Source organism: Lampetra fluviatilis, chromosome 11 (assembly GCF_964198595.1).
Source record: "Lampetra fluviatilis chromosome 11, kcLamFluv1.1, whole genome shotgun sequence".
Lineage (NCBI taxonomy): Eukaryota > Metazoa > Chordata > Hyperoartia > Petromyzontiformes > Petromyzontidae > Lampetra > Lampetra fluviatilis.
The window spans coordinates 5739069-5807268 of NC_136285.1; the positions used below are offsets into that span (position 1 = coordinate 5739069).

The 68200-nt window shown below is 48.1% G+C and overlaps 1 protein-coding gene across 1 annotated transcript; it reads left to right on the top strand.

Moving 5' to 3' along the window:
* Positions 1-2122: 2122 nt before the first annotated feature.
* LOC144934891 (vasopressin V2 receptor-like) lies at positions 2123-24093 on the top strand. The gene is made up of 2 exons (XM_078861160.1): positions 2123-3068; positions 23726-24093. The coding sequence occupies exons 1-2, from the start codon at positions 2123-2125 to the stop codon at positions 24091-24093; spliced, it is 1314 nt and encodes a 437-aa protein (XP_078717286.1).
* Positions 24094-68200: the final 44107 nt, after the last annotated feature.

Genomic DNA, 68200 nt, shown 5'->3' on the forward strand with positions numbered 1-68200 from the left:
AACCACGAGCCTCGTGTGTGATGCGATTGATGATGTCACGAAACCTTCCATGACAACTTTCTATGGAAAGGTTTGATGCGCAAAGCGTAAGCAGCAAACGTTCTATTTTGCATGGAAAATAAAAATAGGTTTTACCCTTTCTGGCAATAAAACAGTTGTTAAGATTTCGATTTAAAGCTTTCGTGACTTCAGGGATTCATATTCTTGGTTCTTTCGGTAAAGTCACGTAGAAGGGAAATAATAAAATAATAAAAATAAAACATAATAAAATACAATTTTCTCGACGTTTCGGCCACAACGCAAGCAGCCGTCCTCAGTCGAAGAACAGGGCTATCTCTTATTATTTTATTATTTCCCTTCTACGTGACTTTACCGAAAGAACCAAGAAGAAGCTGTTAAGATGTTCAAACATCAATTGGTTTATTGTAGAGCCTTGATGTGTTCCTCATTCACTGCAGTCCCAGGCTGCCCTTGACCCTGGGGTCATCTTCAAGAGTCTCTTCTGTCAAATTGAAACTCTGCAGGGAATCAAGCCTGCATTAACCACACACGCTACTCGTGGTGCACATGCAAACAAACATGCTCTGATAATATATGCATTGCCTTTGAAACTCGTTAGCCTACGCCAGAGACAACCTTCTGCATGGTTTAGTCTCACCAGTGTTGGACCAGAGAACGCCAAAAGGCGAACAGTACAAAGACAATGCACGTATCACAGCATTTATAGCTCGGGGTGAGCAGGCATATCATGGGACCTTATGCCAGTATCAAAGTAACATCTGAACACCGGTTTTAATTGCCAGAAAGGGTAAAACATGTTCTTATTTTTCATACTTTGATGCTGGCAAAAAGGTACCGTTCTAGTTTTCACTGAAGTTGGTCCCAGGTTGCCGTTGGGTTTTTTGCCTAATTTGATGTCACATCACACTCGTGTTCATTACATCCAGGTCCTCATTGCGAAAGCGGTACCATATTTCACATCCCTTCCATGTGGACCTGAATAACGAATTGTTTCAGCTGGAGCTGGAACGTAATGGGTTTCAGACTCTGAATGCTTAATGCGTTAAGGCTTTAAATTTACACCGGGAGCCGTGAATGATCCAGATTCTCCGATCTCACCATCTCAACCAAGTAGGCTGTACCATGAATGTCATGCCATTTAAAATTATATTAATGAAATAAGAAAGCAAAATAAATTGGGTTCAGGTGTTTTTATAAAATTTAAACCTCAACATTAATTTCATAAGGTTGCCGTGCCATATAGTGAATAGATGATATATTACTACACTTACATTCAAAAGAGAAAAGCACCCTTAGTATATTGTACGAGTATGATTACTATATATCCAGTTGGTATACACAATGTGTATGTATATGAAGTCATATAAAGCCATAAAAATAATGTGAAATGCCAAACAATAATTATGCAATAATGTATAAAAGCAAACGTCTTCAAAGTTAAACATTTTAATCTAAATTTCGATTTAAAGCTTTCGTGACTGCAGGGATTCATATTATTGGTTCTTTCGGTAAAGTCACGTAGAAGGGAAATAATAAAATAATAAAAATAAAACAATACAATTCTCACGACGTTTCGATTGCAACACAAGCAATCATCATCATCATCAGGTGTGAAAACCATAGCAAGAAAATTTGAAAAAAGTGGCGTTTTTTCCTTAACGTTAGCACCACGTTTATTGTTTAAATTTTGTATTATTTTATTATTTCCCTTCTACGTGACTTTACCGAAAGAACCAATAATACATTTCAATCTCGTTAAACATTTGTCATCACCACAATCAGGCTACGACACATGCACAGCATGAAGCTCATACCCATGAATGAATGAGAGAAAGAATGGGCGGTTTTACGGATGAATGGCCTGATGGATGAATGGACAGGTCCCTGCACGTGAACTGCCAATTCAGAGTCCACATTCTCCCTTTAACCTGCATCACTCGCCACGCACACACACACGAACAGAAAGAGCGCAAGTAAGAGTGAGCGAGGGTGAGTGGGAGGGAGAGCGTGGAGAGAGGGAGAGAAGACCCGACGCGATTGAGCCACTCATCGCCACAGCAGTGAGACGACCTCCGTGGTGGCGCGCGCGCGCGGTTCGGCCATGAACGTCAGCGGCACCGCGGCCAGAGCCAACGGCTCCGCGTCGCGCGGCGAGCGCAACGAGGCGCTGGCGAGAGCCGAGGTGGCGGTGCTGTTCGCCATGTTCGCATGCACCACACTTGGTAACTCGGTGCTGCTCACGGCGCTCTTCCGACGGCGCAAGCACGCGTCACGCATGCACGTGTTCATGGTGCACCTGTGCCTCGCCGACCTGGTGGTGGCTTTCTTCCAGGTGCTGCCGCAGCTCGCGTGGGACATCACCGACGTGTTCCTCGCGTCCGACTTCGCCTGCCGATTCATCAAGTACATGCAGATCGTGGGCATGTTTGCCTCCACCTACATGATCGTGGGCATGACGGTGGACCGATACCAGGCGGTCTGCTTCCCCATGGTCACCTTCAAGAAGCGTATGGCTTACTGGAACGCGCCCGTGTGCGCCGTGTGGGTGGTCTCGCTGCTGCTCAGCGTGCCCCAGGCGGTCATCTTCGCCAAGGGCGAGGTCTACCCGGGCGTCTACGACTGCTGGGGGACATTCCAGCCGATGTGGGGCGTCAAGGCGTACATCACCTGGATGGCCATGGCCATATTTGTGGTACCCACCGCCGTGCTCGTGTGGTGCCAGACCAAGATCTGTCGCGTCATCCGGCTGAACATCTACTTCAAGACGCCGCACGTGCACAAGGACACGCTGCTGCTGCGGCGGCGGCGGAAGCAGCGGCGGCGGCAGCAGAAGCGGCAAGAGGACGAGGAGGAGGTGGCCGCCCTGCACAGGGGTCAGACGCAAGCTGTGACCATGACGCGGGTGAGCAGCGTGACCGGTGTCTCGAGGGCGATGGTGAAGACGGTGAAGATGACCCTGGTTATCGTGATCGTATACGTCCTCTGCTGGTTGCCGTTCTTCGTAGCGCAGCTGTGGAGCGTGTGGGATCCCAATCCACCGTTCGAAGGTAAACTTTAACCCACCAGGGGCAGACTGGCTGCTGTCCAGCCTCGTTTGTTTTTGATGCTTAAGTTGCACGTCTCGTGCTTATACGCCTGGCTGTCGTCAAGCGCTGCTGTGGGTGGATAACACGCATCGAGGATGTGTTCCATGGCAATCACCAGCGATTTAAGTCCATTGTACTCAAACGGGTGACTAAAAACACTTGGCAGGCTAATATAATTCAACCATTTAAGTAACAGAGCGTTGCACGAACAGCATATTTGTTCATTCAAGTCATCGTCTGAGAATGATTCAGCCGTGAACTAGTGGTGAATATTCCGGATGAGTAATACAGAGGTAAGGCAATTCATAGCACAATCATACATTCGTTAACTGTTTGGGTATTTAAAGATAAATGTAATGTCTCTCCAGTGATAATATGGTTCTCTAGTTAATGATAACAGTAGTTATTTTATGGGTCTGGGTAAGAGCATATCATTGGCAATTTAAAGTGAGGGTTGCAAAGAATATAACACCATCTGCTCCGAAAAAAAAGAATGTCAATACATCTGTTTCAGAACATATTCCTTAGACTACATACGATTATTATATTAAAAAGTAAAAACAATATCCCTGATTTTATAATCTGAACACCTTACACAGTAACATCTGCATGCAAAAAAATAACACGCAAAGCCTCATATAGTAAATACGTGCCGTTGAAGCAAGGGCTGTTAGCGAGCTGCTATGAAGGCTGGCACAGCAAACGAGTTATGGTGGTGCGGACAGCATCACGCCCGTCGGCTGCATTGCTCTCCCAGTGCGGATGTTCAAACTTCACACCAGATGTGCACAAGGTTGAGTTGATTTGTCGTGGCCAGGAATTGAACTCGGATCACTAGGTTCGCTGTGCAGGTCAATAGCCACTGCGCTACCGCGTATTTTTATACACACACACAGCAAGGCAGCACAAGCTAGCACAGAGGTCGACAATCTTTCAAAGAAGCAGAGCCATGTTTTTGTCTTTGAGCTACTCGTACACACAGACACAGAAGCAGGTATACAGCGGATGACAAACACCTTATGACGTAAATGAACAAAATAAGTGATGGAATAAACTACGTCTATTTCGTCCCTCCACCCCACCTTAGTCATTCTTTAATAATACAACTTTAACAAAACTTTTACAATAACTTTAACAATACTGTTATGCATTTTTGTTGTCTCCAAGACATTCCATAGCGACCCATTCCCTGCCATATGAAATACATTACCTTTATGCTAAATTGTGTTTTTTAAGATTTAAGTAAAAAAAACGGCTGCCCGCAAGGAGGTAACAAAAGAGCCGCAGGTTGCCGAACCCTCAGCCAGCAGAAACATCTCTGGGAAGCGTCAACACGAACCCTGAGTCAGCAGAAGCATCTCTGAGGAGCCTCAACACGAACCCTGAGTCAGCAGAAACATCTCTGGGGAGCCTCAACACGAACCCTGAGTCAGCAGAAACATCTCCGGGGAGCCTCAACACGAACCCTGAGTCAGCAGAAACATCTCTGGGGAGCCTCAACACGAACCCTGCGTCAGCAGAAACATCTCTGGGGAGCCAGAACACGGACGATGAGTCAGCAGAAACATCTCTGGGAAGCGTCAACACGAACCCTGAGTCAGCAGAAGCATCTTTGGGGAGCCTCAACACGAACCCTGAGTCAGCAGAAACATCTCTGGGGAGCCTCAACACGAACCCTGAGTCAGCAGAAACATCTCTGGGGAGCCTCGACACAAACCTTGAGTCAGCAGAAACATCTCTGGGGAGCGAAAACACGGACCCTGAGTCAGCAGAAACATCTCTGGGGGCCTCGACACGAACCCTGAGTCAGCAGAAACATCTCTGGGGAGCCTCAATGCGGACCCTGAGTCAGCAGAAACATCTCTGGGAAGCCTCAACACGAACCCCGAGTCAGCAGAAACATCTCTGGGGAGCCTCAACACGAACTCTGAGTCAGCAGAAACATCTCTTGGAGCCTCAACACGAACCCTGAACCAGCAGAAACATCTCTGGAGGCCTCGACAAGAACCCTGAGTCAGCAGAAACATCTCTGTGGGGCCTCAACACGAACCCTGAGTCAGAAGAAACATCTCTGGGGGGCCTCAACACGAACCCTGAGTCAGCAGAAACATCTCTGGGGAGCCTCAACACGGACCCTGAGTCAGCAGACACATCTCCTGGGAAGCCACAACACGAACATTGAGTCAGCAGAAACATCTCTGGGGAGCCTCAACACGGACCCTGAGTCAGCAGAAATATCTCTGGGGAGCGTCAATACGAACCCTGAGTCAGCAGAAACATCTCTGGAGGCCTCGGCACGAACCCTGAGTCAGCAGAAATATCTCTGGGAAGCGTCAACACGAACCCTGAGTCAGCAGAAACAACTCTGAGAAGCCTCAACACGATCCCTGAGTCAGCAGAAACATCTCTGGAGGCCACAACACGAGCCAGCAGAAACATCTCTGGGGAGCCTCGACACCAACCCTGAGTCAGCAGAAACGTTTCTGGGGAGCCTCAACACGAACCCTGAGTCAGCAGAAACATCTCTTGGGAGCCTCAACACGAACCCTGAGTCAGCAGAAACATCTCTGGAGGCCTCAACACGAACTCTGAGTTAGCAGAAACATCTCTGGGGAGCTACAACACGAACCCTGAGTCAGCAGAAACATCTCTGGGGAGCCTCAAAACGAACCCTGAGTCAGCAGAAACATCTCTGGAGAGCTACAACACGAACCCTGAGTCAGCAGAAGCATCTTTGGGGAGCCACGACACGAACCCTGAGTCAGCAGAAACATCTCTGGGGAGCCTCAACACGAACAATGAGTCAGCAGAAACATCTCTGGGGAGCCACGACACGAACCCTGAGTCAGCAGACACATCTCCTGGGAAGCCACAACACGAACACTGAGTCAGCAGAAACATCTCTGGGGAGCCTCAACACGGACCCTGAGTCAGCAGAAACATCTCTGGGGAGCGTCAACACGAACCCTGAGTCAGCAGAAACATCTCTGGAGGCCTCGGCACGAACCCTGAGTCAGCAGAAATATCTCTGGGAAGCGTCAATACGAACCCTGAGTCAGCAGAAACATCTCTGGGAAGCGTCAACACGAACCCTGAGTCAACAGAAACATCTCTGGAGGCCTCAACACGAACCCTGAGTCAGCAGAAACAACTCTGAGGAGCCTCAACACAAACCCTGAGTCAGCAGAAACATCTCTGGAGGCCACAACACGAACCCTGAGCCAGCAGAAACATCTCTGGGGAGCCTCGACACCAACCCTGAGTCAGCAGAAACATTTCTGGGGAGCCTCAACACGAACCCTGAGTCAGCAGAAACATCTCTTGGGAGCCTCAACACGAACCCTGAGTCAGCAGAAACATCTCTGAAGGCCTCAACACGAACTCTGAGTCAGCAGAAACATCTCTGGGGAGCTACAACACGAACCCTGAGTCAGCAGAAACATCTCTGGGGAGCCTCAATACGAACCCTGAGTCAGCAGAAACATCTCTGGGGAGCTACAACACGAACCCTGAGTCAGCAGAAGCATCTTTGGGGAGCCACGACACGAACCTTGAGTCAGCAGAAACATCTCTGGGGAGCCTCAACACGAACAATTAGTCAGCAGAAACATCTCTGGGGAGCCACGACACGAACCCTGAGTCAGCAGAAACATCTACTGGGGAGCCACAACACGGACCCTGGGTCAGCAGAAACATCTACTGGGGAGCCACAACACGGACCCTGAGTCAGCAGAACCATCTCTGGGAAGCATCAACACGAACCCTGAGTCAGCAGAAACATCTCTGGGGAGCCTCAACACGAACCCTGAGTCAGCAGAAACATCTACTGGGGAGCCACAACACGAACCCTGAGTCAGCAGAAACAACTCTGAGGAGCCTCAACACGGACCCTGAACCAGGAGAAACATCTACTGGGGAGCCTCAACACGAACCCTGAGTCAGCAGAAACATCTCTGGGGGCCTCGACACGAACCCTGAGTCAGCAGAAACATCTCTGGAGGCCTCAACACGAACCCTGAGTCAGCAGAAACATCTCTAGGGAGCCACAACACGGACCCTGAGTCAGCAGAAACATCTCTGGGGAGCCTCAACACGAACCCTGAGTCAGCAGAAACTTCTCTGGGGAGCGTCAACACGAACCCTGAGTCAGCAGAAACATCTCTGGAGGCCTCGGCACGAACCCTGAGTCAGCAGAAATATCTTTGGGAAGCGTCAACACGAACCCTGAGTCAGCAGAAACATCTCTGGGAAGTGTCAACACGAACCCTGAGTCAGCAGAAACATCTCTGGAGGCCTCGGCACGAACCCTGAGTCAGCAGAAATATCTCTGGGAAGTGTCAACACGAACCCTGAGTCAGCAGAAACATCTCTGGAGGCCTCAACACGAACCCTGAGTCAGCAGAAACAACTCTGAGGAGCCTCAACACGAACCCTGAGTCAGCAGAAACATCTCTGGAGGCCACAACACGAACCCTGAGTCAGCAGAAACATTTCTGGGGAGCCTCAACACGAACCCTGAGTCAGCAGAAACATCTCTTGGGAGCCTCAACACGAACTCTGAGTCAGCAGAAACATCTCTGGGGAGCTACAACACGAACCCTGAGTCAGCAGAAACATCTCTGGGGAGCCTCAATACGAACCCTGAGTCAGCAGAAACATCTCTGGGGAGCTACAACACGAACCCTGAGTCAGCAGAAGCATCTTTGGGGAGCCACGACACGAACCCTGAGTCAGCAGAAACATCTCTGGGGAGCCTCAATACGAACCCTGAGTCAGCAGAAACATCTCTGGGGAGCTACAACACGAACCCTGAGTCAGCAGAAGCATCTTTGGGGAGCCACGACAGAAACCCTGAGTCAGCAGAAACATCTCTGGGGAGCCTCAACACGAACAATGAGTCAGCAGAAACATCTCTGGGGAGCTACAACACGAACCCTGAGTCAGCAGAAACATCTCTGGGGAGCCTCAATACGAACCCTGCGTCAGCAGAAACATCTCTGGGGAGCCAGAACACGGACGATGAGTCAGCAGAAACATCTCTGGGAAGCGTCAACACGAACCCTGAGTCAGCAGAAGCATCTTTGGGGAGCCTCAACACGAACCCTGAGTCAGCAGAAACATCTCTGGGGAGCCACGACATGAACCCTGAGTCAGCAGAAACATCTACTGGGGAGCCACAACACGGACCCTGGGTCAGCAGAAACATCTACTGGGGAGCCACAACACGGACCCTGAGTCAGCAGAACCATCTCTGGGGAGCCTCAACACGAACCCTGAGTCAGCAGAAACATCTCTGGGGAACCTCAACACGAACTCTGAGTCAGCAGAAACATCTCTGGGGAGCCTCAACACGAACCCTGAGTCAGCAGAAACATCTCTGGGGAGCCAGAACACGGACCCTGAGTCAGCAGAACCATCTCTGGGGAGCCTCAACACGAACCCTGAGTCAGCAGAAACATCTCTGGGAAGCGTCAACACGAACCCTGAGTCAGCAGAAACATCTCTGGGGAGCTTCAACACGAACCCTGAGTCAGCAGAAACAACTCTGAGGAGCCTCAACACGGACCCTGAACCAGGAGAAACATCTACTGGGGAGCCTCAACACGAACCCTGAGTCAGCAGAAACATCTCTGGGGGCCTCGACACGATCCCTGAGTCAGCAGAAACATCTCTGGAGGCCTCAACACGAACCCTGAGTCAGCAGAAACATCTCTAGGGAGCCACAACACGGACCCTGAGTCAGCAGAAACATCTCTGGGGAGCCTCAACACGAACCCTGAGTCAGCAGAAACATCTACTGGGGAGCCACAACACGGACCCTGAGTCAGCAGAAACATCTCTGGGGAGCCTCAACACGGACCCTGAGTCAGCAGAAGCATCTCTGGAGGCCTCGACACGAACCCTGAGTCAGCAGAAATATCTCTGAGCAGCTACAACACGAACCCTGAGTCAGCAGAAACATCTCTGGGGAGCCAGAACACGAATTTCCCAATTACTTGATGGTAAACTCTCTTGACTGGCCCTCATTAACATGACAATGTGCTACTAAATCTAATCTAATTTAATATGTATTGAGTGCCTTTCACCTCTGCAATAGAAGATGGTATGTCTTACATTGTGCCAGACTTGGAAACATGTATTGTGCTGCTCATAATGAAATTATCCAGCCTGGTGGTTAGGTAACTGATGTACATATACACACTATTTTTAACATTGTAAATAGAAGACCATTTGAGCAAACAAAAATACATGAGCTAAGAAGACTATGCCATTCTATTTACTTTCCTATAATAATGTCCAAGTGGTGGTTCACATTCTGAAGACTATGAATTCATAAAATCAAAGTTGAGGGTTCACTCAGCCTACCATCCTCCAGTGTCGATAAAAGGACTACCACTTTCCGGGGAATTAAACAGTGGTTTTCCTATGGATAGACTCAACCCCGCCATAGGAATGAGGAATTCCCACCACTGGTTCAGGGCTGTAAACGGGAGATGAGCACCGCCTCAATGCCCATTTGAGCAGGACATCACTTTGATAAATTAAATTAAATACAGCTGCTGGTAATTGGAATTCATATTCAATGTTTAAATGCTGTAGACAGTACTTTTAAAGTTCGTTTGGTTATTTAATATGCTGTGAGAGCTTTGCCTAGCATATACATGCTTCACGATATAACCTGTACAGCGTTATTGCGGTGCTAACATCTATTAATAAACACAGCATCAGCCAGAACACAATTATCACATCCCAAGCATTGTTCACAAACATATTCAATAATTATATGGCTGGACAGTCAATCAAAACAATGTTTTAATTAGCATGGCAATAGAGGTCATGCTGCATACATATGTAGTGACGTAAACACTGTCACTATGGTGTTAGCGCCAGCCACTGTTCCAGGAGTGTGGCTGAGCACCGGGAACCTCCATAGGAGGCTTGAGGGACACGTGACGGAGAGCCGGGAGCTCCTGACTTTATAAAGAAGGGGGCGTGGCCGAGGCCGCGGCCAGGGGAATAAAGGGGGAGCCCCGAGAGGCATCGGGGCTCATTTGTGGGGATCGTCCTGGGGTCCTGGTTTCTTCGCTCTTTGCTCTTTGGTCGTCGGTCGTCGGTTGAAGTCTTAGCTCGGCATCGTGGGTCAGGCAGCGTGTGTGCTGACTGCCCCGTGTGCGATAGCTAACTCGCATGCACATAGCGAACAGTATAGCCACACCTAGCTAGAGAACCCGAAGTGGTTAGAGAGGTTGTTAATAAACGTGTTGCCTCCAACTATAGTGTGTGCACCTCTGTACATCACACTACACTGGTGTCAGAAGTAATCTATTGGTTAGGTGTTAACGAGGATAGCGATGTTAACGAGACGTAAAGTCCCCACCAAGTCGTCTTCGGACAAAGACGACGACGGGGTGATCCTACAGACGGCCCCGGGTGCTGGAGCCCCGGTGATGGAGCGCGGGGAAGTCCTGATGCCGGCGCAGCAGCGGCACCCGGAGCCCACTTCGCCGCCGCTGCCAGGGAAGGAATGCCGCTCCAAGAAGGAGTGCCTCGGCGACCTCCTGGCCACCATCGCAGCTCTGGCTGCTGTTCTACAGAGGGAGGACGATGACGAAACGCCGATGCCACGTCCGTGGACTTCCGTCGCTGCTTCCCGCATGCAGAAAACTGCTGAGGCGTGCACCGTGCAGTAACCTGCTAATTTTCAGAATGTGCGGGACGCGACTCCTGCCAAGACCAACCTCCCGCCAAAAGTGCTACAAGCTGACCGTGGATTGAAAAAAACTCCCCTTCGTCTGAGAGTTCATGATTGCGGCCAGTGATTGGAAGGCTTTTCACCATCGCTTCTCCGCCACCTGCAAGCTGGCAGGGTGGATGGAGGAGGAGGCGCTGCGGGCGCTCCCCACGACACTCAACGACGATGCGCTGGCGGTGTTCGATGCCATTCCCAACGACGAAAAGGAGACGCTGACCCAAGCGCTCACACAGATGGGGGCCATTTTCCCTCCACAGTCAACCAAGTGCCACTAGTTTGCCACGAGTAGGCGAGGGGAAGCCGAGACGCCCCTCCCCTATCGCATCACACTTCTGGCATTGGCGAAGTCGGCATTTCCCGGGATGGACCAGGTGGGGCGGGATTCGTTGATCCTGGTAAATATGCTGCTGTTGGCCCAAGAGCTTCAGGTCATCTTACCAGCCACGGAGGATGACAACCTGACTTCTATCAAAGTTGCGCGGTGCCTCGAGGCCCATTTTAACATCCGTCGGCGTGCCAGCATGGTGGCGAGCACCGGACCATCCGTGGAGGAGGGAGCACCCGCAGGAGAGCAGCATCTACAAGCCGGTGTTTCCCGTCCCACTGCAAAGTAGGGGAGGTCCGAGGAAGACCACCAGGGCGGGCGAGGCCGGCCGAGGGGGGCTTTCCTTTGCCAGAGGGACGGCCTGATCGTTTGCTACAAGTGCGGGCTGCCAGGACACATATCCATGGGGTGCCGTGCTCAACAGGGAGGACCCTCCACGTCAACGCCATCTGCAGATCATCACTCCTTTTCTCTGCTGGGTTCTCAGGCAAGTCGCGGCGCACCTCACACACAGCCCTCTGTTCCACCTCATGCATTGGTTGCGCAGTCACGTGTCGCAGATTTTTGTCGGGGTCCGCCATGTGCCGATTGTGTCTTTGCAGGCAAGGGTTGGCCACGAAGTCCCGCGCAATTGACGGCTCTGGCACACCGCATTATCGCTGAGGCGGCGGGATCGTCCACTATTAGCGGGACCATTGAGGGGGTAGAGGTGCAGATACTTGTCGATACAGGTGCGTTGGTGACAATAATTTCGGAAATAATTTTTTATTGTTTGCGCCAAAATCGCGCGTCATTTCACCTGTTTCCATCCCCTGCTTTGCCGCCAAGAACCGGGCCCATACATTATTGGCCAGTTATCGGCTACGGTATGCATTGGCAACATTCGATTGACGGGCCCGGTTCTTGTTTCCAAATCCCTAGCCGTACCATGCCTGCTAGGGACGGATTTTCTAGAAAAAATACCGCTAAAAATCCTTGTGGATCAGGGCTGCATAGAGTTGCCGTCAGGCCGCGGAATGTCATTGTTATCATCGCCCACTTTATTCCACATGGCGAATGTATTGGTCCTAGCGATGGCCAACCAAACGGTCCATATCCCTTCCGGTGTGCAGATGCTTATTCCCTTATGGCTGAAGAAACAACTCGGCCATGATTCGATCATGGAGGGGATGCCCCCTCTAGCAAGGCGGTTCGTGGCCGAAATTTGGTGTATGCGCAGAAGTCGGTGGTGGGCGATCAAAAACCATTCATCCAGATCTTGAATGTCAGTTCGGAGACGTCCGTGATACAAGAAGGCACTGTTTTGCCTCACACATTGTCCGCGAGTTATCAGGGGAAAAATGAAGGGACTTTGGGTGTTTTTGCATCTGTGGGGCAGGGTGAAAATTACGGGCCAGAGGGAGGACTGTGATGAGTCGTGGTTGGACGCGCTCTGCGCCGAGAGAAATGATTTATCGGTAGCACAAAGGCGCGAGTTACACGTACTTTTGAAGGAGTTTTCTGACGTTTTTAGCAAAAAAAATTCGATATTGGCTGTACGCCTCTATTACACCACCAAATCAATATGGGAGACTTCGCCCCGATTCATCAAAACCCATATCAATTAAGTCTCAAGGAGAAGGACCATGTGCGCCACGCGGTTGACGAGATGTTCGCCACCGACATAATTTCTACATCCAACAGTCTGTGGGGGGCACCCATTGTGCTTGTTAAAAAGCAGGACGGCAGTTTGAGGTTTAGCGTGGATTTCCGCAAACTCAACAAAGTCTCCGTGGCCGATGCGTACCCGCTCCCACGAATGGACGACTCATTGGATGCTTGGCGGGAGCGTGATCCTTCTCCACACTTGATTTGCTGTCGGGGTTTTGGCAGTTGCCTTTGGATGACAGCTCTAGACCAAAAACTGCATTCCGCACAAGGGCTCTTTCAGTTTAACCGGCTTCTGATGGGACTTCACTCAGCCCCGGCCACATTCCAACGGCTAATGGAACCGGTATTTGCAGGCCTACAATGGGACACATGTTTGATTTACCTCGACGACGCCATTGTCTTCGGTGCTCCTCGAAACTGCACTCCTCGAAACTCCTCGGAAAACTGCAGAGTTTTCCTCAAAATACGGGCTGCTAAATTGAAGTTTAAGCCACAGAAGTGTCATCCGTTGCAGAGATCGGCCAGGTACGTAGGCCACATCGTCGGCGAGTCCGGGACATCAACGGACCCGGACAAAACTGCGTGCGTGCGGACGTGGCCAACCCCCAAGTCAGTGGGTGAGGTGCGTAGTTTTGTCGGGTTCGCCTCTTATTATCGACGTTTCATCCTCATGTTCGCCATGATCACTAAGCCTCTCGAAGTCCTCACAGCCAACGGACAGGAATTTCGGTGGGGGGAGGAGGAGGCTGTGTTTGCCACGCTGCGAGACGGCCTTCAATACCCAGATTTTTCTTTGCCCCTCATCCTTGATACCGATGCTAGCAACACAGGTATTGGCGCCGTTTTATCACATGTTGTGGACGGAGTGGAGCGTATGGTTGCATACGGGAGTAGGGTGCTGTCTCCGGCAGAGCAGCGCGACTGCATTACGCCCCGAGAGTTGCTGGCAATAGTTTACTTTGTACAGTAGTACCTTGGAGGTAGAAAAGGATGGCAAGCTACCATTTTGCATGTTCTAATCAAAAAGAAACCAGATGGCTCAATGGGACACTCTGTCTCCAGGAAAGCAACTCATACGGATGCCTACCTAAAACCTGACTCTCACCACCATCCATCCCAAAAGAATTCCCTTATCAAAACTCTACACCATAGAGCTCGATGTATCTCTGACCATCATCATCTAGCCAGTGAACTGAAACACGTGCACCAAGCTCTCAAGATGAATGGATATTTGTACCACACAATCCGTAAAGCTATCACCATCTGAGGACCCGATCAAAACCATCACCTTCCCATACATAGCAGGGGTCACCAAAAGATTTCCAAAATTATGAGCAAACACAAGATCCAGGTTTGATTTAACACAATACGTAAAATTCGTGATCTGATCCCATCTGTGAAGGATGTAATCCCTGACATGCAATACCACGGCGTCTACAAACTAAGCTGTATCTGGGGCAGTAGTTACATTGGGGAAACGACATGTCTCGGACCGTGTTCGTGAACATAAGGCAGATCTGACACATAGCAGGACGAACACTTCGGCCGTGGTTGATCATTGTTTTAATGTGGTTGGCTCACACGAAATTGATTTCTCTCAGACGAAGGTACTTTGCAAGCCCACTGGCCATCAACAATGATTTGTTCATGAAGCCATCCATATATACAAACATAGATACAATTTCCACCGAGATGATTGGTACATACTCAATCACTGGAAGGACGTTATCAACCAGTTTAAGTCATAACTGCTGCAATGTTTCCATTTTTAACACTCTCTGATGCTCACCAGTTTTTTTAACCCCTCACACAACCTTCTCCACTCATTCCGCCTGCAACCACTGGGGAGAGAGCTGAGGTGTGGAGCCCCACTCTATCAACTGTGGGCCTAGACGACTATTTCTTTAACTTGCTCTATCCACTGTTGGCCTAGACTATTGGCTATAGATTGCTCTATCCACTGCTGGCCTAGATGACCTCTAATAACAGCATACTTTATCCACTGCTGACTTAGACTACCTCTAGTGCATCATGCCTATTGCATGCGCTATCCACTGCTGGCCTAGGCTCCATCTCTATAGCTTTTGCTCTATCATGGCCTAGACTCCATCTCGATAGGATGCTCTATCCACTGCTGATCTAGATTTGTGCCCCTCCCACTCCATTCTAACACTTGGGCTACGCACACTTTTAAACCTTTAAAAACAGCTGCATTCGAGGCTTACCCCCCTTTTCTCCCCACCTAATGACGACCGCTTGTGTTGCGATCGAAACGTCGTAGTTTTTTGTTATTTACTTCGAACCTATCTACGTCGGCCAAAAGGGTGTGATTTTTCCTTCCTCTCAGTGAGATAAAAACACACCTGTTATTTATATTTGACCTGATATTCGACGTATCATACACTTTTACAGATTTTGGGTTTATATACGATAACATTTAAAGGTAACTGCATCTCAAGACGATGAATAAATACAATGCTTTATCTTTTTTAGAACTAATACATGCACTAAGATGTTTAAACACCTAATAGAAACCTATTGCAAGGCATCAAGTCTGCAGTAAACACACATACTTGTAGTAAAGCATGAAAACACATATGTACATTGAACTTTTTTCGCACCATAGGTAGCCAACCGTGCTAATCGGAGGTGCAGATATGGTTAGACAATGTATACATTATAATGTATACATTGCCTTTGAAACTGATTGGCCTACACCAGAGACAGCCTCTTGTATACCTTTGTCTAAACAGTGCGAGGCTAAAGTATGCCAAAAGGCTGTGCAGGAACATTGGGTATATTTCATAGAGAGGCAGCCAGTCAAAGGCAAAGGACAAAAGGACGGTTTTGAACCTGGGCATGACAAGAGCCAAGGAGTCGACAGCATGGATGTCTAGAAGAAGGGAATTCCACACCAGGGGGCCAGCAGATGAGAACGCTTGACCTCCCGCTGAGCAATAGGTTGACTGGAAGCTGCTATGCAAAGCATTGGCTGCTGGAGTGGAGAGTTCGTGGAAGGGTTTAGAGTGAGATGAGAGTGGAGATGGCAAGGGTATTAATTAAAATGTACTCTCTCATCTGTGGGGCGATTGCAGTAGATTATGGCGGTGAGGTGGTATTGTTTATTTTGCAAATAAGGAGTCTGGTAGCAGCACTGAAACAACAGGTTTATATTTTAGTGCAATATGTGTACATTAATAAGTACTTACAAATGGCATTTTCCCCGTCACTGTATGAGGTGAATGTCAATGGGAATTATGATGTCGTTGCTCTGATACATGTGTAGTGCTTTAATAAAGACATACACACTACGTGAGTTGAGGCGAGTCTTTATTTAACACTTCCCTTACGGGACGGGTTCTATAATTGGTGTAATGTAACTAACCCTTTGCAACTCTGTGTAACACCATGTAACCCCCTTACACACGAGACTATTGAAGATCCCAAGCTGACGACGTGACCCGACCCACCGAGTGCTGCCCACAATAACGACCTCTTTACTGTAGCACGCTGCCCTTTTATCCCCCTAGCGGGGCCTTCCCCCCGCCCTCTGGCTACGCCCTCCTTCTGATACTGCGCAGCAGCCTCGCTCCCCTGATTACCCAAATGACCGGATGTACCGGCATTATATATTTGTAGTGACATCGCGGATGTCACTGGCATGGCGTGCGATGTAGCGACATCACGGGCAACACGAGAATGTGGGTGCAGTACCGGCCCTAGAGAAGTTCGGTGAGCGCTGATCGTTAGCGCTGGATGGCACCACGCTTGGTGTGCAGTGCCGACCCCTACAGGATAGGGTGTGAGAGTGCCAGCCACGGGAATGGGTTACTAAGGGCCGTGGTACTCTGGTTGACCCCAGAGAACACGTGACCAGTTAAGTCTACACAGGGCCCCCAGGTGGGGGCTAGGGGTGGTCACGTGTCAGGGCCCGAGATCCTGCTCGAGGGTTCTCGAAGGTGGTCGTGGCTAAGGGCGGAGCCAGCCACGCCGCAGAGGATATAAGCCAGGTCCCCCAGAGGGACCTCCTGCTGTTGTTCATCCTGAAGGAACCTTAGTCAACTTTTTACAAGAGTCACCAACACGTGGACCTGGACCCAAGCTGTGGTCCGGTCCGTTGTAGCTCGTTACAGTGTAATTAGTGTAGCTAGCCTGGTGGTCACGTAGCTAGTTATGTTGTAACTAGTGTAGTTAGCCTGGTGGTCCACCACCATAGGTTGTTATCTTGTTAAGGGGCAGTTATCCCTTTGTGTTGGTGTAATAAAGGACTCTTTCACTGTGTCTGTCTCCGTTGTCCTTTATTCGGGTTCTTACAACTTGTCCCACACAGCCCTCGCTCAGAGCCTCCCCGCTTGGCAGCTCGACAGCTGCCGTCGTTCCCGTAGCCTGTCTCCACTCCGATGCAGCTCCGCTGCAGGTTCCCTTGTGCAGTCCCCCGGCTGCTCTCACTGCAGCTCCACCGCTGCTCCGCGTTCCTCCCGTGCCCGGTCACCGCTGGCCGACGGTGCCGAGTCTCACCGCGTGGCGATCTTGCCACTCTCCACTCTCCGCCCTGCGTGGCCTCACCCTGTCTCTATTCCCATCTCTCCTCCCGTCTCTTCTGGTTCTCTCCCTTAAGACCTTACCCCTCTCTCTCACGTGACCTAACCCCTCCCCCCGTGACGTCATATCCGCGAGGCCGTTTACGCCCGCATTACACCACCCTCCCCCGTAGAGAAAATTCCAACCGACCTCGGCTGAACAACAACAACAACAACAAGTAATGCGAGCGAACACAACCATCATACATGCGAGGACAACGAAGCATACAATAAATATAACAATAACAACAAGAACACGAACAGTATAAATCAATGAAACGTAAGGGACTTTGACCGCGTGCGGGTCGCCGGTCCGTCCCGGACGGGCGGCGGCCCTCCTGCAGACCGGGAACGTGACGGGGTTTTAAGAGCGACAGGATGAAGTCCTCCTGTCGCTATTGGAGGCCTGCCAACGTCCCGGTCCCGTATCCCTGAAGGCCCAGAGTCGGGGGTGTCCCGCAATTGTGTCTGCGGCGGGGTCGGAAGGGCGGCGGGGCTCGGTGTCCCCGCAGCCGTGGTAGTCACACCCCGAGCAGAGTCCCCTGTCTCCTGCAGTGTCACGGCCGGCTTGTCTGTCCTGGAGGATCCTTCCGCGGCACGTACGCTGTCGAGGCCTCCTGCTGGGGCGGACCTGGGATACGGGCCCAGCAGTCCCTGGCGTAATGGCCCTTACGACCGCAGCGGAAGCAGTCGATGTCGTTACGCCACGCCGCAGGCCCCCCGTCCCGATGCTCCCGCGTCGGCGGCGCAGATCACGGGCCCGGCCTACTGCGGGCCGACCACTGAGCAGAGGCGGCTGTCAGCTCCTGCGGGCCCCCCCCGTCAGGAACGTACACCGCCTTCTTGGGATCCCAACCCACGGCACCTCCCTCGATGATGGGCCCCCCCGTCCACGCCGCGACTTGCTTCCAACGGCGCAGATTGAACTGGGCATCCAGACATTTAGCGGCCGCCCGGGATGTCAGCTTTTCGTGGCCACACACCGGCATAGGGATCCCCAAATCCCGGGACAGCTCGAGCATTTTTCCCAAAATGAGAGGTTCGAGTAGGTCAGGCTCCGTCTCCGGGTATGCGGCCATGGCCAACTCCAAGACAGCACCCCTGTATGCCACCGGCGTCTCCTCGGGTGCTCGCTGGCGTTGAACAAACCGGCGATGAGCATCATCCGGTGGCTCGTATGCATCTGCCATCTCGTCGAAAACTCCTCTCAACGTTTTCTTCTTCGCGGCCTTCATAGAATGGAAGAATCGCACCGACTCATTGTCGAGAAGAGTCGGTAGAACCTCCAATGCCTCAGCGTCAGTCCACCTTGCAGAGCGCACCGCCGCCAAAAATCTGCAGGCAAAAGCACTCAAATCGCCACCGATGGAGAATTTTTTAACGGTTGTGAGATGACGACTGCGACTCCATGTTGCGCCGTCCTCAGCAGATGACTCATCACGCGGCATATTCAAAATGGCGTCGCATCGCAACGTGTCCAAGATTGCGGCCCCCCGCCACGAAGAGCGCAAGATGGCAGCTTCCCGCCGTTCTTCCCCTGCCACGCCCAAGATGGCGTCTTCGTGCCGCGTGGCAGATGGCGCTGACAGCGCAGGCAAGGCGGCGGCCTGCTGACCACCATCGACCCTCCCCAACGCCGTCCTCGGCGTGACGAGCTTGCACAATTGCGCCAGCACGATTTTCAAGGTCTCCAGCTGCGCCGCCATCTGTCTCCATCGTAAGTCCGCGTCCTCTGGCGCGGACGGGTCCACCGACGCGGCGACATCTTGTACACCCGGACCCGTACTCGTTCCCGCATGGATCTCCTCTTCCATCGCAGGCAGGTCCACCGCCTGAGGAAGGTCGTCGTCGTCGGATGATGTAGCAGATGATGGCGCAGGTATATTCTTTCTTCTGAGCTGTTTTGACATGCCGTTTCACTTGTGACACCAGTATAATAAAGGACTCTTTCACTGTGTCTGTCTCCGTTGTCCTTTATTCGGGTTCTTACAACTTGTCCCACACGGCCCTCGCTCAGAGCCTCCCCGCTTGGCAGCTCGACAGCTGCCGTCGCTCCCGTAGCCTGTCTCCACTCCGATGCAGCTCCGCTGCAAGTTCCCTTGTGCAGTCCCCCGGCTGCTCTCACTGCAGCTCCACCGCTGCTCACCGTTCCTCCCGTGCCCGGTCACCTGCTGGCCGACGGTGCCGAGTCTCACCGCGTGGCGATCTCGCCACTCTCCACTCTCCGCCCTGCGTGGCCTCACTCTGTCTCTATTCCCATCTCTCCTCCCGTCTCTTCCGGTTCTCTCCCTTAAGACCTTACCCCTCTCTCTCACGTGACCTAACCCCTCCCCCCGTGACATCATATCCGCGAGGCCGTTTACGCCCGCATTACATTGGTATCAATAAATGTGTTTGCCTCCAAAGAGTACGTCTGCGACTCAGTTGAACCCACATGTGTGAATATCAGTATGCATTGTATGTATGTAGTTACGTGTAGTGTGTGTGATTGTACTGTATGGCAGATATTTAGCAAGTGTTTATGAAGGTGTTTTTATATGAATATAAATGCATTTATATATTTGTTTTATGTTTGTGGAAGTACATATGTGCATATGTGCGCGCATGTATTTATCCTTTTTATTGTGTGGTTTTATATGGAGCGGTGGTGTAGCGGTTAGCGCTACGCTGCGCTACAAACCCTGCGACCCGATTTCGATTCCCGCTCGCGGCCAACACCAGTGACAATTATCTGGACCGGTTCTGGGCATCCCCAAGGTCGACTTAGCCTCAAATGAGTACCTGGTGTGGTGTGTAAACATCGCCACTGGGGAGACAAAGGCGGCCGGGCGTGGAGCTGGCTACCTGCCCCATCGAGTGCTGTGCCGGCCTTCATAGGTGCTCGCTAACAGCACTTGACCCGGCAGACTGTTATTTTAAAACGGAATGTTTTTTCTTATGTAATGCACATATTGGGAGATGGACAGACAACGGCAGGGTCTCTCGCTAAGTGGGATGCTTCCGGACATGGCTAAAATCATACAGTATTTCCTTACATCACGCATACTGTGCGGGGAATCGGGATAATATCCTATTTGGCACGTTATTTTTGGAGTCGTATAGCTTCCCAGTGATGAGACCTGACTCCCAATCAAATATATATTTTTAGTTTTCCCAGCCAGAGTGAATTCGACCCCACCGTCATTATGATTAGGCATTTGACGATACGCAACTTACGGTTCAGACGTTCAACACCGCAGAGACCAGTATCGCCATAATGAATTTCCTTCAGTAGGAGAAACCAAAAGGAGAGTGCGTGTGTGTGTGTAAACGTGAGTGCCTCTTTGTACAACAGATAGAAAATATGAGAGCGGGTGACGGTGCTTTAAAATAGGAAAACACACTTGTTCACAGAACATATTTGCCAGAGTAAGTAACCAGGCACCATGCCCAAGGAACACAGAGTCATTTCTAGGATAAACATTGGGAGATAATACATTGCGGCTTCCTGATAAGTCTGTGTGCCTTTTCTTGATGTGGATAATCGAGGTTGGTGTTAGTCCCAATGCTGTACAGATATACTGCCGAAAACTTTAGGGAGGTGAAAAAATAAATCAGCTAATTTCTGTCTGCATTCATAAAGAGCAAAAAAAACACTCAAAACGTTTATCAATAGCACTGGAACAATATATAATCGGCAACATTTCCAGCAAAAGCCCTGCTTCACCGCACATAAATAATATATTAATTATTTCGGTGATGCTTCGTTGGTAGTGGTGCACAAGCACGTCTAATCGAAGCGTTCCAAGCACAATGCATTGTGCCAGCAACATTTTACGATTTTACAATTTAGTTTATTTCGCAATACCGATTTATTATGGAAGGATGTTATGCAGACAGCTACGATTGGGTAACTATTCACATGCCTATTGAAAAGCTGGTCATCAGAATTTTCTTTTTTCAATTCTAACAAGGCCCCATGATGTCTCCAACGCGTATTAACGCTACATTTGGCCTCTATTTATGTGCTGTTAAGGCTATTGCCCAAAACGTGGCCTATTATATATGTAGTGAGTCCAACTTGGTCGCAGATGTTGTTCTTTAGAGGCAACACATTAATTAGTAACATCAACACGTAACACAAACGGGTAACTTGCCCCTTCACCAGATACAGCCTAGGGTGGTGGCCACCCAGCTAACTACCCTATACGGAGGAGCCGGTTATCAGTAATTATAAATAAGCGCCATGTAATTAAGTGAGGCTAAAGCATGCAGGAGTTTAAAGGTCATCTACATGAATAGCATGGCACCTAGTTGGCTGTTGTGGTGCCATTCATCATCGCTGCAGTTGAAGGGTTGTGCTTGGCAGTTTACTTTAATAATGCATTTCATTTTGGAGGTAAATCTCACATTGTAATTAGCTCTTCAAACATATTGGTCTCTATATCAGGAAGTATAATTCATGAGCTAATCTCGATTAAATATCTGTGCGACATCAGCAGAATACGCATGCGTGGACGAGTGTACGTTTATCGCCATGTGGGGAGGGGTAATGTAGTGGTTAGTACACAGCGCTACGAGCCTGATGGCCCAAATTCAATTCCTACCCACGCCTATCAAGTGGTAAATATCTGAATCGATCCTGGGCCTCTGCTACTGTGAGTCAACCTTAAATATTGACAGGACTCTCCTGAAAACGATTACTGAGACTCAGTGAGGCTTTTCTGGTGTAATAACAATAACATATGGAGCTGGGTGTGGTCCTGTCCACACCACTCTATCGTGCGCGGATCCAGCCGTAAATGTTGATTGCCATAACAGCCAGTATAGACCACACGGGGGTTCGTTGTCTTTGTGTGTACAGCATTCCCTTGTTATTAACGGACGCGCTACCCACGATTTTGGCTATCCGCGAATCGCATCTGGAACTCTACGTCTATGTAGGAGCAGTAACGACATCACAACGATCATAAACATCATCATTATCACCATTGGAACCTCATTTGCCGGTAAAAAATATCTGGCAACAAAACTGACAACTTTTTTACAAGGAGTCATGTTTGCATAAACCACAATACCTGCAGTCATAATGCAAACAAAAACATAACTCTGATAATATATGCACTGTCTTTGAAGTTGATTGGTCCAGGTATTGTGGTCTATGCAAACATGACTCCTTGTAAAAAGTTGTCAGTTTTGTTGCCAGATAGAAGGGTAAAAAAACAATTATCATATTTTTTACTGGCAAATGAGGTTCCAATGGTGTAAATGCTTACCTCGAGCTCTCATACTCTGATGGTGCATTGTCTTTGAGTTGTGCGCCTTATGGCGTCATCTGGTCCAACCCATGTGAGACTAGGCTCTAATCTAAGGAAAGCTGTCTCGGGTGTGGACCAATCAACTTCAAGGACAGTGCATACATTATCAGAGTTATGTTTTTGTTTGCATTAAGCCTGCAGGTATTGTGGTCTGTGCAAACATGACTCCTTGTAAAAAAGTTGTCAGTTTTGTTGCCAGATAGAAGGGTAAAAAACCAATTATCATCATCATTATCATCATCACTGTTTCTGCATACGTCTACTGCGCCGTATCATCATCATTTAAGGTAAGGCCATGTATAGACTATTATTGAATACTTTTATATTTATGTTAATTGACTTTCTTTTTATTATCACCAATTTTAATTTGTCATGTATTTAATAGCGTATTCGTGTATTTATCCAAGGTCATTCATTAAAAAGATAGGTTTTCGTAGGCCAATATCATCATCCGTGAAATGTCCGATTCACGAGCACCTCCGGAACGCATCCCTCGCGTATAACGAGGGGATACCGCGGTCATGGCATGAGAGCCCGGAGCCCGAGACCATCGACTAACAGCTTGAAACAGACTTGGGAACTTATAAAAGAGGCCGCGTGTCGGCAACTCGAGGTACGCTTTTGATTCTGCTCCCCGCGAGCGCACGTCGTTGTCTTTGTTGACATAAACGAAGTGCCCTGTCGAAGTTACATCTTGTCGTCTTCTTCTTTGTGTGCGTGTAGAGCTGTATAGGCTAACACTTGAGCCAAACTTTTGAAAGGCAGTTGTGAATGTCACGTGAATAAATACATGAGCAAGTGAATAAATAAATGAGCACACAGGAGGCAGTGTGCGTGCATCACGTGGTAGGTAAACATCGCCACTGGGGCGATAAAGGCGGCCGGGCGGCCGTGATGATGGACATCCACACCCACGTGTGCCGTTCCAGCCTTGACAGGTGCTCGCTAACAGCACTTGCCCCAAAAAGTCCGTTCTAAGCCACACGGGGGAAATCTCTTTCTTTGTCCCACAGGTGCCTTGTTCACCATCACCCTGCTGCTGGCAAGCCTCAACAGCTGCACCAACCCGTGGATCTACATGGCGTTCAGCGGGAGCACTCCACGCGCCCTCTTATCCTGCGTGCTGTGCCGTGCGCGGAGAGGCGGCGCCGGTGGCATTGGTGGCGGTGGCGTTGGCAGCGATGGTGGCATTGGTGGTGGTGGCGGTGGCACTGGCGGTTGGGTGCGGAGCGTGCCGGGAGCCACGGCGCACGAGGACTCGATGGCGACTAGCAGCGTTCACCTGGCGGGAGCTCTCCGCTCCCAGCACGAGGATGACGCGGAGCAAACCAACGAATTAATTAGTTCGCGCACGATTAGTAAGGATCCCAGCAAATTTTAAATTAAGGGACCAATATCCCCCGGGAGTGTTCTTCTGGTCCAAGGGCTCGGCAACCTGCGGGTTCTGTAGCCGCATGCGGGACTGCTTCGTGATGTCATTTATTAAGGGGCCGTCTCGTATTCACATTGCATTGCGGCTCTTGAAATATTGAGTTTCGTTGCCGACCCCTGTTCTGGTAAAATCACTTGACCGACGTTCCGAAAACTTTCGATTCAACTCTCGGTCAGGAGATTGGTGTTAAGATTGCACTTGTGTACCCAGTAAAGGTTGGCTACCTACGTTGCGAAAGAAGTTCAACATACATACAAACGTCTCACTTACTCTCATGGCTCTCCTGCCTAGCTTTTTCAAGGGGAGCAATGATTGCGACGTGTAAACCCAGTTGAGTAAAGTAGAATATGGGAGTGGAATTGCAAAGTCGACCAGTGAAAGGAAAGAAAGGGTAAACCTAGCCTTTTAAATCGCCAGGGTCAATAAATAGAGAACCATTTTGTGGAAAGACAATAGCGGTCAAACTATAGAGGGGGGATGACAATTGGCATGGTATTGTGGAGTTTCCATCACAGGCTCAGGGCCACCATTGGACATGAGCCGCATCCCATTGCTCAATTGAGTGGGTTGAGGGAGCAGCAGGGGTGATCCGGCACGCCTGTTTCAAATATCACTGGCCACTGATGTTACCCGTTGCTGGACATCGAATCAGAGAGGCTGGGCTCATCGTCACAATGCGGGGATGCCAGATGACGCGCGATTTCCTGTCCTAAGCGTCTGCAATTAAATTTCGATTTAAAGCTTTCGTGACTGCAGGGATTCATCTTCTTGGTTCTTTCGGTAAAGTCACGTAGAAGGGATGTAATAAAATAATAAAAATAAAACATAATAAAATCAAATAATTATTTTATTTTTATTATTTTATTACTTCCCTTCTACGTGACTTTACCGAAAGAACCAAGAAGACGTCTGCAATTAATTAGCGCCGCTACCCACCCCTCACCCACCCACCCATTACAGTGCCACCACGAGGCCCCCCCTCCCCACACGGCGAATCACGTGGGCACGCAGCACAGGAGAGCAGATAAACAGCTGTGGGCCAGCGCGTGCCCCCTGCCGCCACAGGACGCATATCCATCGATCGGTCTCCGCTCGCTCAGCGAACATTTTTCTCGTTTTGGGAACAAATGGGTCTAAATTCAAATTGCTCATTAGAGAAACATTTCGTAGAAATAACGATCGTTAAAGGACACTAGCCTGTACGTGGTCGTTGTGAAATCACCCCCAATGTGCTATGCGTGCTTAAATAGGTGCTCACTAGCAACACTCATCTCAGTAGCTCTTATGTATATAGGGAATATTTGTATATATGTACAGAGTATATGTTTATAATACATGTGCCCAATTGTGTATATATTGCGATTCATGTTTAAAATGTCTGCATGCAATCTGTTATATTAATAAATATTGTGACAGGTACTGTGGGTCTATGTGAGTAAAATAATATTTTCCTAATAATAGTTTTTTTCCTTTTTTCTGGCAACAAAACTGAAACCTTTTTACAAGGATTAATGTCTGCATTAACCACAATACTTGCAGTCAAAATGCAAACAAAAAACATACTATGATAATATATGCATTGTCCTTGAAACTGATTGGTCCACACCAGTATGTTTTTTGTTTGCATTTTGACTGCAAGTATTGTGGTTAATGCAGACATGAATCCTTGTAAAAAGGTTTCAGTTTTATTGCCAGAAAAAAGGGGAAAACCCCTATTATTATATTTGGAAAAGGAGGTCTAATGATAATATTTTCCTGTACATGAGTTGTATCTCAGCCATGGCTCACATCAATGCCGAGTAATATTTGAGTAGTATCTCAACCAGTTCTAGGTCAGCCCTAGCCTTAAACGCGTATCTGTATTGTGTAACAACATCAACTCTGGGAAGATAAAACTGTCCAGGCCTGGTGCTGGCCAAACCACACCCTTCTTGCACAATGCCTGACTTCTTAGGTGCTCGCTCAGAGCACTAGATTTCTATTGCTGCAATCGAAATACTGTGCTGAAACGTTTCCCTATTTCTATAACATTACAAATCTTCACAGGCACAGTTGCATTTTTATTTCCTAAACTTAATTTTTTTCATGAGAAACATTGAAAACCGCACTCTGGGTATATTTGCCCTCTTTTCCGAAATTACTCCCAACGGCAAACACAAAACAACGAAAAAGGAGCACACAAGATGAAAACGAATTACAGTATGTTGAGAGAATGATGTGCCTTTGCAGATTTTATACGACACGGGACATTACTTACGAATGGAATTGCACTGGGTGTTTGAACACTGCAGAAAGAAAATGGATCTTATTGCATTAACGTGTTTACTGTGATATCACTGTGTAACACAATTTTTGTTCCTGGGGAGTAAGTGTTATTTCGTAATTGATAGTGATATTTTGAAATTTACCTATTTTCAATGAGAAAACGGGCGAATTTGTGTTTTTCCATTCACATGAAGTCAGAAAAAAACAACATATTAATCAAAATTAACATGTATTTATACTAAAATTATACAAAAATTACTACAAAAGATTTAGAAGTGAGTAGTTTTTCGAGATTTACGATTATACTGTAAATCACTTTCACGAATCATCCCCCAAATGTAGTCTCCCATCATGTTCTCGTCATAGTGCCCTTGGTAGCGGCGTTCAAAGTCCAGTATATCCTGGTGGAAGCGCTCGCCTTGCTCCTCCGAGTACGTTCCCATGTTCTCCTTGAATTTATTAAGATGAGCATCAAGGATATGGACTTTGAGGGACATCCTACAGCCCATTGTGCCGTAGTTCTTCACCAGTCTCAACCAGCTCCACATAGTTTTCGACCTTGTGATTGCCCAGGAAGCCACGAACCACTGCGACAAAGCTGTTCCAAGCCGCTTTCTCCTTACTAGTGAGCTTCTTGGGGAATTCATTGCACTCCAGGATCTTCTTTATCTATGGTCCGATGAAGACACCGGCTTTGACCTTTGCCTCAAACAGCTTAGGGAAGAAGTCTTGATGGTACTTGAAGGCTGCCAACTCCTTATCTACAGCTCTGACAAACGGTTTCATAAGGCCCAATTTGATGTGTAGTGGTGGCATCAGCACCTTCCGAGGGTCCACCAGTGGCTCCCACTTGACGTTGTTCCTCCCCACAGAGAACTCGGTCCACTGTGGCTAGTCCCGCCTGTGGTAGTGCACCTTGGTGTCTAAACCTTTTATAGTCATGTTTGTATTACTTTAGTATAAATACATGTTAATTCTGATTCATATGTTATTTTTTTCTGACTTTATGGTAACGAAAAGACACAAATTCACCCTTTTCTCATTGAAAATAGGTACATTTCAAAATATCACTATCCTGGTCCAAAAAGCAAAGTTTTTGGGGAATAATAGCAATTTTCTATACTTTTGAGGCATAAGCAATTAGGAAATAACACTTACTACCCAGGAACAAAATGTGTTTCGTTACACAGTATATTTGATGTGAGCTTGTGATGTTTGTAAACAGTGGGAAATCTGTCACCATAGTTTATTGCTTGCATGAAAACATGTTTACTGTTTATATTAAAAATTTTTATATTAAACATAAATTTTCACGGTGCGTTGTCGAGGAACTTCCGTTACGCGCTCTGAGTTACGATTGTAGATAAGTGCCACTCGAGTGCTTGTTTAAAACAAGAGGGCATTTTTCATTCGGTTATGAAGAATAATGCGCTCTTGAACAATTTTAAGTAATTCCCACAACGCGTTTGGCTACTCTGCGCGCATGTACAGTGTTCCCTCATACTGGTAGGAACGAAGTGGACCAGACCACCAATAGATTAATGTGTCCGTCCATCCGTCCGACTTGTCCGTCTGTCCGACAAGATGGCCGCCCGCTCCCCCTGCGATCCGTGAACTAAATGAACTAAACAAGATGGCCGTCGCATCCGGCGCAGCCAATGACATCGCCTGTTGCAATCCTTGCTCTGTGGGCGCGCGAGTCAGTGGGGAGGGGGGTGTGGACGTCATCGCTCACCCCCCATGCACAAATCATTTTATTTTTAACTCCTCTATACCCGGTCGATATCCCTGTACCAGTATTAGTGAAGTATAGTAAACTACGGCGGGAAACCACTTGACGGGTAGCACACTTTATTCACACTTGGGTTGTCACAATAACACGTGTTGTCACTACAGCTCACGCTACACGTTCCACCTGACACGGGTGGTAACTACTGCTCACGCTACACGTTCCACCTGACACGGGTGGTAACTACTGCTCACGCTACACGTTCCACCTGACACGGGTGATAACTACTGCTCACGCTACACGTTTCACCCGGCTACACACACACGGGCATTCCAGCCCCGTAGCATCCGGGGGAACCTCTAGACCCACCCCAGCTTGGGTACGGATCACGACCACTGGGTCCCGTGGCCCGGTCCTCACACGGACGTCCGGCCCCCGGGTCCCAAGGTCCCGCCTCTGAGCCACACAGGGCCCCGGTCCTTACAAGGACAGCGGGACTAGGTGTCTCAGGGCCCTATCTCTTCCTCCTCCGTCTTCCGTCTTCACTGGTCACCAACTTCTCCCCGAGCGCCCGCGCGCACCGCCTTATATAGCCCTCCGCTCCAAGGAGACGGAGCCTATGCGGACCACGATGCGAGCACCCACCCTAGCCGACCAATCATCACGCGCTGCCACACGATCCCTTCTTGTGCCAGCGCACATAACCAATCCCCACGCGCTGCCACACGATCCATCACTGTCAGCGCGCGTCACCAACACACAGCCAATCACCATCACATAACCCATGACCCCGCGCTGACCTACGATCCCTCACCGTCAGCGTGCGTCACCAACACACAGCCAATCACCACGCGCTACCCCACGATCCTTACTACCAGCGCGTATCACCACTACATTAGTATTATTCCTACCAGCCCACCCCGCAGGGTCCTGTTTATTTACGAGGGATACGTTTCGGAGATGCTCGTGAATATAACATTTCGTGGATAATGGTATTGGCCTACAAAAATGTCGCTTTTAATGAATTACCTTAAATAAAAAGTTTTAAACCTATCAAATACGTGAAAATTTACGTAACACAAACACGTAAAAAAATGTTTGTAATAAACATAAAGTAAATGAAACGAATTTTGAAGTATTCAATTATCGTTTATAAATTAACTTTCCTTAAATTGTGATGATGCTGCGCAGTAGCAACATCATCACTTAATCTCTCATCACTTTGTCTCATCACTTTATTTCTCTCGATACAGTCGCGTAGAGTTCCAGATGTTATTCACGGATAGCCAAAATCACGGATAGCAAGTTGGTGAACAACGAGGGAATACTGCACAATGCATTTGCTAAATTTTGCATTAAAAATGTGCGAATAAACAGACTCTCAAAAAGGATACGAAATGTTAAATATAATTTAATTGACAGTATTCAGTATAAAGCTTCATGGTCATGCATTTCCTTAACTCTGCGTGCTTAGAAAAGCAAACCCCTAAAATTTGCACATTCATATTTCAGTCATAGCTCCCTCCATTTGCACTTTCAGCAAGCAGAGCGATCAATTAGCCCATCATTAAACTTCCCAGTGCCAGGTGTAGCCAGCAGGGCTGAATAACTGACTGGTTGTTAGAGCGGCACATTAAATTATAGACTATGACAGCACCTGGCATGTGTATTTTATTTATTATGTTTCTTGCATTACAACAGTATTTAATTGGGGAACTTCTCACAAGTGATGTTTTGGGCCAACAAGCCATATTCCATGCATTGTGCTGCTCAAAGGAGAATGACCAAGATAATGGACAAAGCCATTCATGAATATATTTTGAACTTCTTTCGCACCGTACGTAACCAACCGTGCTAATCGGGGGTGCCAATGCTTTTTACCTTATGTCACATCCGGCAGCTCCTGAACAGTAGACATGCCACCTCCAAGATCTGCCCTAACAGTATCCCACCATCTGCTCTTAGGTCTTCCCCTTGGTCCACAGAGCATTCCAATGTCTGCCCCAGCAATCGGCCCTAATCCATCTTGCACTCATGTCTGATCCAGTGCAATCCTTTTTTGCTAATCATATTTGCAACCATTGCATTCCATGTTCGCTTCTGGACTTCTGCTTTGTTCATCCTGTTTGGCCAAGCAATTCAAAGCATTCGTCTCAGAGACCTCTGCCAGCAACTTTGTCACTACCTCAATATGCTCTGCTCTGAGGACTTGCAATCCTATGATGAACGAGTGTGGGGCAGTTTTGTATTCCTTGAACGAGTATTTATAACTCCACATTTCTATTGCATGGATAAGTCAGTCACTGCATGTGATAAGCATGGGGTGATGAAGAGGTGAGTTTACGCCTGACTGGGATTGGATTTTAATTATTGACTTTGTATTTAAGGATGTGGTCCCTTCAGTTCAGTTAATTTCAGTTCATTTATTAGGTATAGCCCTGTGAGCCATGCGGCTCTTGACTCGGGTGCAACCGCATCAAACAAAAACATGAACAAACAACAGACGTGAGAAAATCTTGACTTAAAGCTTTCGTAACTGCAGGAATTCGTATTCTTTGGGTCTTTCGGTAAAGCCACGCAGACAGAAAAAAACAATACCTCAGCCGTGGCTGATCATTGTTTTAACGCTGTGGGCACACACGAAATTGATTTTGCCAAGACGAAGGTACTCTGCAAACCCACTGGCTATCAACAAAGATGCGTTCATGAAGCCATCCAGATATATAAACACGGACACAATTTCAACCGAGAAGATGAGTACAAACTGAGCAATCATTGGAAGGACGTTATTAACCAGTTTAAGTCATAACTGGCTGTGATGTTCCCAGCCTACCACCGTCCGATGTTAGTTGTTATTTTCGGCTCTCTGATTTTTTACATTAACAGATTACATTTCTCACGAACACAGCTACCTCGCGCGCCATCCTCGAGGCTGCTGCTTCACGATCTGCCATTAACATGCGAACCTCTCACATTAAAATAGCTACCTTGGCGCACTCGCCGTGTAGAAGGCTCGGCCATCTTGCATTGACATGCCTGGCAGCCCTCTGATTGCCCCAGGATTGTGGAATTACACCATTCACTCAGTATTAGAGATTCGCACTGCCATGTGTAAATTGGGAGAATAACTTTACTCGACACATTATCCCATGCTTAAATACAATTATAAAATAGCTTAACATTTTAAACATTTATCAATGTTCTTCGCATATACCCCGAAAATAATTACTAAGTCTCAAAGTATTCAGTATTGTCTTGTATTGGGATGCTGTCAATTACTTAATGAGCAATTTGTACGTTATCAGGATTTTGGGAGACAAACACCTATTGATATAAAGAGATAAAGCTCAATAAATCCAGTCAGCAACCAAGTTTCTGTACTGCCATCTATAATTATGTTGTTTCTGCATGGAGGATACATTGCAACATTAACAGTTTTTCTTCAGTACCCAAGCAGGACTTAATTTCAGTAAGATCTGTCGGTCACCAAATATAAATCCTTGCCTGGCACACCGCATCCAGTATACCGATCGCTATGGCTGTGGTTACTCGTTATATGCCTACTCCAGCCTTCCGGTGACCCGGAAAATATTCAGTGAGAAGATTAAGCCCTCATCGTCAATGTATACAAGGGTGATACAAAACACATTACACTGGTCAACACACGTTTTCTGGCATAAGGTATTCCAACGGTTTGAAGGTAATTTTGGGGTGCTGATTCCAAATCTGGCATCAGTTTTTGTCTATCACATCAGGTTTTTGAGATATCAAATATTGCATTTTCAATAAAAAACTGCAGAAGAAAAATATTAAATAAATGTGGATATCTACATAAAATGATATTATAAACACACTATACTAAAAATACAGCACAATATTTTAACACTAAAGCAGTCACTGACTCGCAACAACTTGCAATCATAAGTGACAAAGTTAATTTAGGGTAAAATCAATGAAAATGGGGTATGCTGATAGCATAAAAATGAGATGTGATAGAGCAAATCTGAGATCAGATTTGGAATCAGCACCCTGAAATTAGTCTTAAACAGCTGCAAAAGTCCAGGCCAGAAATTTTTTTTTGTTTTTGTTGACCAGTGTTATGAGCCTAATGTGGAAGGAAATACCAGAGACAATGATGGCTACTTAGATTCCATAGTTCACACTCAGGGCACGATATCCTGGATTACTTTGAAGCTTGTGTGTGGTGGACTGCCAGAATGTCATCATGGCAGGGAGACTTGAAGCTGAGCTTAGGTCAGGGTGGCCTGTGACTGCGGTGAATGTAGAATACGACATAGATGCACAAAACAGCAATGTTATGGCCTTAGAAGACTGCAATGTCTTGGTTGCACAGTTACCTGACAGTGTGACATTAGTGTGGGATCAGTGGAACGATCTGGCTCGATTCTTTGGAAACGAACACGGTGTGTGCACTTTGGGTCCCCGGAACACTGACACGCGACATCAATGGGGAACATCTTGACCTGATGATGAAGTGCTAGGTTTGTTAGAAGCCATTTTTTTTTATTCCGACAAAACGCGAGCACAGCACAATACGCCGATTGACATTGGAGGGGAAAACATAACTCTGTGTGGGGAGGGAGGGGAGTTGGACTCGCTGTCCCAGCCAAGTTGGAACCACGAGTCGGGGCGTGAAGATTTATACGGGAGAGGGAACATGGTGGAGGCGAAAGGTAGCTAACGTATTTTGGTGAAGACCAAGAGCCGGGGAAGCAGGGTGGGAGTTAGAAGGGGGAGAGAGGGGGGAGATGGGATGCGAGAGGCGATTTATTATCAGCAGTGAGATCTGGATGCACCTTTATAACCGCAAATATAATGGCAGGTCATGCAGGCGAAGAATCCAACTCCTCCAACACACAATAAATACAATAAATACACAAGTCTGAGCGCTCTGCAGGCAAAATGTCAGATGCACAATTTGTTCGGATATTTGAGATGGGGTGCAAACTGACTTTATTCCACACAGGAGACGATCACAGTTCAACATGAAGCAGATTTGCAACATTGACTGCTCGAGTCAACCGTGACAATACCCGAGGACGGCACCGCAAGAGTGGAAAGACGCCACCGTCAAAAAAAAAATCACAAAATCTTTCCACTCTCCGGGAATTGGCACACAATTCCGTGGTTCGCACATCAAAGGCGAACCCCGAGTGGGCTGAAAAACCACCTTGTCTATGGAGGGATTCGAAAATCTTTATAAAATTCACCGTTCAAGAGGGTGCAACGTTATAGTCGGCGTGGTACTTATTCTTATTGGAGTTTGTACTTCTATTCTAAGTTGAGCTCCTAGTTTGTTTTTATACCACCCTTGGGCGTACACAAATATCTCCATTTATGCTTCTAACAGAGAATTAGAATTGTCTCGTGTTCACGGTCTATTCTCCAGAGTGCCAATTATACGATATATAGTCTACAGATGCAGTGGCATGAAAAGCCACTACTGCCACGCAAACGTGGCACTTATGCTCCTGGCAACTATCCACACGCACATAAAACTATGATATAAAGCATTTATTGTTAAATTATTGTTATTATGTTGGTTTTTTTTTTCTGGCAACGTATACTTAACATTTGCCATTGCCATTATCTCATGAGACAAAACATTTCCCGTGTGAGCAGTGCATTACCTGGTGTCAGAGAGTGGCCCTGAAAGATAGCCTCACACCACTACTGCTGAATCCCTTTTCATCGGACTCATGTCCGACACGAGCTGGCACAGCTTTGTCATAGTTTTGCAAAAATAGTGCCTGTTACATGGCAATCCGATATTTCCTCAGAGCTGGAATATGCTGAAACAAACAATTAATATGCTTTGCTGGAGTCGTTTATTATTAGGTTGAACCCACCAACTCGCTAGACTTGAAAATATGGCTTAATTATGGGTGACTTTGTTGTAGTGTAATAATTCGCCACACCGCCACACTTGCCACTACAGTCTCGATTCAACTGTAGAATTGATTCTCTCTTCTTAACTATAAACGTATTTTTTGTCTATTTGTGTGTCTGTCTGTGGACGAAACTTGCGAAGGATTTGGCTCGCGAACCGTGTGGTTTTCTGTTTAAAAAAAGTAACCAGGTACCACGCAATAAGCCCCGTGGTGAGCCAGCGCTATTCCGATTTTGCATCCGTCAACTTTAAAGTAGTAAAATTAACCATTTAGTATTCTTTTTATTATTTATTTCCTCATGCCGCTGAGCGCGTGCCAGAGCACTCATTTGCTCATGCGCGACAAAGATGACGGGGGTTGCCCCTAGCAATGCACACGCGTTTGCTGGGAGGGGGGGGGGGGATTTTTTTTCGCGTAAAAATTACAAAAAAAAATACACACAACGCTGAGGTAAATTATTAAAAGTGTCATGTCCTCTTCTCCCCCCCCCCCAACCCCAATGTGTGCACTTACTACTATATTGTCGGTAGATACTAATATTATAGCGTTTAGATAGTATTTTTGTAGAGCGGGCGGGGGGTGGTGGGGGAGGGCGAGGGTAGCAGCCCTAGCCTTCCAAAGTGCCACCTAGGCTGCCTGAGCAATCTAGACGAAACCGTGGGCTCTGCACGGGACTAGGCCTCACGACGGCACTCTGTCAAGTTAGTAGTTTGTGCTATAGAGTTGATATATACTGCTATAGAGTCAGCATGGATTACTGTAGTGATAGCAGGTACCACCACACTGACTATGCACTGCTGTAATCATAGCAAGTACCACCACAGCCAGTATGCAATGCTGTAGTGAAAGCAGGAACCACCACAGTAGTTAAAGCAGGTACCACCAAAGTCGGTATGCACTGCTGTAGTCATAGCAGGTACCACCACAGTCAGTATGCACGGCCGTAGTGAAAGCAGCTACCACCACAGTCGGTATGCACTGCTGTAGTGATAGCAGGTAACTACCACAGTCAGTATGCACTGCTGTAGTGATATCAAGAACCACCACAGTCGGTATGCACTGCTGTAGTGATAGCAGGTAACTACCACAGTCAGTATGCACTGCTGTAGTGATATCAAGAACCACCACAGTCGGTATGCACTGCTGTAGTGAAAACAGGTACCACCACAGTCAGTACGCACTGCTGTAGTGATAGCAGGTACCACTATCGAGTTTGTAGATACTACTATAGAGTTAGTAGATATGACTATAAAGTTAGTGAGTACTAAAACAGTCATTATATACCACTACAGTCAGTAAATACTGCTACAGTCAGTGGATACTACTACGGTCAGTAGCTACTGCTATAGAGTCAGTAGATACTACAACAGAGTAAGTAGATGCTGCTATAGCATTAGTAGTTACTACTGTAGTCAGTGGATACGACTATAGAGTCAGCAGATACTGCTATAACATTAGTAGTTACTACTATACAGTCGGTAGATACTACTGTAGGGCCAGTAGATACTACTACAGTCAGTAGTTACTACTACAGTCGGAAGATACTACTGTAGTGCCAGTAGATACCACTATGGTCAGTAGTTACTACAGTCAGTAAATACTACTGTAGTGAGTCCAACTGAGTCAGAGATGTTGTCTTAGGAGTAACACGTTTATTAACTATTTGCACAACATACTCCAAGGCTATTAACACAACATACCCTCGGGTGGTGACCATCCAACTAACCACGCTACGGCGGAACTAGACACGGTTCCATTATCCCGGTCCGGACCACAAGCTGGGTCACGGGCCGCGTGGCTGGAGGCTTCTTCAAGCTTGACGTGGATCTCCTGCCTCTCCAACAGTAAGAACCCCGCCTCTCGCCCTGCCCACCTTCTCGATCTCTCTCGCCCTTGCCCTAAGGCTCTTGAAAGTTCTTCTCAGACCATGTGACCACCCATTGCCCCCCCTCCACCGGTGATGCCCCTCCAGTATAATCTGGTCACATGTCCCCAGGTCAGCCAGAGTATCATGCCCCCAACGTAACCCCAGCTGGCTGACACTCTCTCGCTCTCTCAACCGCACGCTGTCGCTGTGTGTGGTGCCACCACGTGTAACCAGTGCTCACCCAAGCCCCCACTAGGGCTGGTACTACACCCCATGTCCGGGGTGTACACACAACAGTATACATCCCGCCGTGGCCTCGCAGGCCCTGCACCACATTCCCAGTCACTACACTACTATACAGTCAGTAGCTACAACTACAGAGTCAAGAGATACTACTTACTCTGTTGTATGTATGCCGTGTAGGTATATATACCTACGCGGGGGTAAAAATATTTTTTGAGGGGGGGGGGGGTCGACAATTTTCGGAAACCTTTTATATAAACTAATTACCCCCCACTTTCTATAACTATTTGGACTTCTGCAAGCCTCTTATAATTTTGTTGGTGGAGAAATGGACAAACGGCCCACCGGGCTTTCACAATAGCTTAGTATCTTTGAATGTATAAGTAAGGTTTTGAAGATAAGTTTTTAAATATATTTTTCGCCCAGGCAACGCTGGGTACCTCCCGCTAATATTTATATAATTGCTGTTTTGGCAGTTTTGTTCTCGCCTTCATCATACATGTGAAAAGAATATATTCACAAAAACTGTTTTTATATAAATGCGTAGTGACTGGCAGCGTCACTACTGAATGTATACACACGGACACGTGTGACGTCACTATGCGAGGGAGCGTCACTACCTCGCGGGTCTACACACACACACGCATGACAAAATCTCGTCTGGAGGCGGGAACGACGTCAGGGCTGGTTGAGGACTCTGAGGCCGGGGGTGAGGCCACAGGGGGTGGTGCGAGGCCGTGGCACTCTGTGTGAACCCGGCCACACACGTGACTGAAACCCGGACCGAAACCCGGTGGGGGCCGGGGCCCCGAGGGGCACCTCAGGGGGCACGTGGGCAGCCAAGGGGCTTCGAGAGGGTTCTCGAAGGGAGGCGTGATCAGGGTGCAGCCCGGGCACGCCGAGGCCCATATAAGCAGCCTCATTTCTATGTTCGGGGCTGTTCGTGTCAAGAATGGAAGAGGCATCGTGAAGATATCTCCAGAGAAGAGTCAAGCCTCCAGCCAGCGAACCAGCCAAGTAGCCCTCCTAGCTGAGTTCCGCTAATGTACCTGAGAGTCAGTGGCTAGAGAGTGCTGGTGTGTATTAGTTAGAATAGGTCGGTGATCACCACCTTATGTGTATTAAGAGTTGAGTTAGTTAATAAATAGTGTTGCCTCCCAAGAGTGGTGTGCGCCTGATTGAGCCCATTTCAAATGTATAATTCAATGTATCGTCAGCATAAGTAATCAGTTTTAGAGGATGAATACATCGTTACATATGTTAACGTCTGGGCCTCAGCTGTGCCAGCTCCACACGATCTAACACAGCATTATACTGACCCATGTTTCCATTGCCAGTAGGAACCATGCTGGGGCTCAGTTATTGACACCGATCTGGGTCTCAGAGTCCTTGTTCCCATGGCTGTTCTGACGAGTCAAACCAAATCACAAGAGAGAGCTCAGCACCGTGACTCTCAGGCTCACACTTAACAACCTCTGCACACGCTTACGGCGCTTGCTCCATGCACTTGCTGCGTTCCCACAGCGCTTGATTGCCCACTTACCTGGGCTGGGCCACGTGCAGTGCTTAACTTTATCCGGAAAAGTCCAAAACGCTCTGCCTGAAAATTATTTCAGCACGTCACATCTATCTCGCCTTCTTTTGTCCACATTGTACGCTATATTCCTACGAACATGTCCATTGAGTGATAGCACTCTAGGGTACAATAACAAAAATCTTCATGTGGATAGGCGAGCATTGTATTCTCGTGGTAGTGCCTGATGCCGATAATCCCTGTTTCAATCCAGTCTAGCAGAATTCTGTAAAAAACATTTAATGAGAATATTAAACACAGGACACGCGTCTCCCTGTGTTCTGGGCTGCGTGTCTTGTTGAGCTCTGGGAGGCTATCCCCTCAGTAACAGTCGTGACATCGCGGTGTCTGCGAGCAAGAGGCATGTGTCCTGAATGTTGTCTCTTGCAAAGGTTAACTTCAGGGCCGTGTTGCTGTTGCACAATTAACACAATATTAGATATGACCTTGGGAGAACACAAGATAGCCCAAACATACGTTTGGACGCTTCAGCCATCCATGTGCTCTATGCGTGCTCTCACGTTGATCACATCTATTTTACAAATAACCAACATGAAATCTCTTCAGCATTCTGCATACAATGACCATCAAGCCTTCCACCTCTGGATGGCTTCCCTTTGGCTGTGGTGGGAAGGAAGGGGTAGGCATAGGAGGAGAGAGACGATAGGTTAGGCCTTGGGAGCTGGTATTAGGACAGGGCCAAGCTGAGCTGTTCCAGGAACGTTCCCTTAAGCGGCTCAGCATGGCTTCAGAAACTGCCGTGCGAACACAGAACAAACGTCAACGCAGAATCGGGGCACCTACTCCATGACCTCACTTGCTTCGATCAATATTTGGCTATGTTTGTGTTTAAGACGCAAGGTGATGCATCCCAAAGGCAACCATTGTAATTTACAATGATTTCACCTCACCAAAACGTTGATGAAGATAAAGTCCTGACTTCGACTCCTAGTGGCAGAGGGTATCGCTGGAATGAGGATAGAGGGGAACCAAGGACATCCAATCGTTCATGGAGCATGAGAAACTGAACCTGGATCCTGGTGATCTTGCGGGGCCAGAACTAGGTCATTCCAGGGCGAGCAGAGCTCAGTCCCAAGTGGTCATGGAGTGAGGCATTATTCATTTTGAGCCACCCCAGCGAACTCTGAAGTGTAAAGAGTGACTCGCAAACCCAAGGGCCCAATCGTTAACAAGCTTCCGGTTTAGAAATGCCACAAAAATACGTGAAACGTGATCAATATGCATTTTTGGTAAAGTAATATCTATGTTTGTTGGTTTTGTATGTGGGTAATTTCCAAACAATCAATTAATAGTTAATTGCTGTGTAGCAATAAATAAAGCATAATTATGTAGTGACAAAGCGCTGACTGCTGTACAGCAGCTGCAACTGCAGGTGGACACTTAGCGCACACGCTATTGAGCATATACACGGGTGTCCGGCAGGGCGGAGGAACTGGGGCAAGGGTCACGGCAGACCTCGTTGGGAGGCCCCTGGAACCCTCTGGTTGGTTCGAGAAGGGAGGCACAGCTAGGGCGGAGCCAAGCCGCGCCGAGAAGAATAGAAGCAGCGGAGAGCGAGAGCTCTGGACTGCCGATTCTGGGCGTGGACTCGTCGTCGTCGCCGCCTTCGCCCGATCACTGCACGGCCGGACAGTTGTTGGCTGTCTCGGTCGACGCCGTCGGTGCAACGCGGACGGGGTCGTGTCTGGGCCGGGTCGTACGGCAGCGTGGTCGTGAGAGAGGGGGCCGGAGTTGGTGGCGTCTCCGACTGAGTGTGTGTGCGACGCACGCCACCCGCACACACACACAAGCCTCGAGGAAAAGGAAGAAGAGACCTACGACACTACAATTATATGCCATATTTTCACGCACATGTCATATGTATTGCTGAATCTATACTTGCCTTTGCTCATTCTTAATGTAATGTAGTAACTCGGCGGGAGACGACTTCACGGGTAACACACTCTTTATTTTATCAAACTTGGTTACAGGTGACTAACACCTACTTTGTATCTCGGGTGACAAACACCCACTTAGCTACTTGGCGACTAACGCCCACTGAGCTACTCGGATGACCAACATCCACTTAGTACTCGGGTGACAAACACCCACTTAGCTACTTGGCGACTAACGCCCACTGAGCTACTCGGATGACCAACATCCACTTAGCTACTCGGCGACTAACGCCACTGGGCTACTCGGATGACCAACATCCACTTAGTACTCGGGTGACAACCACCCACTTAGCTACTTGGCGACTAACGCCCACTGAGCTACTCGGATGACCAACATCCACTTAGCTACTCGGCGACTAACGCCACTGAGCTACTCGGATGACCAACATCCACTTAGCTACTCGGCGACTAACGCCACTGAGCTACTCGGATGACCAACATCCACTTAGCTACTCGGCGACTAACGCCACTGAGCTACTCGGATGACCAACATCCACTTAGCTACTCGGCGACTAAGTCTTCAGCTCCGTCTTCGGGTCTTCAACTGGGTAACTCTCCCCGAGTGCTCTCGCGCGTCCCCCTTTATACCCCACCTGCGGACGTCGCTGCGAGCACCCACTTATTCGACCAATCGCCGGGCGCTGGCTACGATCCTCTTTTCCCACATCTCATCGTGCCTCACCACTCACTCCGCGCCGCCCCGTCATCTGTCACTCCCGGCGCGCGCGTCCACACCACGCCCACAACGCGTGCCCAACCCCGCACCCCGCGCCGCCCCGTGATCCATCACTGTCACAGTCGGCGCACGTCAATACCACCACTACATCACCCCCTACCACATAGCTCGCAGCCGCCCCGGCTGCTATAAAAATATACAAACCCCCCCTGTGTGCCCCGTAACACAACACAACAACAAGAACAACAACTAAGCTAACAACACAACACGACGCGAACACTACCATCCGCAACCCTCAACCAATGCCACCGCGACAATAGAACAATATATACAAACCGGCGAGTGACAATAGCAATGTGTATACAAAAAAAATAAATGGAAATTTTTTTTTTTTCTTTCGACTCGTGCAGTGTCCCCTTTTCTTCCGAGCGTCCCTACAACGGGACATTACCCCGGCAGAGGGGAACACCGGGCGAGCTCGGTGTAGAGCACAAAAAACCGTCTTCATGAAAATTGTTGAGACCTAGCCCGAGTCCGCCTTGCCGGTCCGTCGTACGGCACCAGACGCGGTTGAACGTCCGGTGGTGCCGGCGGTTCAGGAAGACATCGGCCAGGCACCGAGGACTCGTGCGTGCCCCGGGGTTCAGGCTCTCGACGGTCAGCAGCCGTCAAGCCCGAGGCACCTGGGGGTGGGTCAGGTGGAGACACGTGAGGATCAGCCTGCGACACCTCCCTCCCCGAGTCGACGGTCACATCACACGCCCGGTCGTCACGGCACAGAACGGGGTCACACGGTGCCGCATAGGGCTTCAGTCGGGAGGGGTGCACATACCAACGGCGTTTCCCCCATTTAATCTGTATACTCTGGGGTCGTGCAACCCGCACAATTTCCACCGGTCCCCTCCAAGGTCTCAACAACTTGGGGGACGTAGCCAACGGTGCATGTGGACAATGCAGCCAGGCCTTATCGCCTGGTTTCCAATCATGCGTATGCACCCTCCGCTCATGCAATTTCTCGTTCGCCATTTGCCGCGACCGCGAATTCAACCTTGCCGCCTCGCGCGCTTCAGTCAATTTGGCGATATTAAATTTGATGTGGTCTGCCAATTTAGATTTTGCACGTGGCTGGGAAATCCCCAGTTGGACGTCCATGGCCGGATCGGCCTCCCGCCCATACATAAGAAAAAATGGGGAAAACCCCGTCGCCGCATGAGGGGCCATTCGATAGGCCGCGAGTACCCCCGGCACCTGTAAGTCCCAATCAACCTGATCGTCGCAGACCTGCTGGCACAACATAGACGTAATCGTCCTGTTCAGACGCTCAACCATCCCGTCAGTCTGCGGGTGGTAGGGGGAAGTACGCACTTTCTTTGTACCCAACAGGTCGCACACCTCGCGCAACAAAACGCTCGAAAAATTCTTCCCTTGATCCGTCAGCAAGCGTTCGGGGGCGCCCTTGTCCAACACATAACCCTGGACAAAGGCGTCCGCCACCGCCGCAGCCGACTGGTTGGCGAGCGGCCATGCCATAGGCCATCGGGTGAAGTATTCCACGCCAACCAGCAGGAACCTATTTCCCCTTGGTGTAACCGGAAAGGGCCCCAAGATGTCCAACGCTACCAATTCGTTTATACGCGAAACCTGAATGGATTGCAGCGGTGGATTAGCTGCCAATGGTGGCGGTTTCCTTTTGGCGCACCCTACGCATCCCTTAAGAATATTCGCCACGTCGTTACCCATCCCCGGCCAATAATAGTCTCGCTGGATTAGGGCGAGCGTTTTGTGAAAACCCAGATGCATGAGCCGTTCATGAGCTGCCAGAACAACCCTACCCCGCATAGCAACAGGCACAACGAGCACGTGACGCCGGGACATGTTGTCCCACCTCATCAAAAGGCCCTGTCTGCACACCCAGGAACCGACCCGCGCCTCCCCTTCTTCGGGAGCGCCAACTTTCCGACGCAGCGTAAGTAGGGAGCTGTCGGACATCTGGAGGCGGCCCCACTCAATGAGGGGCAACGACAACAGCGAATCCCTCCCCGTGGGGGCGTCCTCTCCCGGGGTGTCAGTGGCGGCGAGCGCAACTCCCGGGGTGCCGGCGACCGGGGGTTTGCACCGCGCTGATCCCAACAAACATGTGCAGTCCGTGCACGGCGGCAACCGCGACAAGGCGTCCGCGTTTGAGTGCCGCAACCCCTTGCGGTAAATCGTCGTGAATTGGTAGTCTTGAAGGACCTCCAACCATCGGGACAATTGGCCCGATGGTTGTGCCACGCGCATAGCGTATTGTAGAGCCGCATGGTCCGTCCGGACCGTAAAATGACGGCCGTAAAGATACGGCCTGAATTGCTGTGTAAAAAACACAATGGCTAACAATTCACGACGAGTTACGCAATAGCGTTGTTCTGCGGGGGAAAGAACCCTACTACCGTAGGCGACCACCCGTTCAACCCCCCCGACCAACTGTGAGAGCACCCCCCCGATACCCGTATTGCTGGCGTCCGTGTCAAGCAAAAACGGTTGTGTGAAATCGGGGTAACACAAGGGGGGAGCCTGCACCAAAGCGTCACGGAGGGAGCAGAACGCAGCCTCCTCCTCCGCCCCCCAGTGAAACCTCACACCCTTAGCCGCCAAAGCGTGCAGGGGCTTGGCTATGGTGGCAAATTGCTTGACAAAACGACGGTAATAGGAGGCAAAACCAATGAAACTACGAACCTCCGTGACCGAGGTTGGCGTTGGCCATGAGCTGACGCAATGCGTCTTAGCAGGGTCCGTCGAGATCCCTGAACGACTCACGATATGGCCCAAATACCTGACCGATTCCCGAAGCAGAAAACATTTAGCCGGTTTAAATTTAAGCTTAGCGGAACGCATCCTGAGGAACACCGCTCTCAGTCGCTGGAGGTGCTCCTCGAAAGTCCGACTAAAGACGATAATATCGTCAAGATAAATCAAACAGGTATCCCATTGGAGGCCCGACAAAACCAATTCCATGAGTCTCTGGAACGTGGCGGGAGCGGAATGTAAGCCCATGGGCAAACGGTTGAATTCAAATAGGCCCCCAGGTGTCCGGAAAGCAGTTTTAGGTTTTGACTCGTTATCGAGTGGCAATTGCCAAAATCCAGAAAGCAGATCGAGTGTGGAAAAAAACTGCGCTCCCGCCAAGGCATCCAGCGACTCATCCATCCTGGGGAGCGGATACGCATCCGCCATCGAGATTTTGTTTAAGCGGCGGAAATAGACACAAAACCGCAAGGACCCGTCCTGTTTCTTTACTAGGACAATAGGAGCACCCCACGGACTAGAAGAGGGCGAAATGATATCGGCCGCCAACATATCATTAACCGCCGATTGCACATGTTCCTTCTCGGCCGGGCTGAGCCGGAAGGGATTCTGACGAATAGGGGCCGCGTCCCCTGTAGCTATGTGGTGGCGCAACAGGTCAGTGCAGCCGATATCGTACTTATGTTTGCTGAACACGTCAGCAAACTCGATGAGCAAACCCCTCAATGCTCCCAATTGCACCCCGGACAAGTTAGCAGAACCCGCACACAGCGAGTCCAACCACTCAGTCCCCTCATCACTTTGAGGATGCGACTCGACAGTGAAATCTGCTTGAGCCACGAGCCGTTCCTCAACGGGTAGCGGCGCGGCGTGAGCCAGCACCGTTCCCTGCGCAATTACGGCCGGCCGCGACCCCGTATTCAGGACCATTACGAACGGCTCACTGTCCCCTCTCACCATGGTTTGAGCAACCGCTAAGTCGAGGCCCTTACTGGCTCTGTTTGACGGCCCCAACAGCACCCCCTGTGCCTCCGCAGCCACCTCGAGTGGCTTCCTGAACCGAAGGGGTACTAACATTTGCGATCCCGGGGGCACCCGTACAGTGTGAGTCGCCAGCGCCTGCACCGTCGCACAAACCGTGCGCACTTTGGTAGGGCTCGACAAGAAGGCAACCCGCCGACCTGACGGAAGCTCTATGCAGGCCTGATCTATAAGAATTTTGATGGGCATTTTTGACAAAAAGTCCGTACCTAGCAAACAGGGAACGGCCAGCGATGATGATACAAAAATAGGGCCCGCTAATTTAATGTCACCAATGCAAATAGTCGCCCGAATCTGGCCGATGATCCCCAGGGATCCCCCATTCGCCGCATAAAATGGCACGTCCACTGGCAGAAGGGGTCTACTTTGGACGGGAAGAATGTTATAAATAAGGTCCGAGATGATGGTGGCCGACGCACCCGTGTCAACAAGCACCCGGACCTCAACCCCGTCAATGAACCCCGTTACCACGGACGACCCGGCTGACGCAGCCACGATCCTGTGGGCCAATTCGGACCACTCGACTGCTTGCGGGCCGCGTACGGACCCCCCTCGCCGAATTGAACCCCCGGCACCCAGCCGCGAACCCCCCACCGCGAAGCGGCGACCCGAATGTGCCGTGTTTGTGGACCCAACGTGTGAGGTGCCGCGACTTGCCGGGTTTTGTTGGGATGACTTGTGGCCCTGGTCGTCGTCCCGACGTGGTCCTGCGGCGCGCTGACGCGGGGCCCGGCACCCGGCTGCGACGTGAACCCGAAGGCCGCAGTTGTAGCAGACGACGGACGTCGTAGGTTTCGGTTGCTCCAGCTTGCGGGCGAACGTGTGGGCGAACGACCTCCCGTTCTCCACTCCCCCGGACGCGATGCAGCGAAGGCCTGCTCCTGCACCGCAGCTGGCTGAGGTTCGGCGATCGTGGCGGCCAGTGCCGCGTTCCCCGGCCATTTGCAGACGACCCCCGGCTTGCGTTTGAGGACCTCGTACGCGTGAATGCTCGTGGCGATCGCCAGGGAGCAGATCTCCATCTCGTCTGCCACGTTGATGGGGACCCCCAACTCGTGGGCCAACACCAGCAGCTGCTCCGTCACCATGGCGTCCTTCCCCTCCTTATCCATGCGGGGAAAAGCTGCGTCCGCCAAGGCGAGTAGTGCCGTGCGGTAGGCTAGCGTCGTTTCCCCAGCCACCTTCCGCCGATCGTAGAACTGGTGGCGACACGTGGAGGGCGGCCCGAACACCTTCGCCATCAGGTGTAGTGCGGCCTGGAGCGTAGAGCGGGACGACCTTGCAGCAGATGTGAAGGCTGCAAGCGCGTCGTCGTCAAGCATCGCTGGCAACGCACGCAGGGCAGTGGTGTCGGACCACCCCGACATCTCCTGATGAGCGAGGAACCTTCGTTGGAAGGCTCCCCAGTCGCCCCCATCCGCCTTGAACGCCGACAGCGCGGGCAATCTTTGCTGGAGGACCCGATCGTCGTCGACGTCGGAGAGATTTTCCCGCGCTCCGCTGGAGTTGTGTAAAATGTCGGCTCGGTTGTCAGGCGCAAAATGGAGGGCTCCGGCGCGCGCTGATGACGTGGGCTGCGCTGCGCGGAGGTGTCCGGCCACGTGGCGTCCGTCTTTCCCGCCAATCGGTGGCGGCCCCCCAAAAACGGCGGCAACTTCCAGACTTTTGGCGCGAAGCGCCTTTTGGCGGGAATCCTCCAACGTCGCTTCCTCCACGACCCCCGCAGCCGTTTTTCCGCTCGCCGGAACGGAGATGTCGGCCAAGACAGCGGCGGCGGCGAGTAGCAACTCCGCCAACCGGGAGTGCGCGTCCTGGAGGCTGGTGTCGGAGGCAAGCGGAGCGTCGGCCATCACCGCGAAGTGCTGCATCGGCGGCAACTCCTCGTCCTCTACTCCCGAGGTCGGTGTCCCCGGTACGCCGTCGTCATCCCGACCTCGCTCGTGGGTACGGGTAGTCTTCCTTGTGTCCATACTTCTTGAAGACAGGTTTACTTCTGACGCCAGTTGTAATGTAGTAACTCGGCGGGAGACGACTTCACGGGTAACACACTCTTTATTTTATCAAACTTGGTTACAGGTGACTAACACCTACTTTGTATCTCGGGTGACAAACACCCACTTAGCTACTTGGCGACTAACGCCCACTGAGCTACTCGGATGACCAACATCCACTTAGTACTCGGGTGACAAACACCCACTTAGCTACTTGGCGACTAACGCCCACTGAGCTACTCGGATGACCAACATCCACTTAGCTACTCGGCGACTAACGCCACTGGGCTACTCGGATGACCAACATCCACTTAGTACTCGGGTGACAACCACCCACTTAGCTACTTGGCGACTAACGCCCACTGAGCTACTCGGATGACCAACATCCACTTAGCTACTCGGCGACTAACGCCACTGAGCTACTCGGATGACCAACATCCACTTAGCTACTCGGCGACTAACGCCACTGAGCTACTCGGATGACCAACATCCACTTAGCTACTCGGCGACTAACGCCACTGAGCTACTCGGATGACCAACATCCACTTAGCTACTCGGCGACTAAGTCTTCAGCTCCGTCTTCGGGTCTTCAACTGGGTAACTCTCCCCGAGTGCTCTCGCGCGTCCCCCTTTATACCCCACCTGCGGACGTCGCTGCGAGCACCCACTTATTCGACCAATCGCCGGGCGCTGGCTACGATCCTCTTTTCCCACATCTCATCGTGCCTCACCACTCACTCCGCGCCGCCCCGTCATCTGTCACTCCCGGCGCGCGCGTCCACACCACGCCCACAACGCGTGCCCAACCCCGCACCCCGCGCCGCCCCGTGATCCATCACTGTCACAGTCGGCGCACGTCAATACCACCACTACATTAACACTAATCTTTACTTTAAAAGCACACTTCACATTACTCAGTATATTTGTTCAACGTAGGCATCCTGCACGATGGCAGAGCATGCGACTCAGAATAAAACCATTGGGAGGCTGCAAGTGTTCATCTCGTCGACAGACTGGGCCCTGCCATGGGAATGTCGCATTTAATATCGCAAATAAATATCGATTGAGGCAAAATCTTGCCCGGTTTTGAACTGGCAACCTTCCAAATGTGAGTCATATACTTTGCCAATGTTGTAGTGCCATCTGGCTGGATTAAATATATAAGCCAGATGGATCACAATCATGAAACATTTACATATACACATCTCATCATACAGGTTCTTTGTTTTTGTTAATAATACCCTCAAGGAATCAAAATGTTAATTTTCAGAAAGTCCTGCTTGGAAAGATAGAAAGTTCCTTGATGGGCATTTCAGCAAATAATATATGAAACCCGGGTGGCTGGAGAGAACCAACAAATGCAAGAAATTAACACCAAAACATCCACAGTTATATCAATAACCCGATTACTGTACCGACTCATAAAAAATATCACCTCGTTGTCCAGCGGGTATCACATGATGTCATCACTGCATGATCCACCAACCCTGATTCATAGTTCCACCATATACAGCCAAGAGCATAGTCAGAGGGGAAATGTTTTTTTCTTGCTCATGTTTCTGAGCTTCTTAACAAATACAATGTTAATCACTGTCTCTGAGATGCTTAACAAGTCAAATGGTAATTACTGTGTGAAGAAACATGCACAGATGGCTCATTGGTTCATCTGAATGTGCAGCGAATGTATGAACGCAAGCATATGATTCCATTAGGACTGGATTTTACTGGGCAGCTGTTTGGATTTCATTGACCTTTTATCGATATATCGGCAGCAAACATCGCTGCCGAGCTAAACCAATCATCTCGACAAACCATGAACAAATATGGTGACATTTAAAAAGGTTATGGAATGTGCTTGACATCCTACAAATGGCATTGCCAAAGTGTAAGTAGCATTGCTTCAGATAGCAGCCATCAAACAATTTAACAAGCCAATAGTGAGGGCAGTCTTGTGCATAAGTGCCTCTTTTCATTAATGATCCGAGTTAAATGCAGGCAGGCTACACAGATGGGTACATTTGCATTCAAGCTGTGAAGCGTGGCGTTGGGAACTGGTAAGACTGCGGAAACTCAGCAGAGCATCCATCGGCCAAGGACATCGTGCCGCTTTTGAACAACCACTTGGAGGAGTGCCCAGATATGAACCACATTTTAATTGTGCAGCACCGGTGCAGCACTGGACACTGAGGCCTTTGAACAAGCAATTCATAACTACGCAAGGTTTACACAGAGGTATTATCCGTTTGAGCTGTGAAACTCGAATGCGAGAGTTACGTCAAATGTGAAATTAGTTTGACACGTAGGCTTTCGCGACAAATATTATCCGTAATAGCGGTGTGTTGGGTTAGATCGTGTAAATATGTGTCATCAAACCTGCCACCACCTGACACAGCTAATTAGTAAGGTTTGTCACGTAAACAAAACATGCCAATTTGGTACTGGTGTAATGCGGGCGTAAATGGGCGGGTCGGATGTGACGATCCGAGAGGGAGGAGTCAGGGTCACGTGGGGGGAGATGTTATAGCGGGGAGAGAGGAAGAAATCTGGGTCAGTCGGGAGAGTGAAGAGTGGAGACCACGTTGGGTGGTCGCCGTGCCTCAGCCTGGTGGCTGAGGGGCTCATGACGGCGCCAGCCAGCGGGGTGGAAGAGAGAGTGTGGGAGATAGAGTTAGAGTGAGGCCACGCAGGGCGGAGGGTTGGAGAGTGGCGAGATCGCCACACACGCAGAGTAAGACTCGGCACCGTCGGCCAGCGGTGACCGAGCGTGGGGGGGAACGAGGAGCAGCGGTGGAGCTGCTGTGAGGGCAGCCGGGAGGCTGCACAAGGGAGTCTGCAGCGGAGCTGCAGGAGAGAGGAGGCTACGTGAGCGAAGGCAGCTGTGGAGTTGCCAAGCGGAGAGTCACTGGAGGAGAGCCGTGTGGGAAAAGAATACGAACCTAAATAAAGGACACGGAGACAGACACAAGGGTCGAGTCCTTTATTACACTGGTGTCAGAAGTGAAACGGCATGTCAAACAAGCTCAGAAGAAAGAATATTCCTGCGCATCATCTGCTACATCATCCGACGACGACGACCTTCCTCAGACGGTGGACCTGCCTGCGATGGAAGAGGAGATCCGTGCTGGAACGAGTACGGGTCCGGGTGAGCAAGATGTCGCCGCGTCGGTGGACCTGTCTGCGCCGGAGGACGCCAACTTAGGATGGAGACAGATGGCGGCGCAGATGGAGACCTTGAAAATCGTGCTGGCGCAACTGTGTGAGCTCACCACGCCGAGGACGGCGTCGGGGAGGCCCGGTGGTGATCTGCAGGCCTCCGCCTTTCCTGCGCTGCCAGCGCCATCTGCCACGCGGCACGAAGACGCCATCTTGGGCGTGGCAGGGGAGAAACGGCGGGAAGCCGCCATCTTGTCTTCACCGCGGTGGGAAGACGCCGCCATCTTCAACATCGCGGCGGAGAGGCAGCCTTGCGCTGCCATCTGGAGGTGCCGCGGGGTCAGCAGCCTGCTGTGAGCTGCTGTTTTGCGAGGAGGAGCTGCGAGGAGAGGACGCCGACGCTGCAGCTGCTGGGGCGGGAGCTCTCCCGTCCTGGCTCGGGTGCGAGACAACGGAGCAGTCAAGTCGCCGAAGTTCTGCGAGGCGTCTCAAGTTACCACCCTGCCGTCCTCTGCTTGCTGCAGCCCCGGGCGAGTCGTAACAATACGCACCCGGCCTTAACACACACCTCACCCATCTTTCGTGTGCCGGGGGGCGATTTTTGTCATGTCTCGAGCGTGCGGAGCGCGGTTCGCACTGTGTGTGTGTTCTGGATGAACGCGCTATTTGCTTGTTGCTCGGTGTCAATTAGTGTGTATGTGTGTGTGTTGAGGATGGAAGGAGAGTCTGCTGTGCTTGCTGAGTGTCAAATAGTGTGTGTGCGCTGCGGCGTGGAGTTGTTATCTTGATGGCGAAGTTAATTATTAACTCGGGAGCGTCGGGTATCCTGCGCTGTACCATCTCGTGGGTTACCGTGTGCGACGGGCTTAATTGAAAAATAATTTTTTTTGGTGTATTGTGCTGCGAGGTGCTGTGTGCGATGTGGTTGTTGCAAGAGAGAGAATATTTGTGTTGTTGCTGCAAAGTTACGACAGGATTAATGGTGTGTTGGTTGCCTGCAGATCTGCTTGCTATTGTGCTTAAATGTACGCGTGTGATCGCGATATGCTGACTGCATGTGCTGTTACACCGTTCTGTACGGTTATGGGGTGCGATGCATTGGTTGACTATTGGGGTTGGGATTGTTATTAATTGTGCGTACCTGTTTGGAAATTGGTAACAAATTCGAGGGGGACCCAAAAATTTGGTTGTATGGGTGTTTATGCACACGAGATTGCGTGCATATTATAGGTAATTGAGCTTTTTGAAAATGAGGGTGCGCAATGACGCCGTTGTGGGTGGCTCAGATGTTAATGGCGATGGGGCCGTAAATTGGCGCCAAGTGGCGTCGCTCATTCGGCTGATTGCATGCAGCCAGGAGTTACTTGCGGGTTGGTGTGTGTAACCGATGTGTTTTGGTAAAATATTGGTTAAAATTTCCCCGATATGACTGCTGTGCGCAGCAAGCTGGGGCTGTGCGTCTATCGTTGGTGGGGTTGTTACAACGTGACGGGGGATGCGTCTTGTGACCCCCAGCAAAGGGCAGCTGGGGTGCACGCACGGGGAAAACTGGCCACGTGTTCGCACGTTGGGCCGCCATTTTGCGCGCACGCGGGGTATGGCGACGATGCGCTTTGCGCAAAGGGCCGCCATTTTGAGTGCGCGCGAGATATTGCGAGAACGCGCTTGGTGAAGGGGGCCGCCATTTTGAGCGCGCGGGAAAAACCTCGGTGGGGTAAATATTCCACCTGTTATGCCTGCCATTGTTGATTGGGTGATGCACGAGTTGTGGTCACATCGGCCTATGGCTGATCGCTGACCTGACAGCCCGGAGGCGAAACCTCCGTGGTATGTCTCAAACTAATGGGCCGTGTGCTCATATGGCTCGGGGAGTCATGGTTCAGTTGTGCGGTGGCAGACTGAACCTGGTGTGCCGGGGGCTCACGGGATTTGGAGTAGAGGGTTTGTTACGTGCCAGCAAACGGGGTGACCTGGCTAGCATGGAGCAGGGATTCTCTATGCGGGTCCTCCAGCGGGAAGGGCCGCGGACTTGTTCCGCTCTGGGTTATGGCGTTATTGACTCTATAAGAGAACATTGCCCCGTGGGGGGTCGTTGGTGTCTGGCCTTGTCGAGGGATTGATCTTCCCTTGGCTATAAAGCGTTAGACTATAAGATGCTGGTGTGTGTCCATCGCTGATGGGATAGTAAGGGAGGAGCAAGGCCAAGTGCTGCTCATCCCCGAAATTGCACTAGCCGAGAGTATGATCAGTAGATGTTGCTGTGGCTTGACGACCATGGTGAGGGTTAGGGCGAGTTAAACGTTACCGCTGGGGAACGTGGCTCTCTCCACGCGAGGGTGTGCGACTAGGGGTTTTGTTGAGAGTGACCGTGGGTACATGCTGTGTACGTGAGATGTCTGTGCTGGTCCTCAAGGGAGGACTGCTGGTGGGCAAGAGCAGGAATTTTTTGTTGTTGTTGTTGTCACGTGTAAATAATATTGTTGTTAAAATGTAAATACTGGGGCATCCATCGCGTTTATTTTGGGTAATTATTGGGGTTTTCTTAAACGGGCCAGAATTACATCATCTCCACTACCCTGGGGCCGGGTGGCTGTCGTGTACGACATGCGGATGTGCGTTGTTGTGCTGTGCCTCAGGGGATTGGATTCTCCTTCTCGTCACAGATCTTCGGCGCCTGCCACACTGGGTGTTACCTGGTGTGCTAACTGGATGAGGACTTAAAGAAGCAATTGAGTGCCCGTTCGTCATTCTGCTCTACCACTTGCTCTTTGATGTTGGACTTGAGCCGAGCGGATGGAACAACAACATGGACACGCTCTAAGACACCACATTTCTGGGTTGTGCGCGTGTGCCATTCTTGCGTGTCGGTTGCCGTTGTTGTGCTTTGTGCTATTATTATTCTTGTTGTTCTGTTCCGGTTCCTGATCCCTCCCCTTTCGTTACTTGGGTTGTTGTTATGATCTCCGTTGTGTCTGGGGGACTCCTGATTGTGATGCCTTCGCCCGCATTATTTTGTTCTGTTTCAGCCGAGGACGGCTGGAATTTTCTCTACGGGGGAGGGTGGTGTAATGCGGGCGTAAATGGGCGGGTCGGATGTGACGATCCGAGAGGGAGGAGTCAGGGTCACGTGGGGGGAGATGTTATAGCGGGGAGAGAGGAAGACATCTGGGTCAGTCGGGGGAGTGAAGAGTGGAGACCACGTTGGGTGGTCGCCGTGCCTCAGCCTGGTGGCTGAGGGGCTCATGACGGCGCCAGCCAGCGGGGTGGAAGAGAGAGTGTGGGAGATAGAGTTAGAGTGAGGCCACGCAGGGCGGAGGGTTGGAGAGTGGCGAGATCGCCACACACGCAGAGTAAGACTTGGCACCGTCGGCCAGCGGTGACCGAGCGCGGGGGGGAACGAGGAGCAGCGGTGGAGCTGCTGTGAGGGCAGCCAGGAGGCTTCACAAGGGAGTCTGCAGCGGAGCTGCAGGAGAGAGGAGGCTACGTGAGTGAAGGCAGCTGTGGAGTTGCCAAGCGGAGAGTCACTGGAGGAGAGCCGTGTGGGAAAAGAATACGAACCCGAATAAAGGACACGGAGACAGACACAAGGGTCGAGTCCTTTATTACACTAGTACAGCACACCGGTGTGTTGGAGAGTAAACCCACAACATTATGAGATGTGAAGTTATTGCCAACAAACGAAAAGCTGAATTCATCTTTACCAGCGCACATGCTCAGGAGTTTGATCAGGTCGCCATTGAAAAAATGGCTTATTGGCTCAATGGGCCGTACCCAGAAAATAAACTGACAAATAGAAGCGTTTGAAACAATCACAGCAGAGAACCTGGCGAAGTCCTGGGACACGGTCTCTCCTCAAATCGAAACGTGTCACCAACGCCATATCAAGCACGTGGAGGTATTGAGGGATGATACTCTGCACAACACCGTGCGTGACTCTATCAACCCAGCTCAGACTGTTCTTTGTGTCTTTCAAAATGGATAGCTTTATGGACACCGTGTACAATAAATGCTGACGTATTTCACATGTCCGCATGGTAATTTGATTAGAACGCTCAACCAACAATCCAAAGGTTACGAGTTACATTCCTAAACTCCACCATTCACCCTGTACGGCTGCTCCTTCTTTAAACTCTGCTTTCTTTTTTGCAACCCATCTCTGATTTGTGATTAATTTTTTTATTTTCTCATGTCATCCTATGCTCCCAATATATTTATGTTGCCTTCTGTTCCTCTCTTATGCCTTCTCAACCCTTGCAACACCTGCGGCCGCATGACCACTACCTTGCCTTCAGTCTACCGAATGTGCAGGCGCGCCCTCTTCAACACCATTATGTTTTGAAATACGTAAAAAATTGTTCAAACCGGAGGCCTCTTGCCTTATGCAATGCGATGATCGGTATATATTTGTGTTCGCACAATTAATGCCACCCTCCTTCAGCTGAAGCTCGAGAGAGGCGACTTTATTGGACGGTCTTGAGGGTTATTCTACTCGGCCTGCCTGTCTTCACACACCGACAGCCACCTCCTGTGGAGGAGTGTGAGGTCCAGCTCGAGTGATGTGACCTCCTGGGGGAGGGAGGGAGGGAGGGGGGTGCTGAGCCACCTCCTGTGCAGCCTGCGACGATTACTGCCTCATGTGGGGCTTTTTATGTTTTCCCCTGTATCGTGTCCTGGGGTTTCCCCGAGGTTCAGACGGGTCCCGGCCATCTGGGACACAATAACCGATTACTGATCCTTGACTCTTCTCCACATGAGGGCAAGGGATAGGGTCGGTGGCGTATCTTTTGGTTGTGGGTTTTTTGGGGCTCTCATCAGGTTATTCAATGCAGATCAACACATCCTTTATGTTCGACGCAATTGGTGGGTTAACCACATGTATGAAATGGAGAACATAATCTGTTCTTGCCTTTTTAAGTTGTGTTGTCTTATGTTTATAGCATCACGATCCAATTTAAAATGTATTACCATTTTATTTAACTCGCCTTAAAATGTCTTGTTACCTGCCTTCCATTCATTAGTTCGTCCAAATGTATTTATAGCTTTTGATGCATGCGTTTTTTTCTCCATTTATTTTTCAGTGCAACATCATATGATTGATGCCAAACTGTGATGAATACACTTTGTGTTTTTTAAAATATTGCTATAAGCCCTGAACACACAAGTTTGCAAATTCGATTAGATCAATGCATGTATGTTATGCGCACAGTGGTAAAGTGTTTTGTTGGTATTTGTGTGGCTGTACGATGTTGCCCTGTTGAAAACAATATTTTATTATTCTGCATTGGTAGTGGTGCACCAATACAAATGATGTGAACGCCACATTCGCCAATAACGCCACTTTAAAAAGAAAGAGTAAATGATAGGTGACGTTTCAGGCAATGGTCCTTCATCACAGCACATGGAGAGCCCAGAGACGATGTACTGCACTGTGAAGAAGGGTCATCGCCTGAAACGTCACCTATTATTTACTTTTTCTTTAAGTCAGTGTTATTGGCAAATGTTTCGAGTTGTTGTTTTATGTTAGCCTTTGCTTCATTATTACAGAACTGTTCAGTGTTCCTGGAAAACCATGAAATTAAACGCAATTAAGAGTTACATTTCTTTTTGAGGGCTAGAGTTGTCCGATCAAAAGAATAATACTTTTCCAGGTAACCCTGTTTTCCTCCCATAGTGCCGAACACCCATTAATGGAATTATATTAACAAACATGTCAACCCAAAAACCTCCTGAAAAAAAGGCTTGAGACTCAGTGAGGCTTTTTCTGGCTAAAGGGCATTATAAAATAAGAAATGTATACAGATTTTCACACTCGTTTCACCTTACAGGCTGTAGGCATGAGTGCTTTTTGCATACGCATATCAAGGTGAACTGAGAAACGCTATGCATTCGTCCCAATTAAAGCTGCCAGTACACTTAAGGAGATGGTGTGGACAGCACCACGCTCAGCTGTTCAGCTCCCTGGCGACTGGGATCAGCACACAGTGTACTAACCATTACCAGCACTTACATGTCACTCACACATATACCGACAACCCTGACAGCTTCCATTCACCTGTTATTTCCTCCCTGTTCAATAAAGGTCTGCCAAGTCACAGGGGAGACGTGGAGCAGAATTGGGGACGGTGTCTAAAAAAACACCCATTGATTTTCAACGAAACGATTATTTTACTATTTTTGCTGTGATGTGTTATTCTGGAAAGATCCATTGGTGAGGATGCAACTCTCTTCCAGTGATGGCCGGATGCTAGAGGGAAAAAACAATTTGTTTGTTATGAAGTCAGGTAGAGAGATGTTTCAAATAATTGTATTGGTATAAAGTGGAAGGGGGTGTAAAATAATGATATAAGACCTTTAATGACAAATCATGCAGATAAGGTTTTGGTTGCAAGCATTAGGTTATGAACATCGGGGTGTTTTATAACCAAGACACACACACATTACGCAATGCACTAGGTAGTCCATCTATTACAATCACACACTCAAATAAGGAAAATATAAAATGCACATCGACAGATTGTTTGCCATAGCAATGTCAAGAAATGATTGATTTTTTTTGTTGCACCGAGCACAACAAACATTTTTAGAGCGAAGGATTCTAAAAAAATAACTGATATTGAGTTTTTCCATCACAATTTTAAAACCTTGATGTAATGTTACACAGTGTTATAAGGCAGGCTGCACAATGGAAGACGTGGATTATAATGCAATACATGTTTGATTGACTTGATTTATGTTAATATCATTCAATGTGCAAAGGACATTGCTTTGCTCCATTCATGGTCCTGAACCAATGGTGGAAGTTCAACATGCCTGTGCTTGGGACCAGTCTTTTCAAAGAATATCCACCATGAATTTCCCACCAAGTGATCCAAGTGGTGCCAACTATATAGACCTAGGAGGGATGATGATGGTTGTGAATGAATCATCATCATCATCATTATACAGCAGGGGCGTTGGTGATGACTATGATCATGATAATGATGCATTAATGATTGATTCGTTATTACTGATTGATGATGGTGAGGATGACGCATAGTATCTAAATGTATGGATGCATATGATGATGGTGATGGCATTTATGATTGATGAACGATGAATGGATGATTCATGGTGAATAATGTAAGACGAGTGCTGGATGATACAATATAATTGCTGATGATGACCACTGTGGTCAAACGTATAAAAAACACAAATAACAAGAAAAAATCGTGTTTTTTTAATAACATTGCTTTAACAATGTAATCGGTGACCTTTTTAGCAATGGGCCTACTTCACAGCACAATCATAGCATATATATATATTTGATAGCGGTTGATAGATAATTGAGTAAAAATTAGTGATAGTGGTGGTATTCACGAATGATGTTAATGAAGATGATGATAATTACGGTCTCAATAGTGGCAGACGTGATGTATTTGACTTAACATTGCAACACCAGGAATAAGCAAGGAATGTTATTATCTTTGAAGCTAGTTAACTCAATACATCCTCAAACATTTCTATTTTCCAAAGGTCTAAGGTAAACCAATCAGTTGAATTGTTCTTTAACCTCCTGACATTCATTCGAATTCCAGAGAGACCACATTTGTCAATATTAGGTCATTTCTGAACAGGCAGAAGCTTGCACACACATAAGGGCAAACATAGCCTCACAGTCCTTAGGGATAGGTGCTGTTATTGAGCACCTGTTCAGGTCAGTACGGCCAGGGCCATTTTTTGGCTGTCTTTGTCTCCTCAGTCCTGATGTATACACTCCAAAAATACTTTTTGGAATTTTGGTGGGGGCCATATTTTTGCCGCCATGCCCACTGGCCCATCCACAATTTCGGATGTAGCGGGACTCGGATTTGGGTGGCATGGTGGCGAGATGTTAACTACCTTGCCTGGTATACAGGAGGCTGTGGGGTCAATCCCAACCCTGATGCCTGCTGTATATTTCTAGTTTGCATGTTCTCCCCGTGGTCGTATGGATTTTTCTCCAGATCCTCCGGTTTTTCCCTCCACATTTAGGATCATACGTTTTATAGTATTTGGCTGCTTTAAATGTCCACTGATAAGCCACTTCGTTGACCTATCATTTGTGGCCAGGTCGCTTCTAAAACACATTTCTATATAGCTCAGTGAGCTTTACCTGGTCAAATAAAATAAAATTAGTGATAGTAAATAGTATTTGACAAGAAAAACTGTGATGTGAACAGGGATTTGCTGATTATAGACCCTGCCCACTATATGTCATACGAAGAAAAAAATCATCGTTCAACAACACTGCCTTCAAATAAAAAATATATATAATATGCACATATATAATTGTTTATATATTTTTAGAGGTTACTTAGTATATTTTTTGTATTTTAAGGTAGTGTTATTTGTGAATGTGTTGAGTTTTATAATTGTGCTGCGAGCAGCACATTATTACATTTTTTACTGATTTAATAAATGACTTTGGCTCTGCCCCATCCCACCCCTTTAACCTGCCGATAGTCAGGCAGGTGCAGCATTGTTGAATAGTCAACATATGCATTGGTTGATGACATTTTGCCAACTAAAATATTGATGAAGATATATTTCTCTAACTTGGTCCATATGAGACTATATTTATCAAAACCAAAATAATTGATTAATATTGTGTCTCATCAAAATAATACCCAAAGTCGTTTCATCTTATCCTTCACAAGTGTCAACGTTTCACTTGCATACCCTATTAGACCCTGCACTAAACCTCGCAATATCTGCTTGCTCACTTTTCTGTACTACTCACTACTATTCCCATTACCCTTTCAAGAGCCTCGTGGTATATTATGTAGTAGGACCTATGTACATTATTATTCATTTGCGAGGTTTTCAAGGAATAACTTTCCAAATCACTCATCTCTTTATTTGCTTACATAGCATACATTTTCAGAATGTTATACAATATCGTATTCTTAACAGAATTAATTAAAATAGATTTGCATTACTACAAACATGTCATAAATATTGTACACTAGACTTGCATTCTCGAGATCACTTTATTCGATCACTCACATGGTAGTTGAACGAATAGGTAAAGTTTATGAAATCCCTGCGGTCTCTGCCCACTGAGAAATATAAATGGGTGCTACACAATTGATTAGCAGGTTGCATACGGTGGAGTAAAAGTGTGGGTACACCCCCACCCCTTCCAAAATATTTGACTATCATGGAAGAGTAGGCCAAGATACCCTACAGTGAGGCCTCTTTAGAGCTTCTTCGAGTGAAGATCCTTCCCACCAACAGCGAGTGAAAATAATTGCAGTGCTGCACATTTACAATGATTCTATGCCTCGTATTTTACGATTAGGGCTGATATATGCACAATGTGTGGGATAATAAAACCACCTACAGTCGTTGTGGATATGGATATAAAAGCAAGTCATATATTCTACATACACCAGATTATAGATATGGTGCAGCTATCTTAAGTAGCTTATGCTACTTTGCTTTCTCAGGCTAAGGCACGGGGCATGGCAGCTCTTTGGCATGAAACACCGCTGGAGATTCCCACAGGCTGTGGATGAATTTATACTTTTTTAAAGTTCATATTAAATGTTATTTATCCTGGTTGACAGAATGGCAAGCTCTAAACTGAGAGATCATTGCAAGTAGAGTAAAGCTGCACCACCTGGCTGGGACGTTAATAATAGTGGTGTGCATAATTAAATATTGGTCCTCACATAGGAATGTGGAATTTACATATTTCCATAAGTCTAAAACGAGTCGGCGCTGCAAGTTGGTCAACATCAGCACTTGTGAGCTAACTACCCATTCACGTGCCATATCGAGTTTAATAGGTGCTCGCTAACAGGACTTTCCCAATCAAATTGTATGGTTGAAAGGGCAATCTTTGCCTACGTTTGTATTGTGGAAAGATCACGTATGTATGGTCATTTTAAAAGGGGCGGAGCTACGTTTTTCCCGCCCTCTGCTAAACATCTGTTTTACGGTTGAACGGTTCCATGTTTTTTTTATAAAAAATTTTTTTAAGGTGGTCTCCCTGAGTGTGATAATTATCTTTGATGATCACCTTTTACTATACAAGTAAAAAAAATGGTGAATAAGCAAATAGACTACAGTACGAATAATGACAGACTCAGATACATCATTTGGTGTTGTGAAAGTTCATTTGTATGCACCACTGCTCTATGCTGAAAATATAAATTATGCACACAACAAGTTTGAGTCAGACAATCTATTTCAATGTTGCACATTTAAATACAAATTACTCGATAACGATCAAACTTTTGCATTTAATGGTGTCTTATGCTTTCTTCCCTGATGCGCGTTTAAAACTTTTTGGGCATATGCAGAGTTATTGCTTCAAACTAGGGCAAATGTTCTCCTTGTATTTGAACTAACTTTAAAAAATGTTTGTTCTGGGTTAAAATAAGATGTCAGAGGGAAGTGATCGGGCTTAAAATGCTACTGGACAGACAGCTTGTCAGAAACCTACTTTCTTTGCTGTTATTTACATGCATTGCAATGTTTATGACGAGGGGGGATTTCAGATTAGCTCCATCTGCGTGTAAATCTTCACCCGCACTGAATGAAAGAGCTTAAAGGAGAGTATCTGGCAATGAAATTTGGGAGTTTAATTATGATTACCAATCAAGTATTTTAATCGTTGAAACAATGGCGAACGGTACGGGAGTGCAGGGAACCGAGCACTTGACTCGCATTGAGGTCGTGGAGTAAGATCTTGGTCAGGTTACCTCAGCCTATCACCTCCACTTGTTTGAAAAAAATACAGGTACCATTTTGGGAGAGGTCAACAGTGGTAATCTGATGGATAGACTGGCCCCACAATGGCATTGTGGGATTTCCAGCACTGGCTCAGGATTCCCAACGGAAACGAGTGAGTAATTTTAGCATGAGACAATTAGACTTTTTGTGGGTTAACTTTATAATTCTCTCTGGCATCAATTATGCCTTCGCATTCTTACCCCAGATTTAATTACATCTGAATATCCCAGGGTTTTTTGTGGACTAATTAAAAAGCCAAAAACTATCATTCTTGAGGATATGCATGTAATCCAATGGAAATTAGCACATTAGTTTTCTTCATTAAATTATTTTCCGGCTTAATGCATAATCTATACGATAAACACACGTCTGCACTGTTGCATATGAAGTAATTCATACTCTTTAGTTCTTTCGGTAAAGTCACGTAGGTATAAAATATAATCGATCACTCGCGGCATCTCTTGAGAAAGGTTAGCGACTCGATCAGGTGAGCCTTCTTGTCTCGCAGTCTGTTAAAAAACAGATGTGTGGAAACCCTCCCCATAGAGGCAAATCAATCTTGATTTGAAGCTTTTGTGACTGCGGGAATCCATACTCTTTGGTTCTTTCGGTAAAGCACGTAGGTATAAAATAAAATAAATGATTGCAGTCACGAAAGCTTCAAATCAAGTAATTCATACTTTTGCATTTTCTCACAAGGTCAAAAAGCCTTGTGATGGGAGCTACAATTATGTGGGTGATTTCGTGATCAATCACTTGTAGGGAAGCAATTATTCATTGAAAAAATATATTTACATAAAGTTCAACACAATACGACCGGATCTCGATACAAATAAATTTCTATCAGCTAAGCAGAGATGCCAATTCCTAGACTGTCCGGGTCAAACGTGGTCAGGTGGCCACCCCGTGGGTGGCAACGCTTTTGTTGCATGAACCAAGTGCACACTGATGAGCACACACTACAAGTGGCGAACGTTGTAACCCATGTAGCACATGTGTAATGACTCCGACGACAAGAAATAAGAAGAGCCACTTTTATAGAGTCGACACCATGAGGGTCCCTATTATAGAACAACGCGAATCGAAGTTGATGGGCTGCGGCATCTGCTTGACGCCGCGACTGGGATTGCTCAGCAGTTTGTTGATTGATGTAACATTGTTGAGATTGACAATGTGCAGCACGAATTCTCTCGAGCGACTCCTGACTTTGCTTGGCCAACCATCTTTGCTTTCGCTCGTTAGCCTTTCGTCCTCATCCATAATTTGTTACTGGAAGTGAAAACATTATGTAAGGAACATTATGAAGGCAAATAGAGAGAAGAGTGGGCCACCTCTCCTTGGCCTCTCCTCGCTCTTCTCTCTTTTTTATTTATTTTTACGATCAGTGGAAACAAGAAGATGCTAAGTGTGGTCGGCACTTTGCTTCGTTCATCATTTTGTAATATTTTTTTATTTTTTCTAAACTTTGCTTTATGTAAACCCCCACCTCTCGCTCACTCTCTCGCTCTCTCTCAGTTCTGCACGCAGCCCTTCTCTGCTCTCTCTCGCAAGTGTTCATCATATGCATCATACAAAGATAGATAAAGTAGTGTGCTTACCAACGCAATCGAACGTCTGTCCCTGTAGGCCGTAAGGTGAAGACGTTTTACGTTTAATCCCGTTCCCATATATGGGGCACTAAATTATTTTCATTCTAATAAAAAGATCTATTGTTTTTGGGCGTGAAAATAAAAGTTCTCCATGTCTAATCCTGCAGTTTATTTTTTAATACTGTTTAAAGTCGGCAATATTTCTTTCCTCGCGTAATCACATTTTGATCATCAGTGATGAGGCTTCGCGGAACAATTGTCACGTGCTTCCCGCTAGACCAATAAGGTGGCCGCTTTTTTGGGACGAGAGGTAAACATTAGTCCAAGATGTCTGCGCCCTTGTTGTCAATATCGAGTAGTGAAGAGGAGGAAATTACGGCCAGACCTCCTTCAAAAGTGCGTAAAAAGTATTTTAAATAATGCTACATGCATCTCACGTCCATAAAGAAAGAAGAAACAAAGGATTTTACACGCACACGGTGGGATACATTCAGAAACTGCGTCAAACGGTGGCTTTTTTTGCAAGGTGAGAATCGGAGAATAGCATAAACATACAAACATTGTCTAAAAATGTTCCCGAAGACGCTGGGTTTCACTCCACTTGCTAAAGGCGTTTCATTGACAAAAAGCGCTTGGATGCGGCCGAGAAACGGGCCACACAGCGTCCTGAAGCTCAAGATCAAGGCCAGCCTGTGCCATCGAGTAGTAACGTTAGTATCGCTGCAGTTGATTGTCCCGCAAAAAAACTGAGGTCCAGGACCGGCCTGCCAGTAGCTTGTGCTGGTCCTGTGCTTTCTGCCTTGTGCATAATTTGTAAGAAAACGGACAAGTACATTACTGTGGGAGGCAAACGCCAGAAGGACCATCTTTCACAGGCAGAAACGTTGTCAGCAGGTAGGTAAAACAAAACACACACACAAACACACACGTTTGAACTTGTATTCCCTTATGCTGGGTACCATGGCTAACTTTCAATTACAATTACATGATTGATGTAATGTTTATATTACAGTCAGAGACAGATTTGCATTGTTTTGCATACAGCTACAGCCAGGACACTCAATATTGTTTAACTCTTAACACAGTTTTTTATTAGTTGAATTTGTTTTTATTTATTTATTTACAGGCAATTTGCTGAAAACTGCTGAGATGAAGGAAGATACTAGCATTCTTGTGCATATTCGAGACAAAGACTGTGTGTCTCTGGAGGTGCGATACCACAAGTCCTGTTATAGACAGTACACCAGGTTCTTGACAAAGTCTAGTGCATCAGTTACTGTGACCTCAGAAGAACAGTGAGTTAGCAATATTTTATATTAATAAATATTAATTAATAATTCCCTCACATTTTCACATTTCAAAAGTAGGAGGTTGGCCCGTGATTTCCCCCAGCTGGTGTTTCACTCCCCCAAGAAGCGCAACATAAGTGAGATGGTTTTCATTGAGACATTGTCTGCAGATAAGCTGATAGACAGGCTACCTCATCGATCAGGTACAGAAACAACAGAGTCAACTGAGGTAACTAGCGAAAGTGACTGTGAAAACAGGGCTAGTGCAAAAGCTGGTCCACAAAGACCAAGTTCAATGGCCTCCATCAATACTGCAGAGGACACGAGGACACTTTACAGTACGGCATTAATATTAAAGATGCTTCTGTGTGACTCTCCCGGTATGAAATGCCCGTGGCCACCCACATCAGATGACCTAAATGTGAGCGAGGCAAAATCTGTCGTTCCAATTGAACTGTACAATCTGATTTCCTGGATTATTGGTGCAACTGAGGAACCAACACTGGCCCATTATGTTGATATTCCAGATGATTTGAACCTAAAAGTGATATCTATCTGTCAAGACATTGTGTATCTTGCATCTAAGGGTCGGAGGCAGACCCCTAAATCATTGTGTCTTGGTCTAACGGTTCGCCATTTAACAGGTTCATCACAAATTGTGTCACTTCTAAATAGACTAGGACATTGTGCAGCATGCGACACAGTTGTCAGTCTAGACACTAGCCTTGCTCAACTTCAACTAGTAGAGGACAGAGACAAAATACCAAAGGGATTCTCAAAGAAGGTTCCTACAGTACTTGTGTGGGACAATATTGACTTTGGGGAGGAGACACTGTCAGGTCGTGGAACTACCCACCACCAAATGGGATTATGCTGCAAAGTTCTGTAGTTGAACCTGTGTCAACAACAAACAGACAACCACTACAGAAGGGTAAAACCTCATTGAAAGTACCCCCTAGCATCCCTGTTGAACAGTACCATCAGTCTAATAGACAAGGACCACAGAACTTGTTTCATCAGGAAAGTGTTCCATTACAGGCGGACACATACAAATTGAACACGGTGTCTGCTGTACAAACTGAACTGGCATATGTTTTTGTAAAGTCCATAGATGCTGAAAGATGCACAATACCAAGCTGGAAAGGTTTACATACATTACTTCAAGGTGATGGCACTCTGCAAGAGTCAGCACTGTATTATCTTCCAGTCATTGAGGCTTCACCGACAGAGATGTCAACAGTAAACACAATTCTGAAGCGAAGTGTCCAAATTTATAATCAGCTAGAACTGGACCATATAGTGGTAGTTTTTGACGAAGCTATATATGCCAAAGCTCAGCAAATCTGCTGGAAAGATGATGACTTTACTCAGCGTAAAGTGATTAGACTAGGTGAATTTCACACATGCATGTCCTACCTGAGCATTCTAGGAAAAAGGTTTGGGGATGCAGGACTGCAAGACATACTCATTGAGTCCAAAGTTGTTGCCCCAGGATCCATCAATGGAGTGATCAGTGGTCATCATTACAACCGCAGCATAAGGGCACACAAACTTCTGTACGAGAGTCTGCAACGCATGAGACTTCTCACCTTCTTAGATTCTCTGCCACAAGAGGAGAGATATGAGTGTCTGGATGTTATCAATGGGATCAAATGTGCATTCCCGGACAGAACAATGGTTGTTTTGTGTGCAAATGAGATATTTAACAAAATGTGTTCGAAATATGAAGACTTTGTTAAAAGAAGAAATGCAGAAAACCCAACGTTTGCCTTCTGGAGTCCATACATCGACATGGTACAGATACTCCTTTTATTTGTGAGAGCAATACGAGAATCGGATTGGCAGCTTCACCTGTCAACAGTGCGCTTGATGATGGCATGGTTTTTTGCGTACGATCATGTAAATTATGCTAGGTATTTATCTTCTTACTGGCTGGAAATAATTAATTTGCCCCTCACACATCCTTCTTGCCACAGTGAGCTCAGTGTTAAAGGCCAGTGGACTGTCCAACGTCAAAGTGTCCATGGATTTGCCTCGATTGCTTGTGACCAGGCCATTGAGCAAACATGCAACAGAGATTCCAAGACAAAGGGTGGTTGGACAGGGTTAACACAGAATCGGGCTGCAGTATATCGCTGGATATTGTTGCAACATGAAAGGGCTGCCATAACAAGACAATGTGAGGCAATGGCAGGTAAATCTCCACGGGGGTTGGCAACAAAACAAGGCTCATTGACTTAGCTAAGGTGTCATCAGCTCTTGGCACAAGTGTCTGTTTGGCACTTATTGGGATCCATACCTTCTCAGGTTGTGACTCTACAAGTGCCTTTTATGGCAAAGGCAAAAGAAAGGCATTTTCTGTTGCTTGTGAGAAAGAGGAATATCTGACTGCTTTTACAAATCTGGGTATCAGTTTTAACCTAGACCAGTCTACCTTTGAGCTACTTTGCACATATGTGTGCCACCTGTATGGCCAGTCATCTGCCGAAAATGTGAACGATGCAAGATACAAAGCATTCTGTATGGCATCGTCAGCTTTTCCAGAACTATCCATGCCCCCGACAAGTGACGCCCTGTACCAACACGGCAAAAGGGCAAACTACCAAGCAGCCATAATGAGACATTCTCTGAAAGGTATAATGTGTGCCCATTCACCCGTTGGCAATGGATGGCACCTCGAGGATGGTGAGTTAACAGTGACCTGGATGACTAGAAATATTGCCCCTGAAAGTGTGTTACAGGCAGTCCACTGCAGTTGCAAGCATAGCAAATGTGAAACTGGAAGATGTTCCTGTATGTCTGCAAGACTGTCTTGTACTGATTTATGTCGGTGCCAAAATTGTGCAAATGTTTCACAGGAAACAGAAGAAAGACCTACATGGGATGATATCGATGAGTAAATATGCGCTGTGTTATAATTTAAGGTGATTTTGAGCTGTAAAGAATCTGTGGTAGAATTGTAATTTTTTTGGCAGCATTCCAAAACAAGGGGACAGTGTAGCATTTCGAGTCATTTCAGCCAACTTGGGCCAAAGTGAGCTTATATTTGTATCTTTCTGTGATTACACAGTACCTACTGAAAATTTTGATGTACAAAACATCACAGTTTTGCTAAATTTAAAATGTTTATGTTTCATTTTGCTTAGTGCCAATCCGTGAAGTTGAAGCATATTTTCTACAAATGTGCCATATTTCATGGTCTACATTCACACTTGAGTATATAATGCACCAAAACCTGTCTCAAGTGTTTAGGTACATTTATAAGTGTCAGTTTGAGAGATATCTGGTGTTGCTAAAATGTATATAAATAAAGTTACAAACAAAACCAGCAGCATAAGATTTTCGTTTTTTCCAATTCACAATTATATACATTTATGGATTTTGAAAAAAAACTGCAGGGTATTTTGCGGAGAACTTTTAACATAAAGTCCAAAATGGTTTTGTCTATGAAAAAATTCATTTAAAAAGTAGTTCCCAGGTGTGGGAACGAAAATCATTTTCTAGCCACTTTTTCCTAGTTCACCTTACGGCCTACTGCGACTTGTTGATTGTGATGGCATATGCGGGGAGAATGGGAAATTGTCGTGGTCGCAAAACAAATGGCAAAGTCGTGTCGGTGGGTGCCAAGTCGAATCTGGGAATAGATTATGTGAATCAAGACCGAATCGCCTCGTTCTCTCTCTCAAGCGTTCATCATGTTCAGCTTAGACGATTAAAGGTGTGCGCTTACCAACGTTATCGAACGTCTGTTCCTGCGACTTGTTGATTGCGTTAGCGTATGCGGGGAGAATGGGAAATTGTCGCCAAACAAATGGCAAAGTCGTGTCGGTGGGGGCTAAGTCGATTCTGGGAATAGTTTCTGGGAATCAACACAGAATCGCCTCGTTCTGCAGATCGATTCCAACGTAATCGAACGTCTGTCCATGCGGCTCCGTCGTTTAAACCTACGCGCCCCCAGGCATGAAAACGACGGGAAGTGCAGCGTTCATCACAGATGTAGTGACATAAGAAGGGAGGGGCTGCTGGGGGCTCTGGGTCCCTGGGAGGGCCAGGCGCTTAATCCCCTTGGCACCAGGCGTGGGTTCTCAGGCGGGTCAGACGCTTAAGCCTCTTGGCATCAGGCGTTGGGTTCCCAGGCGCTTAATCCCCTTGGCGCCGCCAAAGGGGGGGGCTGTGTGTGCTCTGTGGGAGATCTGGGGGCGCACACGGCCCCACCCCTCGTTGGGGACTAGTTATAAAAGCGGAGCTCCCTGGACGATCAGGGCCAGTCGTAGCTCAAGACCCAAGACCCAAGACCAGCCATCTGAGGACCCTGGGACGCTGTGAGAGCCAGTGGTGGGACTCTGGAACTCCCGACTCGACGACCTTGTGAGGGCGAGTTCCAGAGCGTAGCCAGAGTAGAGTATCTAGGCTGTGTACCTAGGCTGTGTACCTAGGCTGTAACAGAGTATCAGGACTGTTGGAGTGTTGTATTGTAATAAAGGAGTTACCTCTACAAGTGTCTCCGGAACCCATTACACAGACAAAGCGCAGAGTTTATATGTATGGATAGATTACACAATAAGGGACCCGAGGCTTACTCTTTGGTTCTTTCGGTAAAGTCACGTAGAAATAAAACAAAATAAAGAATAGAATACGATGTTTCGATTGCAACACAAACAACCGTCATCAGGTGTGAATGCGAGCTCGGAGAGAGACACATATACAGAGAGAGAGACAAACACAGACAGGGAGAGAAGTGGAGACGGTGGCGCACCAATATGTGGAGTGCAAGAGCCTGGACTTGTTGTTCAAGGTCCTCAAAAGGTTCAGCCTCCACTTCTCCCCGACGGTCCTCATCTTTGGATACCAAAAGGGCGACGGACCCCAACATCTTCAAGGGCTGGTCAACGTGCTCGTCGGCTATGCCAAGTTCGCCATTTACAGGGCGAGGAAGGTGGCCCTGGAGGGGAAACGTCCGGCCAGCAGCTTGGGCATCTTCCGCGCTGTGGTCAGAGCCAGGGTGTGTGGGCTGGAGTTCCGCCATGGCCGGCTCACCCACGCCGTGCCGGCCTTCAAGGAGCAGTGGGCGCTGGAGGAGGCCGTGTGCTCGGTGGCAGATGACGGAGAGCAGATATGAGCTACCCGTCAGAGGCCGTTGGACTGCAAGAAGGGCTGCGTGCAGATGCAGCACTTGTCGTAGCAAAAAATAATAATATATATGAAAAAAAAGAGAGAACGAGAGAGCGAAA

Coding starts and splice junctions, on each gene's coding strand:
- LOC144934891 (XM_078861160.1), top strand. CDS start 2,123: ATGAACGTCAGCGGCACCGCGGCCAGAGCCAACGGCTCCGCGTCGCGC. Junction 3,069..23,725: donor TCCCAATCCACCGTTCGAAG/GTAAACTTTAAC, acceptor TTTGTCCCACAG/GTGCCTTGTTCACCATCACC.